The 71,521-nt window shown below is 46.9% G+C and overlaps 2 protein-coding genes and 1 long non-coding RNA gene across 3 annotated transcripts in view; 1 reads left to right on the top strand and 2 right to left on the bottom strand.

Moving 5' to 3' along the window:
* Nucleotides 1–238, top strand: part of LOC131924342 (uncharacterized) — a 1,885-nt gene extending 1,647 nt beyond the window's left edge. Inside the window, exon 2 of the long non-coding RNA XR_009382860.1 lies at nucleotides 1–238. This exon is cut by the window's left edge and continues 1,373 nt beyond it. This is a non-coding gene — a long non-coding RNA (uncharacterized LOC131924342).
* Galnt16 (polypeptide N-acetylgalactosaminyltransferase 16) overlaps nucleotides 1–17,675 on the bottom strand; it is an 86,295-nt gene extending 68,620 nt beyond the window's left edge. Inside the window, exon 1 of the mRNA XM_059279610.1 lies at nucleotides 17,349–17,675. Coding sequence (XP_059135593.1) covers nucleotides 17,349–17,525 — 177 coding nt within the window. The 5' untranslated portion in view covers nucleotides 17,526–17,675. The remainder of the gene's footprint in view (nucleotides 1–17,348) is intronic.
* A 21,124-nt stretch (nucleotides 17,676–38,799) lies between these two features.
* Nucleotides 38,800–70,634, bottom strand: Exd2 (exonuclease 3'-5' domain containing 2). The gene is made up of 9 exons (XM_059279534.1): nucleotides 70,502–70,634; nucleotides 63,450–63,864; nucleotides 54,725–54,981; nucleotides 51,390–51,516; nucleotides 45,916–46,247; nucleotides 44,767–44,873; nucleotides 44,410–44,545; nucleotides 42,423–42,779; nucleotides 38,800–40,149 (listed from the first exon to the last, which is right to left on the bottom strand). Exons 2-9 carry the CDS (start codon nucleotides 63,816–63,818, stop codon nucleotides 39,933–39,935), a joined length of 1,902 nt encoding a protein of 633 aa, XP_059135517.1. The 5' UTR covers nucleotides 63,819–63,864; nucleotides 70,502–70,634; the 3' UTR covers nucleotides 38,800–39,932.
* Nucleotides 70,635–71,521: the final 887 nt, after the last annotated feature.

Here is a 71,521-nt window from a genome sequence, read left to right as displayed (position 1 = left end):
ACAGCTACTACCCAACTAGCGTTTTGTGAGGCAGAGACAAAGCCATCTACAGGTGGCCTTTCCCACTTGCAGTTATTATCTTGAGGCACAAATCCAGGGGCATGCCCAGCAGGGATATCTGAACCCCATCCAGGTCAGCAGAGTCTATGAGGTCATGCCCAGAATACCTTCAACAGGAAGGACATGGCTCCTTCAGCTTTTGCAGCCCGGGATGGTTTATAAAGCAACTTGATGTGCATATTTCAATGTGAGCTCTTGATTGACCAGCCTGCATGCATTGCCACAATACCCACTTCACAGATGAAGAAAGGAAGTGTGGGGGGTAGCTAGTGAAGAAAAAGGGTATCCGACTCCTGCCCCACATGACCTCGAGCCTTCCTGGCAAGCGTGAGGCTGGCCCTGCCTAGCACACACACTCTCCTCCTAAGCTTCCTGCTTGGTGATAGGCAAGTGAGGAGCCCTGCAGCCTGGCATGTGTCTAACCAAGATCAGAACAGTTGGGCAGGCCCCAGTCTCACCGGGTGATGTCTACATAGCTGGTTTTCTTGGGTCACCCAGCATAGATACACAGAAAGGTCAGAGTTGAGACCCCACAGCAAGCTTTGTTTTTTTGTTTTTTGTTGTTTTTTTTTTTTTGTTTTTTTCGAGACAGGGTTTCTCTGTGTAGCTTTGGAGCCTGTCCTGGAACTCACCCTGTAGTCCAGGCTGACCTCAAACTCACAGAGCTCCGCCTGCCTCTGCCTCCCCAGTGCTGGGATCAAAGGCGTCCGCCACCACCGCCCGGCCACAGCAAGCTTTGGAGGCCAACCTCCAATGTTCCTGTACTGAGCTAGGGATGTGGACCTATTGGTAGAGTGTTTACCTACCATGCACCAAGCCCTGGGTTCACTCCCCAGTACCAAATATAAATGTATATTTATGCATGGTGTGCACAGCTGTAGTCTGGAGGCAGGAGGATCAGAAGTTCCAGGTCATCCTTAGCTACATAGAGAGTTCAAGGCCAGCCTGTGCTACATGAAATCCTATCTAAAAAAAAACAAAAACAAAAACAACAACAACAACAACAACAAAACATCCTACATAAAATTTGAAAGACCAGTAAAAAGATAACCACAATATCCCAGGCACCATGGGTGTGTTTCAGGGAGTTTATGGGTCCCAGATGCTGGGGGGGCTTTCTTGGGTGACATTAACTTCCTCTAACACTGTTGAATTGTCACCTGTCAAAGGACCTGAGTGGACAGCTGGGTGTTTAACTCTCTCCAATGAGGGCTGAAATTGCATTTTCAGTCTGGTGATTTTGAGACCATTACCATTCAGGCTGAGGCTTTGCTGTGAGCTCAGGGCTGCAATATTCAGGAAGTTCCTCAAACTAGATTGAGTGGCTGAAGCTGCCTTTTCCTTCTTTCCTTCTGTTTTTTTTTTTAGATTTATTTTATATTTCAAATTATTTATCTATTTATTTGTTTGTTTGTTTATTGATTGATGTGTTTGGCTGTTGTGTACCATGTGTGTGCAGTGCCTGTGGAGGCCAGAAGGGGGCGTCAGATCCTCTGGAACTGGAGTTACAGACAGTTGTGAGCCTTCATATGGATGGTGGGAGTTGAACCTAGATTCTCCAGAACAGCCGGTGCTCCTGACCACTGAACCATCTCTCCAGCCCCTAGAAGCTCCTTTTCATGGAGTCAGTCACTCCCCAGCAACCATCCTGGGTCAGTTTCTGCCATCTTTTGATTTGCCTCTCAACAATGCCAGATGGTTCTAGAGCCCATCCCTCAGAGCGGGTCCAGTGGAGGGCAGCGGGGACTCCAGTATGTGGATCCTTTCCCTCCCCTCCTTCCTATCTGCTGCAGAGTAATGAGAGGCATGGCGAGAGCCGAAGGGTCCCTCTCCTGGGAGTGCAGAATTCAGGGAAGGCAACTGCCTCCCAGGAGCTCGCCTGGAGAGGTGCGGGTCAAAGTGCAAACTCCGGGTGTCTCCAAACGGCAGAGGAAGGTGCCCACACGGGATTCGCTCCTTTCACCATACGGATCTCGGGGACCAAACTCAGGCGGTCAGCCTGGGCAGCAGCTGCCTTTACCACCTTGATCATCTAGCCGGCCTCAAGACAGGATCGCATGTAGCCAGGGGTGGCCTCAAGCTCACGATGTCGCTGAGGATGACCTCGGACTCATGGTCCTTCTGCCCCCATCTTGTGGGTGCTGGGATTACAGATGTGTGCCATCACATCTGGCTTCCAACTGTTACACATTAGATCCCCGATAGGTCAACACAATGTGTTCATATTCAGTCAGTTAATAAGAATAACTGGGAGCAACTGAACCTGAGGGCAGGGAGGCCTCAGAGCCACCCATCCCCTGTGCTGGGAGCACTGGCTTTCTGACAGCTGTCCCCAAAGACAACCACACCAGGAAAGTAGGGACAGGAGTTGGCCACCACTGTGGAAGCCAGAAGGTACCTCTGGCCACTTCTTCCTGCCGAAAGGCAAACACAGGACAGCATGCCCTGGTTTGAGGTGTGGTCCTTCATTCTCTAAGTACTGACACGCCCACACTCAGACCCGCTGAGGTTTTAAAAACCCATGCCAGGGAGACCGAGTATTAAGCCCTCTGTGGAGTTCTGGTTGGTCAAAGTCTACTGGTACCTTCTGGTCCATGGGGATGTGAGGGCGGAGGGCTCTTGAATCTACTTATCTCAGAGTAATTGCAGATGTGAACTAGCCATGTCTGGACCGTGCTCCCGGGCATGGCTAGGTGCTCACTCCATGCGAAAGGAATGAAGGGCCACACCACCAGTCAGCCCTGGGGAACACACTGTGCTGGGGTTCCTGGCAGGAAGGCCATGTTCCTCATGGGGGCAGGCACAGCATAGCCACAGACATGAGGGTGGCCAGCGTCCCCACTAAAGTTCACCTACCACCAATTGCGTCAGAGGTTTCTCTGTAGCGGGGGCCAGGCCTGCTCCAAATGATTCTGGTTCATCTTAACGCAGAGCAAATGTCCTGTGGCTTTCAGAAGCAGCACTGTGTGGCTCTGCTTCTTCCTGGGGATCGGGGATGGTTGGCTGCACTGGTCCACGAGGGTGGAGGGAGCAGAAACGGAGAACAGGGTCAGGATGGCTGTGGGTACACAGGGAATTTCGCTGGGGAGGGAGGGAATCTCCATGTTGCCGAGCTTTTGGAAAAAGCTACCAGGCCAGGATAGACTGCAACCTCTGACCAGCCAGCAATGCCTTCCAACAGCAGTGTGTAGTGGAGAGACTAGGAGCATGAAGCCCAGAGGCTGGATTCAGAACTCCTCTCCTAAGGGAGCTGTGTTCCTTCAAACAATGGCTACTCCTTCCTGAGGTTCCCGCCCCGTCCATCTGGCCACCAGGCAGCCATCTAAGCTGTTCCCTCCTCCTGCTGGGTCCTGCTAGAGAGCAGTGGGCAGGACTCTTGGGGGCAGAGGCAACCCCACAATCAGTGCACCCCTGACCAGGCAGTTCACTGATTCTAGAAAACATTTTCACTTCCGAGAGCCAGGCTTCTAGGAAGGCTTCCGAAGACTTCAGGGAGAACTCAGAACCCCTGGTGCTGGTGGGGCTTTCTCTGAGAACTCAGAATGTCACGAAATGCCCAGATCTGACAGCATGGAAGCTTCCTACAGGACTGGTCTCTGGTTAGCATTTCTTAACTCAGAAGCAGCTTCGTCATTTCCAAGCTGTAGTTTCACCTCAGGCTGGAACATAAGCTCAATGTGACCCAAGAGAATGACATATGGTGGCAGGGAAGGCGAGCTCTGTGTTGGCCTGCTGCCTGGCAGATTGCTGTTTGCCCTTGGGCAGGTCACTTAACCTCTCTGATCCAGTTTTCCTGCCAACAAAATGAGAGGTTGAAAAGAATTCCTGTTTGCGTATTTCTTATGTATTCTTAGTATTATTAGATACAAGAAAGAAAAAGAAAAAAAATTCTGAGCTCATGAAAAGTAAGGAATAGGTGCCCTTCTCCCTCCAGAGGAGGAGCCCAGCCTCCCTGAGCAGTTGTGATGGCCAGACTAGATTTCTAGCTCCGCCATTGGGGAGCACCCTCCCCTTGGTCCTAGGCACTTGATGAAAGGATGCTTACCCAGCAGTCGGAGGAGAGATCCTTCCCCCACACGGAAGCCCAGGAACCACCCATCTTCACACCCAGCCAGGCAGACAACAGGCCTGTGGCCTCTGCCCTTGAGGAGCCCACGGGGACTTCACTTCTGGGACTCCTGCCACAGAAAGGCCAGCGATGCCAATGTGACTGAACAAAAGGAGCCCCATGAGAACACAGGAGGCACAGGGACAATCACAGATCCCTTCTACAAGACCTGATGGGAGGTGGGGACTTAGGGAGGCCAGGAGCTGTGAGTGACACGTATGTTCTAGAAGCTCAATTATTTCTCGACTCTCCCTGGGTTTTGACAGGAGTTAGGTCCCAGCTAGCCAGATGCCTGGCATTCTGCAGAGCGTAGGGCACAAGTATTCTGCACTCTGGGCTGAAAAAAATGGCAAACTGTGGTGAGATTCTGGCCAGACCTCCTGTTCACCCTCTTTTCTTCCTTTCTTTTTTGTTTTGTTTTGTTTGATTGGTTGTTTTTTGTTTTGTTTTTTGAGACAGGGTTTCTCTGTGAAGTGTTTTCTGTCCTAGAACTCACTCTGTAGACCAGGCTGGCCTAGAATTAATAGAGATCCTCCTGCCTCTGCCTCTCAAGTGCTGGGATTAAAGACATGTACCATCACTGCCCAGCTCACACTCCTTTTCTTTATCTATAAATCATTATTACAAGTGTGTGTGTGTGTGTGTGTGTGTGTGTGTGTGTGTGTGAGATGGTATATAAAGGGATGTGTGTATGTGTGTGTGATGGTATATGAAGGTGTGTGTGTGTGTGATGGTATATGAAGTGATGTGTGTGTGTGTGTGTGATGGTATATGAAGGTGTGTGTGTGTGTGTGTGTGTGTGTGATGGTATATGAAGTGATGTGTGTGTGTGTGTGTGATGGTATATGAAGTGATGTGTGTGTGTGTGTGTGATGGTATATGAAGTGATGTGTGTGTGTGTGTGTGTGATGGTATATGAAGGGGTGTGTGTGTGTGTGTGTGTGATGGTATATGAAGGGGTGTGTGTGTGTGTGTGTGTGTGTGTGTGTGTGTGTGTGTGTGGCACAGGAAAGTGAAAAGCCCTGCCTGCCCCTTTCAGTGGTCACAACTACCATTGGCAATCTTGCAGCGAGTGGGAGAGGTTCTGCGACATTCTCAGCCTCTGATCAAGGGGAGGAGAGAGTGGGGAGACTTGACACGGTCCTGGGGAAAGCCTGACCCTTTCATGTAGCCTGCACAGCTGGAAGTAAAGGGACTCTGGCCTTGAGATTGGTTTCTGGGTTCGAGTCTTAATCTGCCCAGACCAACTATGGGAACTTGGGAAAATTATTTATTTATTATTTATTATCAGTGACCGGCTCCTAAGAGGGAGGGCCAGGGGGTCAGAAAATAAAGAGATAGGAAAGCTTAACATCATGTGGGGAGGTGTGTTTGTTTGTTTTTGTTTGTTTATTGGGACAGTGTCTCCCAGATCTCAGGCTGGCCTTGAACTCACTACAGATCTGAGGATGACCTTGAACTTCTCACCCTCAGGCTTCTACCTCCCAAGCTGGGACTGCTGTCATGTACCACCCCGGAACACCGTGGTCAAAAGCTCATCTTACTGCCATGTAGAGCTGGTTCCTTGGTTTTCCCACTGCACGGTATCCCAGCCTGAGTGGAGGCCTGATCCTTTTTGTGTAGAACTTTCTGGGCTTTAAGGAACACAGCGACTTTCTCTGGCCACCGTCAGAGGCTGGACATTTGAAGAGGTTGAGCCAGCAACAGGGGGACTCTTGCCATTTCACATCCTTACAGTCCATAAGACCTGCCAACCTACCCAGTCCTTCTACCACCCCCCAGCCTGAGCACCTGCTAAGATCACCTCTTCTTCACCCCGTTCCTTCATTTGTGCCATGAATTACTTCCCTGTACCCATCCTGACTTCAACAGACAGGGCTCCCTTTCCCCTGTGAGTTGTGACATCACAGGGCAGCCATCATGACATGTAGGTGTCTCCACAGGCCTGATGCAGGAGACTCTGGATCTAGACTCTGTTATCTCTGACTCAGGCTCCTTATCTGAGAAATGGGGACAGTGACGCACAGCTCACAGGCCTGCTGTGAGGGTTGAAAGGGATGTGGCAGGTGTATACTGGCAGTCAAAGTGCTCTGTCCTTGTCCTTCCTCATCTATTCTCAGACCAGCTGCTCCCAGTGACCTCCCAACACTCCAGCACTGACCCACAAGCCAAGGGAGAGGCCCACTAACGAACAATGATTGTCTGAAGCCTTTGAGTCTGGGCGAGATTCGTGAGGTAACATTAGATAATGAATATACGAGTTAACAGATTACAACCACTTATGATCACTAACAGCTCGTACAGAAGCGCTCAGAGCCCCTCTGCCAGGCTGCATCTTCGTCAGAGCCCTAAGAAAGTCCCAAATGTTCTTACGTCCACGGCAACCTGCTCTCAAGGAAATAAGAGGGGAGAGAGAGAGGAAAATGGAGCACCCTTTTCTTGCTACATCTTGCAGGTTCCTGCCTACCATGGTCTTCTGGCCACGTCCTGATGACCGAGTTCAAGTCACAGAACCCATGGTGGGAGGAGAGAACCAACTCCCAAAAGTTGTCCTTTGGCCATCATGTCTACTGCGGCAATCACATATAGGACCCCTACCCCCACCCCCCACATACATAATAATAATGATAAATAAAATAGATACATTGGTCAGTGCATTAAAGCATATCCAGTCTGTAAAGTGGAGACGAATCACTCAGCAAAGACCACATAACACTGACCTAGTTCCTGCAAGGCCCGCCTGTTCGACAGTCCCTTTTCAGACACAGCCAATCAATCCCTTTCCCATCAGGCTTGGATTGGGCTTCAGAGTCCTCAGCACAGTGCTCCAGCCACCACATTCCACAGGACAAAGAGGCAACACCAAAAGCGGCAGACTGGGCAAGTGAAAGGCTTCCCCCTCCACTGCTCCCGACCCTCCTCCCAAACCCATGTTCATCACAGTGAGAACTTAGAAGACATGGAAAGGAAATACTGATTTTAATGATGGTATGAGGACGAAGGCCCGTGCTGAGAGGAGCACGCTCTTCCCTCGACGCACCTCCTTCCTTGGACAACCTCCTAGCACCTGAGAGTGTCGTGAACCTATGCAGGCCCCAGAACTTTCCAGTGGAAACAGGACAGAAGCCACACATGCAATTCAAACTTCTCTAGTAGCCAATTTAAAAAGGAACAGGTGAAATTAGTTTTAATAGTAGGCGGGGGCTGGGGACTCAGCTCATGATAGAGCATGTGCTTGGCATGCATAAAGCCTTGGGCTCAGTCCCAGGAATTTGGCACTGAGACGCCAGATTCCTAAGATATATACATATATCTTAGTCCCAAAGCTCCAAGCAGTATCATTTCAATACAGAAAAAAAAAAAAAATTAGTGAGGTTATTTGAATTTCTTTTTTTGATGCTGTTTTTGAAATCCAATATATATTTTTATAGTATGTTTCAATTTAGATACTGAGATTTCACTAGAAATAGCCTGTCTTGAGAATTCATAAAAAGTTACAGTTAAAAATGTAGATTCCACATATAGATATTCTTTTAAACAGTCCCAAAAGTTTTCCAACAACTGAAATCAGTATCTGTTTTAAAGTTTAAATCAATAAAAATTAAATAAAACGAAAGATTCGGTTTCTCAGTTGCAGTAGCCACATTCTAAGTGCCCAGGAGACACAAGTGCCAGGTGATCTTCGAGGACCATGCAAGCATGGGTGTGTGGGTCTGGCGAAGGCAGTTCTGCTCACCTCCACAGAGATGCCAGCCTTGCTCCCGACCTTGTAAACATTCTCAGAACCTTGGGTTGGCTCCCCTACTACTCTTGTCCAGCCTGTTGGCCCCATCCTGTTGCCCCAGCTCTATCTAGACCATTGCTTGGCCCACCTACTTGCCCATGTTGGCTTCCGGTTCCCTCCAGCTCCCTACACTAAATCCCCAAACAGTCCCACCCCCAACCTCACTCTGAACCCCAGCCCAGGTCCCTGTTCAGGTGCGGTTCAGGGACTCTGCTTAATCTGTGTTATTCAAGACATGCTGTATCCTGCTAAACGAAAAAGGGAAAATGGGCAATCTTGGAGTGCACCCAGGAATGCGCCATCATCCCCAGACTTCTAGTGTTCTGGGGGAAAGCCCTGGCGATTTTCACGTCCTCATGAGGTGGTACCAAGATGCCATCTGCGTTCTCCCCGGAAATTCCTTACAGCTCATTGTTCTGCAATACCCTCCAGGACCGTGAGGTCTTGGCCCCGTCTTTTGGTTGCTTCTTTATCTACTGTCTTGGGTTGGTGAACAGTTCGGATGTTGCCCTTCGTCCTAACCACTTCACTCCTCCAAGCCACCAAAACCACAACAGACGTCACTTCGATCACATGTTCTCTCTCCACGAACCTCAGATTGAGCTCTATCTCAACCCCTGGGATACTGCCCCAAAGCCCTGCCCCCATAACCCAATCCCAGAAAGAGATGTCGCGGGAAGGAAATAAAGACGGCTCCACACAAAGAAGCAGGTCCCAGATGCGAACAACAACAAAAACCTGTCCACACACAAACCCCAGCTCCCCATCCCCGTCCCCAGAGCTGACTGACTTGGCAGGTCCCCTCCGGCAGTGGCACCTGCAGGCCAGAGCTTCAGAACTACTTTGGAATGAAGGGCCCTGAGACATCAGCAGCTCTCTCCAGCTTCATTAAAAAAGCAGGGAGCCAGAACTGCAGGGGAAAAGTAGAGATAACATTGAACTCTTGGGAAGCAGTGTCTGAAAGGTAATGTTTGACTGTCACTGGTCTGCAACTGACCTGTGTGACCTGAGCCCAAAAGTAAGGCCTTGCAGCCAGCCCGGGACACACAAAGCCCATCATCCATCACATAAGCATCGGGGAAGCCAGCTGAACCCGAAGGGATGCAGCAGCCCCTGCATCCCTTCCTCACTGAAAACAGCTGAGCGGGATCCTCTGTCCTGCTGGCCTTGGGTGGCCCTGAACAAGTGCTACCTCTCCATCTGGGGACAGCCTCAGCCCTCAGAGGCTCTGGCAAAAGAAAGGGGAGAGAATCCCGAGGTCCCTCATTGCCAGAAAACCAATTTCAGAGTCTCAGCTGTACCTGAGGAGAATACCACCAACCAAACACGGAGACAAAGCAGGGCTTGATGAGACACTCTCCAGCCCACACAAAGCACTCTCTAGAGACAGGCCTCCCATCCGGCCCCACTCCAGTACTTCAACAAGGACCCCTTTCTCCTGCACCATTTACAGGCACCAGCACCCTCCCTTCCCCCTCACGAGTCCCACACCACACATATCACACACACACACACACACACACACACACACACACACACACACACAAAGACAAAACCCATGAGACCACAGGACCCAGGTCACATCACACACAAACACGTGCGTGTAGAATGAGCTTGAAACATATGCCCCCCCACACACCCACACACTGTATGTAAGTATTTCACTAATCCCACATTCTAAGGACAAAGTGTTCCAAGCCACAGAACATTAAGAAACAACACTTACAAATAGATTTGATCATCTTGCTGGAAAATGATTCTGAAATGAGTGACACAGTTCCCTGACTTGCCAAGCCGGCACACGGAATATAATTTGTCACTTCCTGGCGACTCGGAGATGTATCTCTGAGCCTGTCTTTACCAGGGCCCTTAAAGCCTAAGGATCTGGTCTCCACTTCTGACTGTTTACTTCTTCGCTCTGGCTGCCCTAGCCAAGGACGCCAAGGATGGGGCTTGCACTCAGCTGTCTCTCCCTAGATGTCCGCATGGCGTAGTCTCTTTCTGTTCAGGCCTCTGCTCAAATCCCAGCTTACCAGAGAGACCCTTCCTGGCCCCCATCCACCCAATTTTCTGCCCTCTTCCATTGCATTCCAATTTCATTTTCTCGTATTTCCTGCCGCCCTGTCCATATGTTTATTGTCTGCACCATCCCCAGGACCCAAGCTCCTGGAAAGCAGAGACTACACCTTTTTTGTTGTTGTTTTTTTAATGCTTGTAACAGTCCTGGCACACAGTACGCGCACTGTAAACAACTCTCAAGACAGTAAAGAAGTGATGCACTCTTTGGTGTTTTGACCAGCCAGTGCGGTCAACAGCAGTCACTCCTATTTCTGGTTGGCCCTTGGCTGTCTGTCACCTGTCACTCTTCAGTATGTCTGCAGCTCCCAGGGATTCCGTTATCTTTGCTGATCTGCTGTATGTGTAACCACGGAAAAGCTGAAGGTTGCCAAGAGATGACCAACCTGCTCAGCAACGAAAACTCATTTTTCTAAACAATGTTTCTTCCCAGGCTGTGGCCTGAGGGCAATCACACGCAGGTCTTCTGCTCTGGGTTCAGGTCTTTGTAGCTTCCTTCTGGGTTGTAAATTGTTGAAAGGTCTAACTAAGCCCACTGGGGACATTTCTACAAGCACACCCTTGCCCATCCCAAATGCACTCAGACACCTTCAGCAGAAGAAGCCACATGGCTCCCCGCCAGTCAGCGGGAGAGTTTGTTCCTTATGGAGATGTCAAAGTTTCCAGCACTTCAGTAGACTGGCTTTGGTACGCCTGGCCCTCTGGCCTTATTTTTTCCTGAATTTAGTAAGAGGAGGCCTTGAGCCCAGGGGAAGGTCTCCCTTATCTTTGCAGTCTGAGCTGGGAGGGATGGCTGAGATCCTGGCCTAGAGAGTTGGGACGACTCACCTTGAGCATACAAGCCCCTCGGCTGCAGGGCTAGGCTTTACAGTGGTCCCCCGGACATCCATTCACATCCTCTCTACACCTGCACCCCATGCACCACCTTCCCAAACACCAGCCTCAGTTTCTCCTGGGCCAGCTCCTCTATAGGGCCATCAAGGAGCCCGGGGGAGCCCAGGATGGCTGGTCTCACAACTCTGAGCACATGAGCGGTGACAGAGTTGCTTTTGACTTTCGGGGAGTCACGCTGCAGCTCTAGAGCAAGAGGAGGCTTTCCCTGGAACTGACTTACTTCCACGCCAGCCACATGTTGCCCAAAGAAGCCTTATGTATAGCATAAAAAAAATACCCAAGGTTCTTCTGTTTGTCCCCTTACCCAAAGTACCCCCAATCTCCTGATCATTCCTGGTTCAAGATGTTCAGCAAAGTTCTTTGGGTGGCCCTGAATCTCTGGCCAGACTACCCATGGGTGTGGCTGAAACCTGGAAGGTAAGGGCACAGGCCATCCTGAGCCTGTGTCCTGCAGCCTCTTCCCTAAACCAGCAGTTGTGGGGGTGTGGTGTGGTGTGGTGTGGTGTTGCCAGTCTGCATTGCCCTGGAAAGTAAAGTCCAAGACCCTGGTAGAAAGAACCAGCAATGTGTCAGGAAGCAGGTGTGGGGGTGCCTGAAACTGCCAGGCAAAAACACCAAAGGAGGCACTAGTTAGTTGTCTGGAGCTGGACACTTGCTGAAGTCCCACCCCCTGGCTATTCAGCCGAGCCGGGGACCCTGCATGCCCCCCCCCCCCCCCCCCCCCCCGGCTGCTCTGGAGTCACCGAGGGGGAGGGGCGCACAGCAGCTGGAGGGTCCTTGATTCACCCCCCTCCTCCCAGCCCCAGCCTGCCAGGCCAGCCCTGCTTCTCAGGGCGCCAGGTCTCCTGCTGTGCAATAATTGGACCCTATTTCATGACAGTGAGTCTTTTTTTCTCCCCTACCTGCTGCTACTGGAAGCATTTATCTGCTGACTTGGGCCTGTGGAGAGACACCCTGGTGGGCCTTGAACTATGTAGGCTGGTTCGGCCGGAAAGCCTTACCTTCTGCTGCAAAGAAATGTCTCTCCCTGCAACTGCACCACCCACTGGCCCGGTCTAGTCCCTGGACCCCAGTCTCCAAAGGAAGGTGGTTCTAGAGCCACCTCCGGGTGGTAAGGAGACAAACAACTCGGCAGCAGAACTGGACCTCACAGTGGCCACTGGGCATCCATTCACAACCGCGTGCTTGTGGGCATGTGCACACACACACACACACACACACACACACACACACCATCCCACACGCCCACCTTTTCAATAGCCTCTGTTTGCATCCTGGGTCTGTCTTTCTGCCAGTCTATCAAAGAGCCCAAACCCAGTGAAGCTCAAACCTCTTATATATAGTAGGAAAGAACACTGTGCCTGCAATCCCAGCCCTTGGGGAGACTGAGACAGGAGGATTTCTGCGAATTCCAGGCCAGCCAAGGCTACAAAATAAGAACCTGTCTCAAAAATAAAATAAAATGGCCAAGTGTCTGCATAACCTTCTGAATACTTTATATTATACCTGGTTTCTCTTTTAGGATTTTATTTTTAACTATGTGTATCTGTGTGTGTCTGAGTGTGGGTTTGTGCAATTTGAGTGTCGTGCCCATGGAGGCCAGAAGAGGTCTATGGATCTGGAGCGGGAGTTACAAGCCATCAAACCTGGTTCCTCTGGAAGAGCAGTACATGCTCCTAACTGCTGGGCCATGCTCCAGGTCTGGATTCTTACACGGTGATTACAATGTAAATGTGGGTAGTCCTTCTAGAGTATCATTTATAAAATGACAAGGGGCGAAGCCTGTACATGCTCAAGACAGATACAATTCCTCCTCCCTCCCCACCCCCGGCCCCCCAGTATTTTGACTTGTGATGGTGAATGCACGGATGTAGATCTGAAGAGATGGGAGGTGGGGAAGTCAACCAGGATCTTGCGAGGGAAAAGCCAGCTCAGCCGATCTAGAGTCTTACACATCTCTAGCGCACTCACCCGACATGTCATGGATAAGCCTGAGTTTACTCATGTGTTAACTGCACATAATGTTGGCACCTCGCTCACGAGGCTGTTGAGGGTGAGAATTTGGAGCTAAAGCTTGGGAAGCACTTGTTCAGTGTCAAAAGTATCAAATGCATGTAGCTATCAATGTAACACAGAGCAGGCAGCTATCACACAGGCTGGACGAAGTGGCCTGAATCAGTTGTCAGAACAGGCGCAGCACAGGATGAGACTGTCCAGTGCAAGCCTGGTGTCTAAGTGAATCGAATTTGGTGCCCTGGGGGTCATGAATTGACCTCACATGAAAGCTTGTTGTCCCTGCTCGTTTCTGGAAGGCTTGGGTCTCGGTCTGTCCATCCTCCCGTGACTTTGTTCTGCTGCTCATGGGAAGGTGCTCTGGGTTCCCTGAAGAAGTAGGCGGGGCATAAATCTCCAATCTTCTAACTGTAATGAACTGCTCAGCTACAGGCTCCCCTCTGACCTCAGGGTGGTTTCTTCCATTACAGCATGACAGTTCCCTGGGCAGCTGAGGCAGTCTTGCCACTCAATGTCCCCTCCAGGTCCACCTTAAATGGCATTTTTTTTTTTCTACCTCAGAGCTTCCTCTGCTTGATGAACTGACAAATATAACCACCACAGAAGGAAGCCAACTCCCTCGGGCCTCCCAGCACCTGGTGGGGAATCACCGGCTGGTGGGGGCTGCTGTTACGGCACAGAAATAATGGGGTTGCTGGGGGAATGAGCAGCATCCTAAGATGCATCCTGTGCCCTTGGGCCTCTGGCATCCCGTGAGAGCTCTCTCCAGCCATGGCTGCCTCTGAGCTATCCCCACATTCCACAGCCCAGGGAATAGAACCCATGGACACTTTACATCTGAACATGCTAGAAAAGGGAATTGTGGGTATTAGTGGCTTCCTCTCCCTAACCTCTTTCTCACATATAGCACCTAGACAAATGAAATACAAAATCATTTTCTATCATTTAGGCAAATCATATTCCCACAGCTCCAAAATGTACACGCATTATAAATAAAATACAAATCCATTCAGCTCTCGTTGGGTCTCAGTTCTCAGCAAATAGCACCAGAAAAGCCGCCATCGGTATCCCCTTCTGCTAGTGAATGGAGTTCCCTGAAAGATCTAAAGGCAGCCTCTGCCAGTGTAGACCAGCGCAGATTCAAGGGGATGTTTCCAAATACGCCGCCGCCTTGCCCAGCCCGGCAGTGACCAGCCTTGCCACGCGGTAAAGCTACCAGAGGGATGGAGTCACCTTCTCCCTTGAATCTCAGCTTCCACAACCAAATCTTCACATCTGTGACACACAGGCTGAGCGCAAGACAGACTATGGGAGACTCAGGGCCTCTCTGAGAAACTCGACCATAAGGTTGCCATACCGACATCCCACAAGGCCAAGCAAGCTCTCCAAGGTCCAGAAGCAACTTGGCTGGCTTTGAACAGGCCAGACGACAGGGTGAAGGCAGACCTGCCTCCAGGCCCAGACTCTCACACAGACCCTCCCTGTCCAGTTTCAGCTCTCTGGCTCCCGGGGGAGTGGTGATGATGTCTGTCTGAATTTGCTCAGCCTCTGACAACAGGGCTGGCCACCTCATTCTCGAAGAATCTGAAATTATGGCCCAACTCAACAAAGAGATGTTTGGAAATGGCCGACAGCAAGTAGTTATCAAAACTTCTAGAGAGCAATCAAATCTTCAGCGGCACCTGCCCCCTTTTAAGTTGAGCAAAGGGTCCACCTCCCGAAGATGCTCAAGCATGTGTTGCCTTGCCTTTCTACCTCGGTCAGGTTGGAGCTGTGGATAAGTAATGCAGAGGTCTGAAGCTGGAGCCGTTCACTGCTCCTGGTGAGCAAAAATCCTGTTGCACTCCTTTATCAAAGAGGTACTTATTAAGACTTGCTGTGTGTATCAATGTGGGAATGCAAAAGGCATCCAGCATGGTCCCTGCGTGTGCAGCTTGTATTAGGCTGAGAAGCACATGGAAGTGAATTACTCAACATAGGAATACAATGCAAGACATTCTCGGGGGCAACCTGCAGTCAGCCCGATGCTGGCAGAAGAGACATCCCAGGCTAAAGCCTAAGAATAGAGAGTGCTCTGGCTGTGTTCCCAAGTAGCAAGAGAAGGTTCTGCCACTCAGCTCCCCGGGAGTTCCACTCTTGACTTTTTGTCCTGTACCTTCACTCGCCCGCTCCCAGGTAGCCCCCTAATTCCCCTGCACACTTTACCCTGAGCTCCCAGTCTCGGCCCCTTACCAGCAACAAGTCATCTGGAGGAATGAGGGGCAGGGAAGTGTTCCCTAGTGCCCCGCCCCCCATAACTTCTAAATCTCATCCCTCAACATGTGTGCTGGATCCCAATGGTGTCCCCCAACATACGCACGTCCCATTCTGGGACTCTCAGCTGAGAGGCACAGGAGACGGGGGTGTCCCAGCCAAAGTCGGGGTTCAGGATTCTGCATCAGGGGCTACAGAAGGTTCTGTGTGGTCTCCGCTCTCTTCTCCCGCCTCCCAACCCTTAGCCTCCTCCTCTTCTAAATGACAGCCACCTCCTGACAGGTCATCAGAGAAAGGGATGGGGAATCTGACCAGCCTGCCTCACCCCTATCTTGCTGGCCTTAGGCTGAGACCAGGGCTGAAGTCACCCAGGACTAAGAATAGGCCGCTGCCGAGACTCACAATGTGGGAACTCACTGGAGTCTCGAGACAGCAATGTTTTTGTTGTTCCCGTTCCAAGCTGCCAGTCCACACGGATCTCAGGGCCCTAGCGTGTACAGGTTTTGTTGTTTTTTTTTGTTTTGTTTTGTTTTTTTGTTTTCCCATTCTGTCCAAACAGTGGCAGGTGCTTTGGAAGCCATGTCCTAGGTACCAGACAAGGGGACCTCCTAAGTACTGTTTGCAGAAATGCACCACAACTTGGAATCCAGGTTAACACACAAACCTTAGGACCTAAGGTCTCTTCCCACTAGACCCAGAAAGTGATCCCATCTGTAAGTTTTTGCTTCCTTTTTGTTGTTGTTGTTGTTTTGTTTTTGTTTGGCTTTCCAAGGCAGGGTTTCTCTGTGCAGCCCTGGCTGTCCTGGAACTCACACTTGTAGACCAGGCTGGCCTCGAACTCACAGATTCGCTTGCCTCTGTCTCCCAAGTGCTGGGATTAAAGGCTCAGTCCACCACCACCTGGCTTACTTTTTCGGTCTGGTGATGTGAGAGCATCTGTGGCAGGATGGGACTGTGGAAGGGTATCTACAGAACCATCCTCATATTCTTGGATTTCACTTAAAATACCTTGTATTCTACTGGGTACAGGTATCAGTACTCCTGACCTTGCGCCTCCCGGCTCCTGTCTGCTCTTCCCCCAAGTTCAGATCTTCCCGGGTCAGAATCGCACCCTCCCCTACTCTCCTACTCCCTCACAGTTCTTTGCTCTTCCTTCTGGTCCTGGTCGCACCAAGCTGCCCCGGCCCAGCAGTGTGTCCCAAGAGGTCACCTGCCCCCATAGGAAGAACACTCCCTTCCCAGCGGTCTCACGACGAGTCCCAGTCTCTTTCCTCAACAGGTGCTGGGCCTGGTCACACAAAGCCATCACCAGTCGACCAGGTGGAAGCGAAGACAGGAACGCCCCCTGCAGGCTCCTCAAGCCCCCATGGGGGTCTACGGTGCAGCTAAGTCCTCCCCCCACTCCCTTCTCCTGCTCTGCCGGGGCTCCTGGAGTGCTACACCGCTTTTGTTTTCCCGGCTCGCTCAGACGTCAGGAGGGTGATCTCATGAGAGGGAACTGCCCAGCCCAGGCGCAGACACTGTCCGCTTCTTCTGCAGACCCTAGTGTCGGGGGGAGCACCTACGGGACAAGCCTTCTCCCGGTCCCCGGGAAGCCAGAAAACACCTCTGGGGAAGAGTGGAGTCAATGCCGAAGAAACGGATCCAAGTTGATCTGGGATGAGGAGGCGCTAAGCCAAGGGCAGCGCTCAGCGACCCTTCCCTACCCACGCCGCCACCCGGCGTCCTTTACCCCAGAGGCTGGAGACCGGGTGCGCACCGCCACCTACGCGCTCTGCTCCCACCACCCGCTCGCTGCACTCCAGGGCCCGCCGCCTTCTGGGGATGGCAAGGCGCCCGCAGCCCCTCGGTCCCCAGCCCCGGCGGCGCGGGGCCGCGAGAGCCGCCACGTTCCCAATCGCGCGCGCACGCCGGGCCCACCAAACTTGCAGCACTTTCTCCCTGCCCCCACACGCTGTCACCCTCCCTGCGTCCAAGCACCCTGGCCCCTCCGGGCCGGCACAGGTTGCCATAACAACGGGCAGGAATTCTTGAACATATACAAAGCCTGAACGGTTCTCGGGGCACGCAGCCCCCGGCCGGGCCCCGCGTCCTGGGCTAACAGCGCGGGGGCAGAACGCGAGCCGCCCGCCGCTCACCGGGTACGCAGAGCGTACTCACAATGAGCGGGATGGTGCGGTCCTCCCGGAGCTGCTCCGGTCTCCCGCCGGCCCTCTGCGCGCCGCGGCCGCCCGAGGATGCTGCATGGGCTCGGTTGTCCTGCCATAAGTAGTAGAAAGTGCCCAGGATCCAGGCTACGGTCAGGATGGCGATGGCATTGGCTCGGATCTTCCTCATGGTGGGCGGACGGGCGCCCCGCGTGGGGCCCGGGGCCGGCGTGCTCTCAGAGCCGAGGCGGGGGCGCTCACTGCCCCAACTGTTTGTTATCGCTCGCGCCGGGCTGCTCAGTCCTGCAGAGCAGAAAAAGGAGAGAGGTGGTGGTGGTGATGGTGGGGGTGATAGGAAGAGACAGGAGCGCGGAGCGATCCTCACGGTCCTAATGCCCTTCAGCCCCGAGCGCGCGCGGCCCCGGGCGCCCATTCATTCGCGCGCCTAGCGGGCTCCGCGCTCCAGACGCCGCGGGCGGCCCGGGCCACCGCGCACTGGCTGAAGAGCGCGCCCGCTGGGAAGTAGCTCCGGCCTTCCTCCCGCACCCGGGGCCTCGGCTAGACAGACGCCCGGGCGGAATGGCGACGGGCCAGAGTCGGTCTCGGATCTCAACGCTCAGCTACCCCCACTACGGTCCGCTGCCCCCGCGCGGCCCTGGTCTGTCTCTCCACCTCCACCCACCCCACCGCTGAACGGCCCTGAGTCACCGGCGAAGATGCGCGACCCCTGGCCTTGGCCCGCGTCGCGTAGCTGCAGTTCCGGGCGGCGCTGTGAACTGCGCTCTGGCGTGGGGTTCAAGGTGTGTTCAACGAGTCCTTCGAAGGGGGCAAGGCTGGCGGGGAGGCAGAGTCCTCACTCTGCACCGGAATCCTCGGCAACCCAAGATTCCCAGCCGCCACGGTGGCCCGAGGCGGAGGGTGGTGGAAGCTGATGCGCTCGACACTCGCCGAGAGCGAGGTGAAGCTGCGCTGCCACACAGCCAATGCAAGTGCAAGGATGCAATCACTGGACATCTTTCACTAGCCCGAGGCTCCTAGCTTTCTCGTAGCTCCCTTCCACCCCGGCTTTAGTGTTCCCTGAAGAATCCTGAGGCATCATCACCATACCGTTAGAATGAAGAGAGGCCACAGAGGCCAGGCCAAAGGGCTAGATTCATGTCTAAAAGCCTTCTGACACTTTTCCGACGAAGTGCAAAATAAAGTGAGAGACAGGACAGACATCATTGAGATTCTGATTCTGCGGAGGCCCTGGAGTGGGTGAGAGGTGAGAAGCAGGTGTGAATAATTCCGGCTCCAGGCAGAAGACAGGGCTGGCTAGGGCCTGTCAGGCATAGGAAGACACTCAATGAATAGCTGTGAGGCACCCAAGTAGGCACCGCAGAAGAAGCAGCAATTTATTGCAAGGCGGTCTTTCGTAAGGAACTATAGAAATGATTCCCGAAAGTATAGGCTTGCGAAGTGGTCTTTAGGAAGGCTTCTCAGAGAAGGTGGGTATATCTGGGGGGTGGAAGGGAACTCCTAAGGCAGAGAGGAGTGAGGAGAGGGCAAGAACAGCCAAGGCCCGGAGGATAGTACTTCATGTGGAAAGGGAGAGCGTCCTGGATACCTGGTGTGGGTTAAGACTGGCCAGACTGGGCAGGTCCGGATTCTGGGGGGGGGGGGGTCTTGAATGCCAGAATGGGCAGGGTCGTACTTTTTGGATGATGTTGGATATGTTGGTTCTTCGGAAAACCCAAGACGGACAGGCTTGCAAATGAAGTCATCTGGGGGATGAGGCAAATAGTGAGATCACAGCATGTCCTGCCTCCCACATCAGCGTCAGCACCACCGGTAGACACAAGCGAAATGAGATGGTGTTTCTCTGTATTTCCAGCACTTGGCACTGAACCCTAACAGAAGCTTGCTATATGTCGACTGAAGTGAAGGAAATCCCAGGGTTTTCTTTAGGAAAACCCAGGATCATTATAGCAATAGTGATACTTGGCCTTAGGGAAATGTCCAAAAGCAGGGCCAGGCACGGAACCCGCCTATGACCCAGGTAGATGTAGAAGAATCAAGAGTTTGATTTTAGCCTTAGCTGCATAGTGAGTTTGAAGCTGTGGGACCTTGTCTTGAGGGGAGGTCTCAAAATGGCCCAGTCAGCAATGTGACCCTCAGTAAAGACCATGTAACAGAGGAGCCACAAGAAAGAGCAGGGGGTCTGAGGCAGGGGCAGTGTGGTAGTAACCAACAAGAGAGGCAATGGGTCAGCCTTGTTCTCCTGGGATTCCTGCAGGGAGTGTTTAGTCATACCGTGTGGGGGCCAGGGTGCACCGGAATCTCTAGTTGCTTTTAATTCTGAGAGTTTGGGGAAAGAGGGCAGCTCATGGTGAAAGGCTCCCAACTCACCCCTATGTGTAGGAGTTGGAGCTGGGCCAGGTCAGACTGGCATCAGGTTAGTGAGGTTCTGATGGCACCAGAGGGACACTTTATGAGGAGTTGCCAGCGGTGGTGGCGCACACCTTTAGTCCCAACGCTCAGAAGGCAGAGGCAGGTGGATTTCTGTGAGTTCAAGGCCAACCTGATCTACAGAGTGAGTTTCTGGAGAGTCAAGGCTACATAGACAAACCCTGTCTCAAAAACAAAACGGAGCAAAACACTAGGAAGAGGAGCTGGAATTGGACGGAGTTTCTGTCGGTCTTAGCACTTACTCCTCAGGACCTCAGAACTCAGGGGCCAAAACTGTCACCTCTTCCATCCCTAGGAGAAGCCTCTCCACCACCACCGGCTCCACCACACAGGAGCACTGCAGTGTGGTCTCGCTAGCACAACCTCAGGTGGGCACTTCCCTGAGCACGGAAGTGATGATCCCACTTGACAGAAAGTTGACTCATATCCCCTTCAGCCACGGGCACTCTGGACAGGCAGGGGACTAGGAGCTGCCACCTCAGATACAGCTTCTAATCTTCCAGGTTCAAATCCCGAATGGCCCAGAACTGAGCCTAGCTTAGCTCTCCTTGGGATTTCCTTGCTGATGTTAGGAGTAGGTCCTAGCAGAAGCATAGAGTTAAAGTCGCCCTGAGAGACCTGCACACTCCTCACAGTCCTGGAATTCTGAAAACACCAAGAGTTCTCATGATGCCCAGAGGTGATCTGAGGCTTCCGGGTGGAAGTCCTCCATATATGCTCTGCAGAGCTCCCACACTCTGAGCTCATCACCACACTAGCAGATGAGGACACTCAGCCCTCAGGAGGCCTGCAAGTGCCCGTATCCAGAGACCAGTGGAGAGCTGCTTGTGCAGGGACCTCACTTCCACCCCCAGCCTGTTTCCTCCTGGGTAAAGGGAGGGACATGGAGAGACGGGGTCCTGTGTCACTTCTGCAGATCCATTTCCAGCTTCTAGTACCTTAGGCATCTTCCGCCATTTGGCATTCCCTCAGACACAGTTCACCTCTTCTACAGATGCCAAAGCCACTACTCAGAGTGAGCTGAGCAAAATGTCACCAGCTCCAGGTTCACAGAGGCCCCAGAGCTCTCCTCCCCTCCCAGTGCAGCTGGGTGGGAACTGAGAAGACAGGGCAACAGAGGGGGGTCCAGATCAGCATAAGCCCTTGCCACGGGAGCAGGCCAGGTAAATTCAGTGTTGATTGTTACCTATTAGGAGGTGGCTTGAAGGGTCAGTTGTCAGCCTGTTTCCTCAGCTGTAGAGTGAGGGTGCTGACTGCCGCATTGTGGGGAAAGATGGAATGAAATAACACATGAAAATGGAGAGGGTCACCCCAGGGCTCTACAGGTCCATCCCCATGGGCATGCTGTGGCCGCCTCGGGGTTGTGGGGTCTGGAAGCGCACTCCCTGCAGCCTTCCCAAAGCATATACAAAAGGGGCTTACCACCACTGCCAAGAACAGACCCCAGGGCAGCTTCTCCAGCCACACCTAACATTACCACGAGGGCAGAGTGCCCTGCCCCCAGATGAATAGATGCTTCTTTAGAGCTTCTGCTAAGCTGACTGGAGACAGTGGATGGGAGAGCAGGACCCTAGCCTCTCTGTGCCCATTACCTTTGAGACCCAGAAGCCTCCTCCTCACTGCTGCAGTATCAGAGGCCCAGAGGACAGGTGAGAGAACCCGCTTTAAACCCTCCCTTCCCATGGTACCTGTCTGCTCTGAGCAGGAAAGAAGGCTGGAAGCACAAACAGACCATATGTGAGCACGTAACACACAGCGCTGACACGGAATCTTGGAATCCTACCCCTTGGAAAGGCTCTCTCATCCCCCCTCAACAGTGAGGAGACCCATGCCTGCAAAGGTCAGCAGCCACCCACTGCAACACTTGCTCCATGGCCGGCTAGCCACGCTCAACACACCAATTGTCGCTAAGGGAAAGGTGAATGCTGAAATTCTGGAGCCCACTGCCGATGGGGGAACCCGGCTCTCCAAAACGCTCTTCCGGTCCTATCAACCATCTGCCTCCTGTTTGTCTTGAAGCAATGGCTTTTATTAGTTTCCACCATTGGAGTATAAACTTCATGAGAACAGGGTCCATCAGGCTTGTGCTCTCTCTCTCTCTCTCTCTCTCTCTCTCTCTCTCTCTCTCTCTCTCTCCCTCCCTCCACTGTGTGTGTGTGCGTGCATGTGTATTGCACGTGCACGAGTGCACATACATGCTTGCCTGCACACACTTCAGTGTGCCACGGTGAACATGTGGAGATCAGAGGACAGTCTCCCACCTTGTTTGAAGCAAGGTCTCTAGGTTTTGTTACTGAGCTGCATACTTCAGGGTAGCTCGCTTTGAGCATCCTGGTCAATCCCGTCCCTGCTTCCCAGCTCTCAGTACAAGTGCTGGGCTTACATGTCCCACTTCTTGACATGGATTCCAGAGTACTGGACTTGTTCAGCAAGTAGTTTTACCAGCTGAGTCTTCCCCTTGGCCCCTCATAGATTCTTTTTGTTTATTCTTTTATTTTCCACACTTATTAATTTGGCAGGGGGTGGGCACAGCTCATGCCATGGTGCACATGTAGAAGTTGGTTGTAGGACTTGTAGGAGTCCAACAGCTTGTAGGAGCTGGTTCTTTTCCCGTGTGAGGTCTGAGAACGGAACTCAGCTGGTCAGGTTTGGTGGCAAGTGTCTACTCACTGAGCCACCTTGCCTGGTAGATTCTTACATGTGTTCATCACTGCTTGCCCAGTGCTTATGTGAATGGCATACAAAACATGCTCTTCGGGGTTGGGGATTTAGCTCAGTGGTAGAGCGCTTGCCTAGCAAGCGCAAGGCCCTGGGCTCGGTCCTCAGCTCAAAAGAAAAAACAAAAAACAACATGCTCTTCAAACATTTGTCGATGGAAAGAGAAAAATGGAGCCCAAACAGGCATGGACCACTGATGCCTGGACCTCCCTAAGTCAAACATTTGAGAGATGAGTACAGGAGCAGAGTCCAGAGAAAGAGGGCCACTCGTTGTAGGGGCAGGGACAGATACTGAGTCCCTAACTGCTTCTCTTGGAGCAGCTGGCTTTGTCCCGTAATCATGAGTTAGAGGTTAAACTCTGCTGTCTCGGAATAAGGGGGTAAGAAAACTTTTAGGGTCCTGGAAACTGATACCAGGATAGTGGGGTGTTGCTGTGACAGACCTGATCATTGTTTCGGGGAGGTTGTGCGAGAACTTTGGAACTTTGGGCTAGAAGATCCATTGAGTGTTGAGAGCTCAGTGACCTGTCTGTAGGAGCCTGGAAAATAAGAATGTTGAGAGCAGTGCAGACGATGGAGGCCTGACTTGTGAAGTATCAGAGAGAAGCAAAGACTCTACTGGACCATTTGTGTGAAGACTCTGTGGTGTCTGGTCAACTGGGGCTGGAGTCAGCTGTGATTAACAAACACTAAAGGAAAGCACTTTGTTTTCCTAGGACAACGGATGCTGGTCAGCCAGGCCTGAAGAGTCAGCTTGACTGAGAAGAGACCACCATCACTGAGGTGAAGTCTTCCGGAAAGTGTTTCCTCAGGGTCAGCACACAGACTGTGCTCCAGAGGCTACAAGGTTGTCCTTCCTGCTGGCAGCCAAGTTTGGTAGTGTAAGAATCGCCCAGGTAGTGCTGGGTTTTGAAGGCATGAAACGGTCGTGGAGAGCAGCTGAGGCTTGGCACTGGGAGAGGAGGCCAGGAGAGGCCATTGGTGAAGATGCAGCCTCGGAAGGAGTGGAAGCCCCAGGATTGAAGGGGGTCATGCAGAGACGATGAGGCTTTGCACCATCAAGAGAGCCCCGCAGCTGGGCGGTGGTGGCGCACGCCTTTAATCCCAGCACTCGGGAGGCAGAGCCAGGCGGATCTCTGTGAGTTCGAGGCCAGCCTGGGCTACCAAGTGAGTTCCAGGAAAGGTGCAAAGCTACACAGAGAAACCCTGTCTCGAAAAACCAAAAAAAAAAAAAAAAAAAAAAAAGAGAGAGAGAGAGAGAGAGAGAGAGAGAGAGAGAGAGAGAGAGCGCCCCGCAGAGGCTACTGGCGAAAGTGCAGCCCAGCTGCAGGAGGAGACCCTGGCATTTTGGAGATGCCAGGACCATGGATGACCACCAGGAACACCAGCAGCAGTGGTATGGAGACGGCCACTGTGTGCGCTGCAGAGGGCGGAGCTGGAGATGTGACCCAAGCCCCTTGGAGGAGCCCCGAAGACCATGAGTGAATCCCAGACCTTGGACATTGAGTTATTTGCACTGTTAGGGTTTGGTTTTTGCTTTGTTCAGATTGTGACTGTGCCCTGGCTCTTCCCTCTTGAAGTAAGGAAATATTTAGCTCTTTTTTTTTTCTCTTATAGGAGCCCAGTGTTGAGAAACATTGAATTTTTAAAACAGATTTTGGATTTTAAAAGAGGCTCTGGATTTTTTACAGAGACTAAATTTTTAAAGTGCTAGACTGTAGGACTTTTAAGTTTGTAGTATGTTATACACTTGTGATATTTATTAATCTGAGGTCTTGGGGATGAACCAAAAAAAAAAAAAAAGGTTATGTGAAATTAGCCAGCACAATTTTATGTCAACTTGACACAGTCTAGTCATCTGAAAGGAGGGAACCCAACTGAGAGAATGTCTCCATAGGATCCAACATAGGCAAGCCTGTAAGGTACTTCGTTACTTAGTGATTGATGGGAGAGGACCCAGCCCATTGGGGCTCTTGGACTGCTGGTCCTGGGTTCTATAAGAAAGCAGGCTGAGCAAGCCGTGAGGAGCAAGCCAGTCAGCAGCTCCCCTCCATGGCCTCTGCCTCAGCTCCTGCCTCCAGGTTCCTGCCCTGTTTGAGTTCCTGTCCTGACTTCCTTTGATGATGAGCAGTGATAGGGAAGTGTAAGCCAAATAAACCCTTTCCTCCTCACATTGCCATGGTGTTTCTTCACAGCAATAGTAACCCTGACTAAGGTAACCCTGACTAAGCCAGGGCCTAATCAGTTAGGGAAGGAACAACCTCCATTCTGGTAGGCAATCGACGGAACAATGAACTGATGGTGAATTGATGGTGAATTGATGGTGAACTGAGCCAGCTGTTGCACGGAACTAACACGACTGCAGAGGCTTTGCACTAATTAGGAAAGTGCCAAATGTTCTTTATTAACAGCAAAGAATGCATTTTTAAAGGAAATGCACTAGTAAAGCCAGTAGTCAGGAGAACTGGTCCTCGTGACGAAGTCCTTTTTTTGTAATTTTTTTTTTTCCCGGAGTTGAGGACCGAACCCAGGGCCTTGCACTTGCTAGGCAAGCGCTCTACCACTGAGCTAAATCCCCAACCCATGACAGAGTCCTTCTCAAGGCCCCCAGCCTCCCTGACTCTACCTCCTTTGCCACAGCCTCTACAGGGCTGAGTGGCCAAGGTTCTCAGAGAGCACATGGCCCGCCGTGATGCCAGGCCAGGAGCTTTCCTTGGTATACTGTGGTTTTCTGGCACAGTGCTGAACAACATCTCAACGTGTTCTAAATATCTGGGCTTGGTAAACAGATGAGCGAATAAATGATCAGGGGCAGTCTGTGGCCATTCACATGCCACCACTTTCTGTCTCATTAAAATGTCAACAGCCTCCTGAGATGGTGCATCGGTGTCCATTTGCCTGCTGGGGTGGTGTTTCTAGACTCTTCCTTTCTTCCTTGAGTACTTACCACGCCAGACCCTTCTGGGTGCTGGAGAATACAAACGTGAATAAAATTTGGCTCTAGCCTTTGAAGGGCCCTAGAATTAACAGCAGAAAAAACCAAACACATAATCACAAGATAACAAGGATCTATAAAGGGGCAGAGGGGCACCGTTGCCATTCGGAAGTCACTGGGAGTTGAGCCTTGGGTGACAGACTCACCGTGTCTGGGAGCACAGGAATGGTGCACATGGCTGAAAGGACAGTAGTGGCAATGTGGCGGGTGTGGGACAATCTTCGGGGCCCTAACAAGAAATTTGTACTTACTCAGGAAAGCCAAACTTTTAAAACAGTGTGAAATGATCAGGTATGAACTTTAGTGAGTAGGCCAAGGACTACTGATGGAGGATCACAGTAACAACACTGTCACCCTCCCAGCAATGTGACCTGTCTGGATGAGGGTGGTGACTGCCTAGAGCAGGGGAGAAAGGGTAGACTCAAAGGATTTGGTAATGGCTGTGGGAGTAAGAGGAAGGATTTCAGAAGAACATAAATGTCCTGCCCAGTAGAGAAGTACTTTGGCTCAAGGGGATCATGAACTGAAATGAGCCCCGGAGGGAAGGTCTGAGAGGGCTGTTCCATTGAACTTGAGCTCTGGGGCAGGGGTGGGGGGTAATTTAGACCTGAGGAAGAATGCATGAATCGGTAGGGTAGAGATGAACAGCACAGGAGGAAAACTCAGCACTGAGTGACTACCACGTACCCAGCACCCAGGCATGAGGAGAGGCCAAGCACATCACAAGTTAGGGCTTCTGGATTCCTGAGTGAGGATGAAGGACTGTCAATTTTTCCCCTAAGTCTGCCAGATGTCCTGCTTCATGGCCCTGGATTCAGTTTCTTAGGAATGCTTATTTCTTTACCGAGGTTCTCATCACCTGGAACGTGAGAACAGGCCACTAGCCCTAGGGCTTGCAAACTTGGGCTCAGGGTCAAAGAGATCAGGCCTGAGACCCAAGAGAATGTAAGATAAAGAGGTCCACACTCTTGGCCCTGCATTCTTCTAGTCCAATGGCACTATAACCAATGCCTCCCTTTTCTGTGTGAAGCTGGGAAGTGGACTCTGGGGTTGGTATGTATTCTGGAGCTCTCAATGCAGCCAAGATCACCAAGGTAATTTGAAGTATCATTTTCTGTTCCCTTACTGGTCAAAAGAACTGAACAGGAAGATAATGCTAATGCAGGAGGTGGGTAACACCAGACTCGCACTGCCTGGAAATTCACCATTCAGAGAAATGGAGGGTTTTACAGCCAGTGTTTATAGTTGTACACGTCCTCTCTCACTGAAGCCACTTCCACGGCCATCAAAAGGCTCATCAATCTGGCTTGGACACTGAAATTGTTCTGTCTGGAGCTGATGCCATAGCAAAAAGACTTTCAAGAGGCATCTTGCCACTTTATCAGCATATAAATCGCGGGGCGTTTCCTCACGTGGTGGGTGGGTGGTGGTGAACAGCTGGGCCTTCTGTCAGGGCTCAGGGCACGGAGCTCAGAGGTGGTACTGTCAGGTACTTCTCCTCGAGCCCTCTCCTGTCCTTTGGCATCTCTGCCCGTGTCCGTTCACAGGCTGTCCTCTTAGTCCAGACTGACACTTCCCCTTCCTCCACAAGAAAATACCTGCCTCTGCTTCACACTCCCTTAGGTCGAGGGCTGTAGTCCTTAGGGGAGGTGGGGGTGCTGTGCCTCTGCTTGGCCCCAGATCTCAGCCGGGAGTCCAGCAGGAGACAGACAACAATCTCTTCAGATGGTGGCCGTTGTCCCAGTCCCTTCCAAGGGCCCGTGTATCCGGATATGTGTGTATGTAGGAATGTATGGGGTCTGTTTTTCAGTTAGAAGTGGACTTTACAGTTTCCCTTAAACTACTGATTCCTTTCCTGTAATTACTAATGTTTAGTGACACATAATTGTCCACTGGAGAAAAAAAAAAATTTAAATCTGTGTCTAATTATTTGTTTTTCCATCTCTGACTCATATATCTCTACGAAGGCCACTATCTTAAAATGGAGGGAGCTGTAGCAATTGGGAGGTGGAACACCTGCTGTCACCCAACCCGATGACCCTGGAGAACACACCTGGGCCTCTTGCATTTAAAATAGGTCTTGGTTTGCAGGTGTTGGTGCACACTGGTACTCTCAACACTTGAGAGGCTGAGACAGGAGGACTGCTGTGACTCTAAAGCTAGTCCAGAAAAGGGGGAAAGGGAAGCTGGAAAGATGGCTTAGCAGTTAGGAGACTGCTCTTGCAAAGGACCCAGGTTCAAATCCCAGCACCCACAACCATCCATTGTGTGTATTCACACGTAAAATACATTTTTACAATCTTTAAAAGAAAAAGAGTGGTACTTTGTTTCAAGTGCACTTGGAATGGCCTTTCTAGGACTAGCATTTTAAGATCTCATTTATTTAATATTAAATCATTTCCTGTCCTGGAAAGAATTATTAGCACTAACTGGAATGCAATTTTCTTTGTCCTTTGCTTCCCCAACCTCTTCAATGTGCACACGTGTCTGAATGATTTATAACATTCTACTTGATCAAGAATCTGGACGCTGGGGTGGGACGATGGCCCAGTGGTTAGAGTGCTTTGCCATGTAATCAAGAGGAGCAGATTTCAGAGTTCCAACCCCACATAACTGCCCGATGGGGCGTGGCAGCTCGCCCGTAATTCCAGCCCTGGAAGAAGGAGATGGGATAGCTGGGGCAAGCTGGCTAGCAAAATTAGTAGATGAGGTCTGGGTCTGAGCGATCCTGCCTCAAAGAACAACTGAAGAAGGTTCCCACTATCACTCTTGGACCTCCACATGCATGTGTACGGACATGCATGTGACCCTGCACATCTGTGTGCCTACACATATGCGAACATGCATATATACCACATACACATACTCACGAGAAAAAAGGCAAAAATAAGAAAAAAGAGCCTGAAATCTTTCACATTATACCAGACCTAGAAAGGAGACACTGAAAAAAATTCACTCAAGAAACTGGAATGTTCGGGACGGTTCTGAGGAGGGAACCTGGGAACAGGAGCGGGAGCAAATCTCTCACTGCACAGCCCTTTGTGCCTTTCTGTTTTGTTTTTTAACATTATCTCTCTACCTAAAACCATTTTGTAAGGTAAGAGTAAATCTCTTCTTTCCCTTTCCTCCACCGTAGGCCTTCGCACAGCTCAGCTCCTGGCGAATAGGAGCCCAGCCCCGTCACTGCTGGACCACCCCACTCTCCAGCTGGGGCGGCCTGGGGAAGTCCGATGGATTCACACTGCTGCTGGCTACTCGGCTTCAGGCACTCCGCCGGGCTACTGAGCTGCACAGGGACTCTACTGAGGTGCTCTAGCAAGGGGCTGCTTCTCCACAGCTCCAACAAGCAGTGGACCAACCAGAGCCAGCAAAGGAGGAGTACATCCGACCCACTATTCCCTCTCAAAGGCAGGTTGCCCTTTTTTGTTTTCTGATGATGCAACATGAAGACAGACATAGAAAAGAAAAAGAGATAACGGAGCTAGGGACGAATGGGGAGGAAGGGTCACAAAGGGGCCTATTTTTCCTGGCCTCACCCCATACTGGTTGCCTCCACCTGACAGGGCTGTTGCATCTCAGGCCAAGGTCTATGCCGGTTTTCTCTCCCCCTGTACCAGCTCCCCATCAGTTTTCCTAGTGTCCTTGAGCCCTTGCCCAGCCTCCTCCTCCTCCTTTCTCCTTTTCTGACTATAGTCTTGGATGGGCACTGGCCATCACTTTTCCGTCCCTTACCTTCCTCTGCCCTACTCTGGTTTAATTCCTCATATTGCATTGGCACATGGCCAAGAACCAGCTGCCATCACTGTGGTCCATTTCCCAGTCTGGAGCTGTCACTGGCCCACAGCTGAGAATGCTCAAGGTGGGTAATTCCACCTTAACTCTATCCCCACTGTCAATCACCCACTGTAAGTAAAAACTGTCAGCTTCCCTCCATGAATTTCTTATTAGGAATCAAGGGAACACCTTAAGTTACTTCTATGTCTTGTAAGTGGCCTTCAGAACCCGGCCTAGCTTCTCTGTGATGGGGCACTGACAAAAGCCTTCACCCACTGGTCCCAGGGCCTCTCGCTGCAGTGGGTGGACTCTTCTGTCCCACCAACTGCATACGAGCCCCGGAGGGCTTAGGTTGCCCCCCAGGGGGCTATGGGAAGTGGGGGGGGGAGGGCAAGAGGACACAAAGCCGTGACAATCAGACAGGCGGCAGCAGATGGAGATGAGTATGTGGCAGAGCAGACAGAGACCACGAGTGATGGAAAGATAGAGAACACAGGAAAAACAGCTCCGGGGAAAGACAGAGCACAAAAGCCAATAAAAGTGTAACAAACACGAAAGCCAGACAAGCCTGGGGAGAAACCATCCAGAGAGGCTGGCTCACATCAGTGGAGTCAGGTCACAGAGGGGGGCCGAAGGCTTTGGAGTGGCGCTGGAGGCAAGAGCGTTGGCGCAACATAAATCTCTTGGGAAGGGTCACTCGCCTTCCAAGCTGTTGTGCTTATTGGCTGCAGCAAGCAGAATCTATTTAAAACAGACCAGGCACTTTGCCTCATTCCATCTCCCTGCCCAGAAAAGGCTGCAGCCAGAGGCTGAGGGAACCAGTCCAGCACACATCACAGGCTGAGTGGGAAGAGCCCACCCTATCTCCAATGACCCCTTCTTTCATACCACTGCACCCCCTAAGCCACCGGGTCACTCCACTGTTAGCATTTTGAACACGGCCTCAAGGCCTCAAAGACTTTCTTCAAGTTTGTCAGAAGGCAGACGCTGCTCAGATGTGAGGGACGTTATGTGAGGGTCGCTCAGAGGAGCAGCCCAGCAGCGAGGATGATCTGGAGGATGGAGGGATCCGGGCGGTTACACAGAGGAGAGATGTAAAAGGACAAGAATAAAAGGGCTCAGGAAGCCAAATGGGTCTTGAGTGGGAAGATGCCAGCAATGCCACTCCCTTCCCTGGTCTGCATGAGTCTTTGGAAGTGTCCACTTGGGAGAGCTGACACCCTAGCCACCTACCACAGAGGAAGTACAAAAGACGGTTAGGATGCAGAAGTGGCCATACAAGCCATGCTTGCTCCTTTCCCTCCTGGGGGAGGTGGGAAAAGAGAGTACACGTACACGTACACACACACACACACACACACACACACACACACACACACCACTTCCCTGGCTCTCTGGCCATGAGTGGTGGGAATACTACTCCATAAGGCTATGTGAGATTTATGTGCTTAAATCTTATTGTACAAATCAAAGTCTCCATGCCAGAGACACTGGCTTTTCAAAATAAATTGTAGGTCAACCCTATGTTCAAAGAGAAGGATGACTTGGGAAGGGGAGTAGTTATCCCAGCTTGTATTTGTAAATTTCAAATCAGAATGTCTGGTTTTAAAGGCAGGGGGAGGGGTTCCGTCTAGAGACTCACCTGTACCTTGTTCTTAGAGGCAGCTAAGCACCGCTTAGCAGAAATGCATACGGACGTGCTTCAGGAGATACTAAGGAATTCTGAATCTGCAGTGAGAAATTTCAAACATACAGAACAAAGAGGGGCTGGGGAGACGGCTCAGTGGTTAAGAGCGTTGACTGTTCTTCCAGGGAACCTGGGTTCCAGTCCCAACACCCACACGGTGGCTCATAACCCTTTGTAACTCCTAGTCCAAGGGGCCTGAAGCTCTCTTCCATCCTCTGCAGGCAGGCAAAAGGCATACACAGGGCACACAAACACACACGCAGGCTAAACACCCATACACATTTAAAAGAAGAAAAGAAGATTCTAGGCGCAACACAGCACCTATTTTTAAGTTAACTTACTGAAATCAAACTTCATGAGGTTTTGCTGTAATCCCTAAATGTGGAGAAACGCTGAGATTCTGAATACCCAATCTTTAGCACTTCTGATCTGGAGTTACTGCTCGAGTTTGCTCGGTTTAGTAAATATACAACCTTCCAGTCTTTAGAAGTATATAACATAAAGACAGCTGAAACTCCGCCTTCCCGCCCCCTTTTCAAAACCAGACTAGGGCCTGAACCCAGGGGCCCCAGCATGCTAGGCAAGTCCTCCTTCCCTGAGCTATGCTGCCAGTCCTTAGTACTAGTTCAGATTCTTTTCAGAGAGGGTCTTGCTAGTCCTGGCTGGCTTGGAACTTGCTTTGTAGACTGCGGTGGCCTTGATTTGCATGGATCCTCCTGCCTTAGCCTTCCAAATGCTGGGATTATAGACATAGGCCATGCCAGATTTCAATTCTAGCCCTTGACAGTTATATGGGCATACACACCTGACAAAATCCATCCAGCCGTATTCTTCAGATGTATGTCTCTGCTATGGGAGAACTACACTGCACTTCAATATGGCATTAACAGACCCCAGCTCCATCCGTGTACAGATGGGCTGAAACATCACCAGTTTGAGGTGCGCTGGGTGGTTCGGGGAATGCTGCTGTTTTGAGAGAACAATGCTCTTAGCGCTTTTGCAAAACTTGCTCCTTGGAACTGGCCACCACAGCATGTGCTTTTGGTTACGCATTCCTCAGCTGAAACGCAACTCCATGCTGAAATGCCGAGAGGATGAGGCAAAATCTTGGCCAAGGTCACGCTCTGCACTCGTATAACGTTTTAAAATGAAATACTAACCCCCAGTCATCGTCTGAGGTTGTGCCTTTTCTGAGCCAGCTCTGGTCCTGCTCACTTTATCCAAGAGCTTGGGGAAGCCATATGTTCTACAACTCCGGTTTACAGAACTCCAGGGCCAAATGCCGCTACCTTGATTTGAGAGACACTGAGCCAGACCAGGGCTTTCAGTGGCTCTAAGGGATATAACAGGATATGTCAGCATTTTAGATGCCGTAAGAGACCCTGTATAGAAGAGGGCAGAAAAATGCACTCGATTCTTCTTTTTTGGCCAGCTGGTCACTTTTTCCTGGTGCAACATAATGACTCCATTTTGGTAGAAACTCAAGGCTTGTGTCTTTCTAGGAGACTGTGAATAGAGTTTCAAATTGTGCACACTGGTACAAATCTGTGTCACACAAAGAAAGCCGACATACTCTTTGGGACTGAAATGAGGCATGGGGATGGATTAGGAAATGTACTTTCTGCCAGGTCAGAAGGAATGACACTCACAGAGGAATCTTTGCACAGCTAATAATGCAAACATTACCTTTACACATGTCTGTCTAGCTGATGCCCAAGTACGAGCAAAGGTGGGTAGGACAAAGTCACTGGAGAACCAGGGTTATACAAAGCTCACAGCCAGAGACTCTTCCCAGGCTTCCTGTGAGCTACTCACAACTAGGGCTCATGGATGGACAAGATGTTAACATTGTGGATGCCTCATGGGTTGTCAACACTCATTAAAAAAACAAAAAACAACAAAACCAGAGACCGTTTTTACTTATTGGTTTAATGTGTTCCTTTAAAAGTGCCCAATTCTAGCCAGGTATAGTGGTGCATACCCTTAATCCCAACACTCGGGAGGCAGAAGCAGGCAGATCTCTGAGTCTAAGGCCAGCCTAGTCTACAAAGGGAATTACTGGCCAGCCAGTACTAAGTCGTGAAATCCTGGCCCCTCCCCCAAAAATTGGTGGGATGTACTACAGAATGCTTGGACTTAGAGGACTCTCATTTGACACATTAATATATATTTTATCAGTATAGAAAGTTAAGTGTTTAGTACAAAGGCCTACAGCTGATGAATAAGGTCATCAGCCCACTCCTCTATGAACCTCTGTTGTATGATAAACTGGGTATAGGAAAAAGCAAAATACAAAGTTAAGTCTGAGTGGACCCACTCATGCCCACCACCTGCAATACAACATATGGTTAAATCTCTTATCTCAGCCCCTTTGTCTTACTGCTAAGTTCATTTTTTTTATTATTGTGGTTTTGTTGTGTTTTCTGTTTTATTTTTTGTTTTAAACTTTCGAAATTTTTATGTGTATTGGTGTTTTATCTACATATATGTCTATGTACCACTTGTGTGCCTGGTGCTCACAGTCGCCAGAATAGGCCACTAGATCTCCTGGAACTAGAGTTCCAGTGTGAGCCACCATGTAGATGATGGAAATGGAACCAGGTCCTCTGGAAGAGCAGGCAGTACTCTTAACCACTGAGCCATCTCTCCAGCCCCCTTTTGTTTTTCTGAGACAAGGTGTTACCCTGGAGCCCAAGCTGATCTCAAACTCATAGTGATTCTCCTGCCTCAGCGTCCCAAGTTCCAAAAATACAGACGTGAGCTACCTACTACTTGTGGATAATCTTGTTTGGTTTTGGCGTCCCTTTGTTTGTGTTTGTTTTTAAAATACTGGTATTTCCAATAGTGAAGTCTGGTGGGTTTTCATTTTCCTATGCTGGGGAATGAACCCACGGTCTTGCTGCACACTAGCAAGCACTCTTCTTCTGAGCTGTATCTCCAGCTCAAATTCCTGATTCTTATTCAGCACTTACTGGATACCCTGGTGACATGAGGAGTCAGAACGCCAACTGTGCCTCATCATGTTGTAGCCTGAGAAGGGAGATCTCTGAGAAGCAAAATATAAGAAGTCTCTCCAACTCAAAATATCCCGAATCACCGTTGTGCTTGTAATAATGCTGACTCCAAGTTCAGCAGATTTTTAAAAGGGAGATAGGGTTTATTTGGCTTATGATCCCAGGACACAGACCATTATTGTGGGGTGTCAAACAGGAACTAAAAGCAACTGCTTATATCTAGAGTCCAAGCAGAGGGACTGTGTACAAGATGCTGTGTGTGCTGACCTTACCTTTCTTCATCCTTCAATAGTCTGGGATTGCAGACCCGGGGGATGGTGCTGCCCGCAGTGGGCTTTGTTTGTCCTTCTCACATCCATTAACACAGTCAGAGCCATCCCCACAGGCCCACCTGATCTAGACATTCTCTCAGTGAGACTCTTCCCAGGTGACTGATTAACTGACAATGAGCACTGTCATCCCCGCCATATTACACCATTTTCTTTGAATTCTGACTGGTGTCAAACTGAGGTCACACCTGCCCCGGCCTCTTCCCATCCATCTCTAGTTCCCAGCTACCGTGAGGAAAGCAGGTCTTCTCACCACGCCCTCTCTGCCATGATACTCTGCCTCACCGTGGGCCCAAAGCAGGGATGGTGTTAAGAGAAAGGCAGCAAGCTACCTTCTCAGTGAGGGGGAGAAATTCCAGGATTAACAACAATGGTGGGAAGGAGAGCAAATGCTCCAGGTTGGTCTGGAGGACATGAGCTTAACTAGCACCCATCAAAACACAGAGTGGCCTTGATGGCAACATATACCTGAGCAAAGCCACAACCCAGGTAGCACAGACTAGGTTATACAGGCATTCCCTAGTCCTATACTAAGGAAGCAAGATCTGTTTGGTTTTTGTTTTTTGTTTTTTGTTTTTTTTTTTTTTTTTCCAGACAGCTCTGGCTGTCCTGGATCTCACTCAGTAGACCAGCCTGGCCTCAAACTCACAAAGATCCACCTGGCTCTGCCCCCCAAGTGCTGGGATTAAAGGCGTGTGCCACCACTGCCCGGCTGGAAGTCAGATTTTAATTATCTCCAAAACAATGATCCATTTGGTCCAGTTACCCATAGTGCTGAGGGGCCACCAATCAGAGATGGCCACAGATAAAGTGAACAAGGAAATACAATCAGGGCATTTCCCATCATCTCAAATGACATACTGGCCTCCGAGGAAGTCACTCCTGCATCTCCTCACAGGAGGCTGGGAAGGTACTGTAGACTTTGTGGGTCACACTGGTTGTATGCCTGCATGCACCATCACTGTGCTCCAGGACTGGAATGGGTACTAAGTCCAGCACAGGGGAACTAGTCAGAAGAGGAAGCTAAATTCCAAAATAAAGGCTTATGTGTCTTTATACCGTAATTCATGCTCTGTCAGTCACAACAAGAACCACCCCTTTCGATCCTCCTTTGCCCATTTCTCCCAAGAAAAACTGATTCTGAGTTTTTTTTAAAAGGTCTAAAAATGACCACTACATTTTTTTTGAAAAAACAAAAGACCAGGGGTGGGGGAGGATTCATTTCAAATACATCACAGAGAGTAATGTATCACAGTTAGTAATATAATAATCATAAACTAACGAATCTTTAGGGAAAAAATGTCTCCCCGGCTCCACCTGCCCACTCCCATTCTTGGGGGAGCGTCCCCTTAACAAGCCATGAGAAGGGTCAGTGGGTAAAGGCACTTACCAACAAGCCTGCTGACCCACGCTTGACCCCAGGAACTCACAGGGTGGAAGGAGAGAACTTATTCCTGAAGTTGTCCTTCGACCTCTACACATCCACCCTGGCACCCACGAACCCATACACATACAAACACCTCATACACAAAATTTAAAATACATTTTAATGAGACCTGAAAATGAGACCTAATGATGAGATGAAGTAAAGGATAAATGAAGGAATAAAAAAACCCCGAGGCAACGGAAATCAAGAATTCAACCATTAAAGAGGCCAAATAAGAAGCTAAAGCCAAGCACTCTCTTCCTGCTGGGTTTCTAAGAGCTGAGAATGGGGGATTAAGACAGCTTTAGTTCAACAAAACACATTTGTCATCTGATCTCTCCGTGACCTGGGTAAGAATAAGTAACTTAGGGCTGCACTCTTAAGTGGCAGCAAATCCCCAATGCATGCTTCATTCACTCTAGAACGACAAGTTATTAAGCATGAATCTATTTTCAAAAAAACCTGTCCATAACCTTATTTTAATAAAAAGTTGTTTTTAATTGAAAAAAATTTACATTTCAAAGAATTTAAATAAACCACTTCCAAAAACCACTGACTACAGAGGTGGAGATGGGGGCATGGCAAAGAAGAACGGTAGAAAAAAGGAAGCGGAGAAATAGCCAGGAGTGGGGGCGCACACCTTTAATCCCCGCACTCAGAGGCAGAGGCAGGAGGATCTCTGTGAGGTCAAGGCCAGTCTGGTCTACAAATCGAGTCCCAAGACAGCCAGGGCTACACAGAGAAACTCTGTCTCCAAAAACAAAAACAAAAATACAAAAAAAGCAAATGAAGCAGAGAAGCGGCCCAAAGCCACCAACACGACAGCCAGGGCACGAAGGGACCGTTCCAACTAACAGAAGCTCAATGTTCAGGACACTTGGAGCTTAGGGGTCAAAAAGATGAATTCCCTTAGTGTGCGCTCTACTCCTACGCTGATATTAATTAGTACTCACTGCCACAGTGACACCCCCAATTCAGTTTCTAGAGTTCTGTCCTAAGGAAATTATCAAGGACAGAGTAAGAAATACACAAGAAAGCTCATCTTCACATAACTGGTAATGAAGGATTCGAAGAAACAACAGAGTATGGGGCTGTATAACCAAAGGAAGGAGAGCTACTAGAAATACGTTAACATTGATTTTCATTGGTTTTCTGTTGTTGTGTTCTGTTCTGAGACAAGGGCACATGTAGCTCAGGCTGGCCTTAAATTCACTATGTAGCTGAAGATAACCCTAAACTTCTGATCTTCCTGCCTCCACTTTAAGGGCTGGTGTTACAGGCATGAGTCAGCACACTTGGGTAGAACTTTATTTTCAAAGATAGAGTAAATTACTTGTGATGCCATGTCAGTGAATGGGGAAAAAATTAGGATGCATACACACACACACACACACTCACACATTCTGTTAAATATTATATACTTTGTTGTTGTTGTTTTGGGAGGGTTGGTTTTTTCAAGACAGGGTTTCTCTGTGTAGCCCTGGCTGTCCTAGAACTCACTCTGTAGACCAGGCTGGCCTTGAACTCACAGAGATCCACCTGCCTCTACCTCCCAAGTGCTGGGATTAAAGGCGTGAGCCACCATCACCCAGTGATAATATGTATTTTGAAATAGTGAAAATTTCATTTTTTTTTTCTTTTGAGACAGAGTCTCTTGATATAGCTCTGGTTGTCCTGGAACTCACTATGTAGACCAGGCTGGCCTTGAACTCAGATCCACCTGCCTCTGTCTCCCAGTGCTGGGATTAAAGGTGTGCACCACTATATCTGGATGAAAATTCTTAACCATATCACCAAAGCTTAGCTCTGCTCTAGACAGAAGGAAGATGGATGATTGTTAATTCTTTTTTTAAAAAATTTATTTATTATGTATACAGTGTTCTGCCTGCATGCCAGAAGAGGGCACCAGATCTCATTACAGATGGTTGTGAGCCACCATGTGGGTGCTGGGAATTGAACTCAGGACCTCTGGAAGAACAGCCAGTGCTCTTACCTCTCAGCCATCTCTCCACCCTTGATTGTTATTCTTTCTTTAGGCTCTTCTCTAATGAGTACGTACTCATCGAGTAATCCAAGCTAGCCTTGAATTCAACCTCCTTCTGCTTCTTCCTCCTGCATACAGAGACTACAGAAAAGAGCCACCTGCACCCTGAAATTTCTCATTTAAGATGGCAACTTTCACTGGGCAGTGACGGCTCCCAGCACTCGGGAGGCAGAGGCAGGTGGATCTCTGTGTTGGAGGCCAGCCTGGTCTTCAGAGGGAGTTCCAGGACAGCCAGGACTAAACAAAGAAACCTTGTCTTAAAAATTTAAAAAAAGATGACAACTTTCACTCTTAGGAAAAGGCTCCAAATTTCACGGCGGCCTCAGAATATAGATTCCAATCTAGAAGGCAACACTCCTCTGGGATGGGAAAGGACCTGTGTGCCGCTCACTGGCTTTCTCCTCTATGTACCGCTGGTGCTCTTACACTGGGCCTCGCAGGGGAGCCCACTGGAGAGCCTGCTCTTATAAAGCTATGGAAGTGACTCAAAATTCGCTACAAATATTTGGAAACACAGATCACAAGTTACATTCAGTGACCACGCATAAAAGTTGCTTATTTCTCAAGAATGGATATAAAAACAAATCTATGCACTAGTGCCATCTTGTGGGAAGCCTGGCAAGTGCCATGACCAAGAAGCAAGCTGTCTTCCTGTTTTATCTCTGGGCTTTTCAAAACCGTTCTGAGTTCCCCCAGCCAGGAGGTGGGCATTGTGATAATCCACTGTATTAATCACAGATCCCAGAGGAGCTGGTACTAGTCGTTTTTAAGATGTCTAGTCTTGATCCCAGAATGTCTGTGAGAGGAGAAGTGGGAATGTAGGGCAGAGGGGCCAGAGTGCAGCACACACATTTGTGGACTGCAAAGCCAGCCCAAGGGCTTGTGGTACAGTGTGTGTGGTACATCCACGTGGAAGCATCATACGATTGTAATGAGGCAGGGACCCTGCCCAGCAAGTGCAACTCCCCCAAGAACACTTGCTGACTTATGACGTCAGAAGAAGAGTTTCCCATTCACAATCAGCAAGCCTTGTGCTTTGAGGTCATTTTATTTATCAATGTCAGATCAGTTATAACCAACTTGGGTACAATTCCAAAATAGAACTCTTGTTGGATTCTGGCCATAAAATTTTTTTCAAGCTTGTTAAGATCTTATAAAATAAGAAAGTTTTCCTAATAGTTTAGAAAAAATACTAATTGCTAATAAATTGATTTCATACTCAAAGTAGTAGTCTAACATTTTGAAAGATGTTACCCTTTTAAACTTCAAATGTATCAGTTAATCTCGGTGTCCCAGGCTCCAGGGGAGGTGAAGTCCTCACCCTGTGACCTGGCCAGATGGCTCTGGGAGGGGATTAAGTGCTATGGAGAGGTCAGTATTTCAAATGCAGTAGAACATGAACACTGAAGGGACTGGGCACTGACTCTGAGAAGTGAGGATCCTCAGAAGCAGGACAGGAGGTACCAACAAGTAGACAGCCAGCGGAGGAGAGGCTGAGCAATGCAGAAGAGCTCTCCTAGGAAACAGTGTCTACTTGCTGGCCCCACCCAGCTGAAAACTCCTTCCCAGAAAAGGACTCCCTGTGAGAGGGAAGACCACGGGGCAGCAAGCGGGGCTTTGGTCCCATATGCACAAGTGGGGACATTTTCAAGCATGTAAGATAAATCCAAGTACCAGTTGGGATGGACCCCAAACAAATAAATATGGAGAGCAAGAAAGATTAAGTCATGAGGTTGAACTGGGAATATGAATCTGACTCTGGGTCATTTCAACTCCAGAAGAAAGTTTTCTCCCTGCCCCAGAGAAAGCAACGCAGTGGAAAGGGGAGAGAATCAGACATTTTCCCAGGGCCTGCCAAGTCACTCCAGAGAGAAGTCTTCACTTTCCCTCTTAACGGGAAAGGCAGAGAGTGAGAGAATAAAGACCGAGCTCTCCTTGCACACAAAAACGGGAGAGAAAGGAGAAAGAATAGACTCTTCAATTAAAATTCCAAACATAGGCTCCCCTTAAAACAGCCTTGCTCCATCAGAAGTACCTGGGGTTAGTATAGCTTAGCATTCTGAGCCAGTCATCTGGGCTTCCCCCAATGACATTCAACAGTAGGAGGTAATTTTGACCTTGGCTGCAGCTTCCTGCCTGTCCTGACCTGCAGGAAGCAGCAATCACGACAGCTTGATGGGAAGGTCGTCGCCATACTTTCGGAGCAGCTTCTGATGGTTGTGGTCCACTGACCACTGCTGGGGCAGGTGCTTAGGCTGCATGGAGTCCAGGAAGTGCTGACGCCAGCGGCTCTCCAGCTGCATGAGGGAGCGCAGCCCACCCTCGGTGTGACGCTGCACCACCTTCAGCCCATGAGGGATATAGCTCTCATTGTATATCCTGCCAAAACATGAAGTTGCAGAAGGTCTGAGCTAAAAAAGCACAGGGCAGTCTCACGGGCAGATAAGAGACAGACCCCCAAAGACACATTGCTTTAATGTTTTCAAAATATCTTTTTCCTCACATCTTAATATTTAGCATATATAAGGCTCACACTGAAGGCTCTTGGAGTTTTGAGTCACACTGACAGGAAGACCACATACAATCAGCCCTTGAGGGAAACCTACTGCCTGGCTGGTGATGGGTGAGGAATGTTGATCTTGTATTTGTTGGACCAAAGCTACTCAGAAAACAGCTTACTTCTCTGTAAGCCATTAATTACTTATGCTAAACCATACTCAATATTAAAATAAGGCTGTGAAATCAGCCCACATAGTCTGGCTTCCCAGAACACTGCCAACCCTGGGTGTAAAACTCGAGGTGGTCCACGTCTTTAGTGCCTTCTTCCTCACCAAAAAAAAAAAAAAAAAAAAAAAAAAAAAAAAAAAAAAAGTCAGGCCACATTGGCAGGGAGTGTTTCAGTCACAGTGAGATGTTCCTATGGCTGCTCTGCTGTGCAAATGATGTACTGCAGAAAATGAACCCCTGCCTAGCCCACAGCTAGACAGGAAAGCATAAAAACTGCTAATACTATGTGAACAAAGCTTTCCTCCACCTCCTCCAAGGGGTAAAGGCCACCTTTCTCAAAAGGGCACCTTGCTCTCAAGCTTCTTTCCCCTCAATATCTATATTCCCAGTCCTCCATCCAAGCCCCCACCAGATGAGCAACTTTGGGCTCCCCCAATATTTGCAGGGGTTTTATTATTTTCCTCATCAGCTTTCCACTTCTTTTTTCTATCTTGTTTGTTTTTTGAGACAGGGTGTCTCTATGCAGACCTGGCTGTCCTGGAGCTTGATATGTAAACCAGGCTGGCCTTGAACTCACACAGATCTACCTGCTTCTGACTCTGGAGTGCCAGCATGCCCAGCCCCATACATTTTCAATCTGTCTCCAAACAACTTGTTCTCAGTCTCAATCTATCATCTAACTCAGGGACCTGCTTATTAAAAAGGTCTATGGTCAGCCAGGCATGGCAGTGCACACCTTTAATCCCAGAACTTCGGAGGCAAAGGAAGGAGAATCTCTGTGAGTTCGAGGCCATAGTGAGTAGGCCATAATCTACTTCATGGTAATTCAGAGATTTCAGGGTATTAATTGGCTATTACATTCATCTTATGTGCTGATTTTAAGATTTACCTCTATAGAAGAATACATGAGACCTAACTACACCCAACAACTGATACCTCACAATTGGCAAATCTCTCATTTAAAAAAAAATCGCCGGGCGGTGGTGGCGCACGCCTTTAATCCCAGCACTCGGGAGGCAGAGCCAGGCGGATCTCTGTGAGTTCGAGGCCAGCCTGGACTACCAAGTGAGTTCCAGGAAAGGCGCAAAGCTACACAGAGAAACCCTGTCTCGAAAAACCAAAAAAAAAAAAAAAAAAGGAATAAAAAAAAATCACATCTTATTTAGGTGTGTGTGTGTGTGTGTGTGTGTGTGTGTGTGTGTGTGTGTGTGTGCCATAGAACATGTGTGGAGGTCAGAGGACAACTTTTGAGAATTATTTTGCATTCTCTCAATCTACCATGCAGGTCCTAGGGATCTGAGCAAAGCTGTCAGGCTTGCCAGTATGGTAATATTTTATTTGTGCTGAAATGTGATTTTATTTATATGTTAATAATAAAGTTGCCTGGAGATCATAGCCATTAAGCAGAAGTCTGGCAGTGGTAGCACAAGCCCTTAATCTAATCACATGGCAGGCAGAGTCTCTGTGTGTTCAAGGACACAGCCAAGGATAGTGACACACGCCTTTAATCCCAGTACCAACCATAGAGTCTGGAGGTCTGTATAGACAGGTAGTGATGAGGACATAGGAAGAAGGTCTCTCTCTCTGGGGAAGCAACAGCAGTGAGTGGTAAGCTAAAGAGAGTCGTGGCTCTTGCTCTGATCTCTCAGGCTTTACCTCAAAATTTTGGCTCCGTGTTTCTTATTTACTAAGACCATTTAGAATCTCATCTACATGGCAGCAAGCACCTTAACCAGCTGAGCCATCTCACCGTCTCTTATGAAAACAACATTCTCAGACTGTTTGAGTCGACCCCATGGTATCTTATACAAAGAGTACTAGATTAATAAGCACTGGGATTGTGACAAGCATTTTCATGCCACAGTGAAGGCTGCCGTCACTGGGTCATGCCCTATCCTTTCTCTGACTAGAACAGTAAGCTGTACCTGGTCTCCAGGCTGGCGGCCTCTCGAAGCATCTCCTCCGTAACAATATCTGTGTTATAAAACTCCCTGAGTGCATGCAGCAGCTCTTCTCTCCGATGGGCAGGCAGGCTCTCGGCGTTGAGCAGGGCTCTGGCTCCAGAACGCACTTGCCTACGCTCTAGATCTTCCAGCAGGCGTAAGCCCTCCTCTGAGCCAATGGGAGCCTGGAACTCCTTGGCCAGCTGCTGCTTCAGATGGTTGTCATAGTAGTTGGAGATGGCATGGCAGGAGGTGCAGAGCAACAGCACATCATGGGAGTTGTGGTCCTTCATCTCAATGGGGAAATGCTTGCGGTACTCGTGTGGAATGATATTTTTCCTGGAAGGAGCCCACCCCAAAAGCAGTGCTCATTAGCTTCTGATACAGAGCACATATAGAGCCTGCAGTGAGCTACTCGGAGTCTAACCTGGGCCTGAACATGACTGGGAAGGCTTGGGCAGCACAACTCAATGGAGGCCACATGAAGGCAACACTACCCGAGTCACTCTCCGGCCCCTCTGCCTGCCTCATCTACCTGTGCTTCTAGGGTCCTCTCTCCGTAAAATAACCACAGCCTCCCTGCTCTCAGGCTCCAATGGCAGAGGCTAGTAACAACCACTGTGTTCCTAGAAAGGAGAGTCTCAGAGAAATGAAATGGTATTGTAAGGGCTTGTCATACCTCGCAGGAACTCTCAAAAAGTCCGGCAGGCTGAGTCAACCTTTATCTGAGGACTCCCTCACTCTGACACAACCTCCTGGCTCACCAAGGCTGTCACCATTCTCTAAGTAGAACTAAGTTCTCAGGAAAACCTCTCAGTGAACAGTTGTTCCACTTCACGGAGAAAGAAATGAGGAAAGGGAATTATTAAAGAGTAGCATGGTGGCACATGCCTGTAACTCCAGCACTTGGAAGGCTAAGTCAGGAGGATAACCACATTCAAGGCTACATAGAAATATTCTGTCTCAGGAGGCAGAGGTAGGTGGATCTCTGAGTTCAAGGCCAGCCTGGTCTACAGAGGAAGTTCTGGGATAGCCAAGGCTACACAGAGAAATTGTGTCTTAGAAAAAAAAGAAAGAAAAGAAGAGAAAGGAGAAAGAAATATTCTGTCTCAATGAGAAAAGTCATGTCTGAAAGAAATTAAGATTTTAAAAAAGAAGAAAATAACAACAACAAAACACACCAGGAATGGTGGGAAGAAGAGGGGGAATGGGGAAGCAAGGAGGGAGGGAAGTTGGGAAGGAAGAAAAAGAAGAGAATTACTGCACAGGGGCCATGGAGCAAGTCCAAGCACAGGTACTCAAGCCCAGTGGTCAGCCTCATGTTCACTGTGGGAACCTTAATGTGAAAGAACAGCCTTGGGAAACTCTATACACAATACTAAGACTCAGAAAGCTTGAGAGCTTCAGGGACGGATACAGGGGTATAGCTTCATGGTCTCCCTCAAGGGGGACAGAGGCCATTAGAGATGGCCAGGCAGAATGCTGAAGCTGTTAGGAAAGCTGTGACGTTTGTAGAGCGAGGTCTCTCTGTGTGGTGGTTTGAAAAAAAAAAATGGCCCTCAAAGGAAGTGGCACTAATGGGAGGTGTGGACTTGTTGGAATAGATGTAACCTTGTTGGAGGAAGTATGTCACTATAGGGGTGGGCTTTGAGGTATTCTACATTCAAGCTATACCCAGTGAGACAGTTCATTTCCTGTTGCTTGCAAGTCAAGATTTAGGACATTCGGCTACTTCTCCAGCACCATATAGCAACCATGATAATAAGGTACTAACCTCTGAAAATGTAAGTCACTCCAATTTAATGTTTTCTTTTCTAAGAGTTGCCTTGGTCATAGTGTCTCTTCACAGCAATAGAAACCCTAAGGCACTCTGCCATGTGCACAAACTTAACCAAGGCATCTGAGGGCTCAACATGAGACTACACAGGCAATTTCCACAGGAGAAAGCTTAGTCTAACACTATACTCACCGGATGTAGGTATCTGTCTTGCCACATACAACACACAGGTTCTCCTTGACCATCAAGTAATAATCTCCTGGGGATTCAGGTCTTCCTGCAGGTTCAAACTGTAGCCTGACCACAAAAGGTTCTTTACTCACCAGCTCTTGGGAAAAAGAAAACACATGAGTGCTGGGCTGCTCCCACCTCTGCTACCAGGAAGCACTCTTTAACTATATTTGTAGTGTTCTTGCAGAGAACTCTGGGTTATGACTACCTAGTCCCACACATCTCAAGGTCTCTTTGCCCTCCTCCATTCACTCTTTTCCACACCCCACTCACATCAAGACCCTAATTATAGGTGAATATGGCAGATGAGTCTCACACCTCCAATGCCTTTGTCCAGGTACCACTGGGCTTTCCTCCGGTCACAGGTGCACAGGGGCTGTCCATCAGGGGCTTGGAGAAAGCAGTTATCATAGAGAGGTGATTTCCTGCAGGGAAAAGGAATCTCATACTGAAAGCTGTTGGTCAAGCTACCCAAGACCTTCCCAAACTCTCTTCTGAGTGATTCAAACTATTTTCAACACTGGAATCAAACACACTACCTATGGAAAAACAGGCAGGAAACCAGTCAGTCCTCACTAGGCACTGGCTAGGAAGCCGAGCTACAAATGAACTGTTAATGCTCTAGCTTTTACACTTCTGGACTGGCGAGTGATGTGGGAGTTGTTCACAGAGCTCTGCTGTGAGTGAAAACAGAAACAGAGCACCAATAAAGTGCCAAGTGAATTAAACAGTAAATAAAATTGTGAAAGTTCAAGATGAAGCAAAGGGGGCCATGTAGGTTGATTCCTGGCTCACATGCAATGCTTCCTTCAACTGACTCTTCTCATTCTTAAGGTGCCATGCTCCAGGGATCGCTCTTCCACTCAAAAGCACTCACTACTTATCCTCCTCAGGAGGTGTCAGTCACACAGGAGACTCACTAGTACACAGTGGAGTCGGTGTGGGGCCAGAAACACTAAATGAACAAGAAATCTGAAGCATTTCTCCTGGTAAGTATGAGGTCTTCCTGTTATTCATGCTCACAGCATTCTCAAGCAAGGGATGAAATTATATCCCCTTAAATACATCATTATTACTTATGTGTTTGGGGGAGAGGCACACACACACTGTGCATGTGGAGGTCAGAGGACAACTTTGGGAGTCACTTCTCTCCTCCCACCATGTGAGTCCTGAAGACTGAAGGCAGGTCATTAGGTTTGGCAGCAAGTGCCTCTACCCGGCAAGCGTTTCTACGGCCCTCGATCTCTTTGAAAGGTAGTTACAGGCCTAAGGTGGCACCACGGTCAGTGACAGACCTAAGGAAAGTTCTCTTCATGTCTATTCCAACTGACAAATAGGGAAGTTACAGAAGGGAAAAGGAAAGTACACAAATAAGGAGAAGTATAGTCCAGCTATCACTAAAGTAGGGAAAGGCTCATTAGCCCTGGAGAGTCTCTGCTCTTCATCAGCTGGGAACATAAGGGTTACCTGGCAGAGTAGCCCACCCCCAGGGGCTTTCTTTTATTCTTCCTGGGGTCTCTCCCTGCGTTGTTGCCTGGCACCATTCCATTGGGCTTAGTCTTCCTGTATCTTGACCTCTGGTGAGATTCCAGTACATCCCCATTAACCTCTTCACACAATCGGCCAAGTCCCTTGCTTCGGAATGGGATGTCTACCATATCCCTGCATTTCTCCAAGACTTTCCGACAGCTGATTTGGTCATTGTTTCCCTCTGCACAGGAATTTCTAGAGAAAGGGTATCCAAGAAGATGGAGAAAGAGAGCCACTGAAATCTGCGCATCCCTGGCAGCATAAGTCACCTGAAGAAAAAGTCAGAGGTCAGAGGGATGCGGAAGACAAGCCACAGAGAGTACCTTCAAAGTCAATTACAAGTGCCTTGGAACACCACTCAGGCTAGCATTTGCTTAGTAGTCTAAAACCCTGGATTCAAACAACCCCTACTCTCTCTCAGGCATTTTGCCTTTAATCCCAGCACTTTGGAAACTGAATCTAGAAATTAATCTTAATAAAACCATCTCACACTGGGTGGTGGTGGTGTACACCTTTAATCCCAGCACTCGGGAGGCAAAGCCAGGCAGATCTCTGAGTTTGAGGCCAGCCTGGTCTACAGAGCGAGTTCCAGGAAAGGCACAAATCTAAACAGAGAAACCCTGTCTCGAAAAACCAAAAAAAAAAATTTCACTTACCACCACTGAAAAGGAAAAAAAAACAAAAACAAACAGCCAAGTTTGGTGTGGAACATACTTTTAATCCCAGCAGAGACAAGAAGATCTCTGTCAGTTTGAGACTAGCCTGGTCTACATACAATTCCAGGTCAGCTAGGACTACATAGTAAGATCCTGTGTTCTTAACCACTGAGCTATCTCTCCAGCTCCTGTGGTTTAAATTTTTACTATTCTGAGGCAGGAAGAAGTAATTTCTCAGCCCTCTTGTGCAGGCAAGTTGATATGTATTTTATTTATTTATTTATTTGTTTATTTTCGAGATAGGATTTCTCTGTGTAGTGCTGGCTGTCCTGGAACTTGTTCCCTAGACCAGGCTGGCCTCGAACTCACAGAGATCAACCTGCCTCTGCCTCCTGAGTGCTGGGATTAAAGGCATGTACCACCACCACCCAGCTTTGTTTACTTGTTTTTATTTTATTTGAGTATTTGCCCAAATGTGTGTATGTGTGACTGGTGCCCACGGAGGCGAGAAGAGGGTACTGGATCTCCTAGCACAGAGTTCTAGGTGCTTGTGGGTCACACGTTTGGGGAATAGAATCTGGGTTCTCTGGAAGAGCAGCAGTACTCTTAGATGCTGGGCCATCTCTCCAGCCCCCTATTCTCTGAAATCTTAACCATTATGCTTATAGTTAGAAAAAACAGCATTGTTAAATATTTTGTTACATTTGTTTATTTATGTGTATGTACAGCTGCATGTGCTAGAGTGTGTGTGTGTGTGTGTGTGTGTGTGTGTAGAAGTCAAAGGACAACTTGCTGGAGTCAATTCTCTCCTTCTAACAAGTGGATCCTAGAGATTGAATTAGTGATCCTAGAGATTGAATCAGGCTTAGTGGCAAGTATTATTATCCACTGAGCTATCTTGCTGGCCCCAATTAAGAATTATTAACTCTCAAAAATAAAGAATTATTAACCAACAATAACTTTTGAAAAGTCTCAATTTTCATAGCAATGAGGATCATAAATTTGGCTTCGACTGTGGCAACAATTAACTTTCCCCACTAACTTTTTATTTTGAAAGTTTTCAAGCCACAGAAAGGCCAAGAGAACAGCCATTCATAACTGTCAGTAACTGCTTTACGCTCATTTTTATTTATTTTGAGACTGGGTCTCACTATGTAGCCCTGGCTGTCCTGGAACTTGCTGTGTAGACCAGTGTGGCCTCAAACTCACAAAGATCAATTTACCTCTGTTTCCTGAGTGCTGAGATTAAAGGTGTACACCACCACACCTGGCTTTAATTCTTTACAACACAAATATCACACTTTTTTTGCTAGATGCATATTAAAGTTAAATTACACTTATGAAGATACTTCACCTTGGGCCAGTGAGAGGGGATCAATGGGTAAAGGGGCTTGCAGCCAAGCCTAACTACCCAAGTTCAATCCCCAGGACCCACATGGTAGGAGAGAACTGACTCCCTCAAGTTGTCCTCTGACCTCCACAAGCACACTGTGCCATCTGGGAACACACACAATAAACACAAATGTAATAAAAAAAGATACTTCACCTCTAAATATGTGAGCATGTGTTTCCTAAGACCAGGAAATTCTCCTGCATAATCATAACACTTAAGAACTTTAATGCTGGCACAACACAAGAACATTAGTAGACACATAGCTCTACTGTCTCCAATGGTCCTAATAATATTAGTCTTTACAAATTAGGATTCCTGATTCAGTATCTAATCAAGTATCATAAATGGTGCTAAGCTCAGTAGACTGCTTGCCTAGTACACACAAGACACTGGGTTCAATCCTCTGTCAGAAGAAAATTAAGTAAGAATCACGCATGCTGATACCACTGCCAATAAACTATTTTTTTATATGTCATCTTTACTGAGCTCTAAGCCATGTGCCATTCAATACACTCAGGTAAAATTTAGTTAAATTATTTTAGCATCCTGACAGAGCTAAGCAATTACGAAAGAGAATCAATTTCAGGACACTGACCAATCCACAAAGAAACCTTATCTCCTCCAGCAGTTCTCCGTTCCCCACTGAAGCAACCTATTTTGGATGTCTCATGGAAACGGAATCACACACTATGTCATCTCTGTGGCTGGCTTCTCTCACTTAGCATAATTCATAGTCTCCTATTCACTCATATTCATGCCCCAATACAAAGACATTGCATCCATTAACTAGAAACAAAAAGTTATTATGGTGATATTTTATTTGTACTGAAATGTGATTTTATTTGTATGTTAATAAATAAAGTAGCCCGGAGATCAGAGCTATTAGAGCCATAGCAAAAGCTGGGCGGTGGTGGTGCACGGCTTTAATCCCAGCACTTGGTAGGCAGAACTAAGTAGATCTCTGTGTGTTCAAGGATACAGCCAGCATTGGAGACACACACCTTTAATCTCAATACCAATCATAGAAGACCTGGAGGTCTGTACAGACAGGCAGTGACTAGGAGGTCATGTGGTTGGGTTTACAACCAATGAGAAGGCAGAACAGAAAGTCTTTATAAAGACAGACACACAGGAAGTAGGTCTCTTTCGGAGAGGTAGGACCACCGCGATAGTGAAGGTAAAGTTTTTAGCTCTTAGCTATTGCTCTGACCTCTTGGCTTTTATCTCTGTATTGGCTCTGTGTTTCTTATTTAATAAGATGGTTGGTTGCTTCTACAAGCTATTTTAACTGTGTGTACTCAGGGCTCAAGAGATGGGTTGTAGGTAAAAGTATTAGCTGTGCCAGCCTGGCTGCCTAAGTTCCAACCTCAAAACCTGTGTAAAAAGCCAGATTCAGGAGCATGAATCCAGCACAGCTACCCCAAGACGGAAACAGAGACAGGACAACACGTGACTCTGTCTCAAGAAAAAGAAAATTAGAGGATCGATTTGGGGATTCAATAATCCAAAAAGAGTAAGTTCTAAAAACAAGAAAGGAGAATAGGAAATTATCAAAGAAAATGATCTGAGGATTCTTTCTTGAACTGGAAAACAGGAGCATCCAGACAGAAAGGGTTCACTAAAACAGGAGCATCCAGACAGAAAGGGTTCACTAAAACAGGAGCATCCAGACAGAAAGGGTTCACTAAATTCTACCACCGTGAGTCAGACATGGCCTCTACTCATGCTTGTCATCAACATTTCAAACAAGGAAGGACAGAGAACTTCCAGAAAGAACAGTCACACTCTTTAATGTCAGAAGCGGGAACACAAAGAGCAGGGCCTTCAAAGTTCTGAAAGAAAATGGCTTCTGCCCTAAACTGCTAATAGCCACACCACTGGCTAAAAGAGAGAAATCATTTATCCTTTCAGACATGCAGGGTAAGAAAAGGAAAAGACATGAGATTTAGACACCACAGGATCTATAAGAAGAGAGGTGGCGGGAGCCATAAGCCACAGATGGATAGAAGCAATGCTCAGCATATGGTGGGCAGCATGTCTGGAGAGCCAACATTCCTGACCTCAGCAGTAGATTGTAGGACAGCAGAGGGCCATGAGGGGGCAGTAGAGGGCTGAGCCACAAGGGGGCAGTAGAGGGCTGAGCCACAGGGGGGCAGTAGAGGGCTGAGCCACAGGGGGGCAGCAGAGGGCTGTAGGGACAGAACCACAGGAAATATGTTTACTTACTCAATCTGAGACAGCTGAGAGCCATAGTTCTGCTAAACAGGCTGGGGTTAAGCAAATAGTGTACAGAACACTAAGTAAACAAAAATACAAATATATCGTGGGAGAACAAAGTGTTGTTCCTGATGAAAATGGACTATCTATTTATATTGGGGAAGTGAGAAATTTTTGCTTGGGACCTAGGAACCGGAAGAGCCCTAAGTCATAACTTCTGTACGAGAAGTCAAAACATGGCTGGGCAGTGGTGGTGCGTGTCTTTAATCTGCACTTAGGAGGCAGAGGCAGGTGGATCTCTGAGTTCAAGGCCAGCCTAGTCTACAGTGAGTTCCAGGACAGCTAAGGCTACACAGAGAAACACTGTTTTGAAAAGCCAAAAAAAAAAAAAAAAAAAAAAATTCTGTGGTAGTTTGAATGTAAACGACCCTCATAATCTCATAGGGAGTGGCACTATTAGGAGGTGTGGCTTTATTGGAGTGAATATGACCTTGTTGGAGGAAGTATGTCACTGTGGGGTCAGGCTTTGAGATTTCCTATGCTCAGGGTACTACCCAGTGTCTTGACTTCTTGATGCCTGCAAGAAGTAGGATTCTCAGCTACTACTCCAGCACATCAGCCTGCATGCAGCCATGCTCCCCATCATGATAATAATGGACTGAACCTCTGAAACTGTAAGTAAGCCACCCCAATTAAATATTTCCTTTATAAGAGTTGTCATGATCATGGTGTCTCTTCATAGCAATAAAAACCTTAATTAAGACAAAGTCAAAACATACTATGCTCAAATAAGAAAGAATGATACATGCATGTAATCTAGAAGTATAATGGTAATTACCAGAAAGAAATTAAAGTAGATGTCTCTGAGAAGGAAGAGAGAAAGAAGGAATGGGGTGAGAAAGCTAGAGAACTGCTTACTGTTTCTTATGCTGAGATTTATAGCACTTTTAAAAATGTTTACGCATTTGTATTTTCTCAAGTGTTCGGCACATTCAAAACTAAAATGCAATAGGACTCTCAATGTTTTATTTAAGCAGCGTGAACATTACTGTCTTGAGAATAACCTGACAGTAAAGTCCACTTTAAGGTCTCTCTACCCAATGCTCATATTGAAGATTAGAGTCAACTACTCTGATAACAAGTACCTGGTCTTCAGTAAGATTCTCAGCATCCCAGTTGCTGCAACGAAGTAGAAGGGACTTGTCAAGTGGAAAGTTCAAAATAGTCTCAGCAAGAGATTTCAGGCTTAGCCCATTACAGAGTATATTGTTTCTACAAGAAATAAATAAATGCATGTATCAAAAATGGGCAAATGGCATGAATAGGAAAAAATTTTAAATGACTAATAAACAGAGGACAAATAAGCACAAGAAATCAAAGAAATGGTGATTTCCTATCAGACTTACAATGGTTTTTGTTTTGTTTTTTTAAACAAGTACATCTAATATCAATGGAGCATAAAAATCAATTAGGTTCATAAAATTTGTGAACTGGACATCTTTATGATCATTATGAAAAACAGTTTAATAATAAATAACTATCAAAAACTCAAATATAAAAATTCTCTGATCTAGCATTTCCTTTCCTGGGAGTTTATCCAAAGGACAAAGATACTTAAATGGATATTCACTGCAGCACTATCTGTAGCAAGAAGAACTGTAAACAGACTAAATGTCCTTCAATGGTACTCATGCCTTACTTTTAATATATGAGTAAGAATGACAAAGCTATATCAGGAGGTGAGAGTATAAAAACCAGTCATTGTTTCTGCTCTTCAAAACTTCACGATTAAAACTGCTGCAGGGTGCTGGAGAGATGGCTCAGAGGTTAAGCGCACCTGCTGGTCTTGCAAAGAACCCAGAGTTGGTTCCCAGCACCCACGTGGCAGCTCGCAACCATCTGTAACTCCAGTTCCAGGGAATTTGACACCTTCTCTGGCCTCCTTAGGCACTGCACAAATGAACACTCATGTACATAAAATAAATATAAATAAATCATTTAAAAAATTGTTGGGTAACAAAAAGGATTTCATTGTTGATCTTGGAAAATCAGAGACTAACCAAGAAATACATGTGGAATTAAGAAAACATCAGTGGACCAGAGAGTATCTCTGCGAGTTTGAGGCCAGGCTGCTCTATATAATAAGTTCCATGCTAGCAAGAGAACATAGAGAGACCCTGCCAAAAAAAAAAAAAAAAAAAAAAAAAGAGTCCTAATAGACACAGACTTTTTTAAAAAGTAAAGAGTAGGCAAGGGATATAGATCCAGGTTAGTTCATACAGCACTTGCCCAGCACACATGGAGCCCTGGGATCAATCTCCAGCACCACTAAAAACTAAGTGGTGGAGTATCTGCCTAGCATGCACAAGGCCCTGGATTCAATCCCTGATACAAAAACAGTAACAACAAGGAAAGTGAAAACAGACAACATATGACACTTGTCCGGAGTGAGCATCTGCAAGTCACGGAGCAGCAAGCTGGCAGGCAAAGGCTCCTGCGATGAGGAAGAACAGGAAGCCTTCCCTTCCCAAACACGCAGTCAACCAGTCACGTCTCATTGCCCAAGACCAAAAACACAAAAAGGCCAGGCACGCTTGAATAAAATAAACAGCTCTTGGTTAAATTCATGAAATTAAGAATGGGAAGGAAATACTAAACTTTCTTTAGTTCTACTAAAAACCACAAAAGTGGGGCCTGGAGTGTAGTTCAGTAGTGAAGTACATGCATAGCAAGTACAAGACCTTAGGGTCAATCTCCAGCAATGAAATGAAATAAAATATAAAATAAAATTGGGGCTGGGGAATGTCAATAATTTCATTAATTATAATAAAACTTCATTTAAAATGAAGGCTCTTGGGCTAGAAATACAACTAATGATATAGCACTTGCCTAATTTATTAAAGTCCTGAAGCTCAATTCTCAGTACAAAAACATAAAACAAAAGGTCTGAAGAAAGTTTCATCCTTGTTCTGAAGATTAGACTCAATCAGTAAAGGGCTTACCATGCAAGCATATGGACTGAGTTTGACCTCCCAGACCCCATGTAAAAAGGCCGGCTGTGGCAGAATGCACCTGATATCCCCGTGACAGCCAGATTAGTCAAGTCTGTGAGCTCCAGATCGAGTGAGAGACTCTGTCTCAAAAAATAAAATGAAGGCCTGGCAATGGTGGCACATGCCTTTAATCTCAGCACTCAGGAGGCAAAAATAGGCATGTAGGTCTCTGTGAGTTCAAGGCCAGCCTGGTCTTGAGTAGTGAGACCCTGTCTCAACAACAAAATCTAATGAAGAATAATTGAAGAAGACACTCCACAGTGACCTCCTGCACATGTGTGTGTGCACCCAAACATACACACACACACACACACACACACACACACACACTTTCATTCTTATTTCTAACTACAACTTGTATATTATCGTTTTATGATAACATTCATCTTTAGCCTAATTCTCCTTTAGGATGTTTTGAGACAGGTGCTCATGATCTAGCCCAGGCTGGCCTCAAACTCATACCCTTCTGCCTCAGCCTCAGAGAACTCAATGCACTTTCAATTTACATACATTCATTTAAGTGTCTCCAAATGCACAGAGTGTAAATGAGGACTGTGGTTTCTGGAGAGATGGTTCAACAGTTAAGAGCATTTGATGCTCTTGCAGAGGACCCAGGTCCAGTTCCCAGTACCCATATAATGGCTCACACCCCTCTGTAACTCCAGTTCAAGGGGATCTGATGCTCTCTTCAGGCCCCCACAGACGTAAACATACAGGCAGGCAAAACACTCATACACACAAACTAAATAAATATATTTTAAGTAAGTAAATAAATAATGGATAAATGAGGACCGTGCATGGACCTGAGGAATTAAGTGTGACCCCTGAAAGATAGAGTGAAATAGTTTCTACAGAAGAAAAGGCTAAGAAGGGAAGCCTCTTCTCTCCAAGTCAAGGACAAGGCTGACCATTATTTATGCCTACGGCTCGTTTGTAAACACAAATGCTGCCCAGAAGTCGGGTTTACCATAGGAGTGCTGAAGACTTGCGAAGTTAAATTGAGTACATGAATCACGAAGGGAAAGCCCAGACCTGGCCCACTGTCACCCTCTCAGAACCCTGAGGTCAGGTCATCTAGTCTCTGAAGAGAAGCCACAGATACGGGCTCTTATACTTAGTCTTCTGCACTGAAAACACATTTCACATGGGAAAAAGTAAACAAACCCTACAGCTCCAACTTAGCCAGGGGACCACTGGTTCATAACCTCTCCTTTACAAGGGATTAGAGGTTTATCAAAAAAGAAATTTTAGCCAACCAAGCTTTTCTCAGACATTGGTATGTCTCCCCACAAGTTCAGTACGCATTTTCAAAGTCTTTAGGTTTCTAATGAATTCTAACTGCTTCATTCTCGATCCCCAGCAACTGCAGCTCATGTACAATGTTTGCCCCACAGCTACAGGTATCCTGGCATGTATACAAACCATACCCCTGCTTCACGGCTAGGTAGCGGAGGTCTAGACACCCCCTTACAATGAGTCCATAATCCTGTAGAAGCTTGTTGGCATCTTCTGAGCATCCCACTCCTACTTTCAAGATGGTGCCATCTGCCAGTATGTCCAAAAGCGTTCTTGGTAGTGTTTTGCCTCCATAGATCAGCCTGGGCAAGCGAATCAATGCACAGAAGCCACTCGGGGAAGCCATTTGTAGGAGTGACAAAGGACTGGCTTTGCCTTCCAAATTCACCTGCAAAAGAACACGACAGAGCACAGTTCACATCCTTGCACAGCAGCAGGACAAAAGGAATCTCTGGCTAAAAACCCAATTTAAGAGATATGTCCTTAGCTTCCCAAAGGGAGCAGCAGAATGGATTGGAGACTAAATGCAAGGAGAGCCTGTTTGAACAGATATGAGGCCTTCTAAAGCAGCAGTCTGAAGAAGCTTCACAGGGCCAACTCCAGCCCTGAAACCTGATCAGTCCACAAACAGTCACCAGCTGATAGTCTCAGGAGCTCTGAGACAGCAGTCAGAGGAAACATGCTGGGTTTAAAAGGCTAAGAGCAGAGTGCTAAATGGTATCATACCTGAAGGCTCTACTGCACATGTTCGTAACTGCTCTCACCTGCCTTATCAGCACTGCCTCAAGAGGCTAGTTTCAAAAGGAAGTAGAGGCCGGGCATGGTAGCATTTGCTTCTAATCCCAGCATGGAGCAATCTATAGTGGGTAGCCATTCCAGCTTTGATCTGGAAGTTCCAACCCCCATTGAGGCTTCGGTAACTGTCACGCCTACAAGGTGGGGCCAAGGGAGGACCGGCTCTCTCTGTTGCTGGACCCTGGGTAGTGGAGGTTGACCGAGCAGAGCTCCAGAGAACACCGCTGGACTGCGATACACCTTCCCCAGACCCTGCGACCTACCTATCCCTTCATTTGTAAGTTACGTCACTAATAAACTTTCCTTTTAACTACGTGGAGTGGCCTTAATAATTTCACCAATAGCGATCTATGAGTTTGAGGCCAGCCTGATCTGCATATTGAACCAAGACAGCCAAAGCTATATATATTAGGAACCTTTTTCAAAAACACAAAACAAATAGTGCAGAGTACCGCTCTGCCAGTATAACAGATCCTGGTGGGACAAAGTCACAAATGAAGTTTATCAAAGAAAGAAACAGCACAAAGGTAAGTTTGAGAAAATACTGAATTAATGGTATCCCTAGAAAAACATACTTACAAAATTTGTTCCTACTTTCAAGAGTTTAAAAAGGATTCCAAAAGCAATCCACAAAACAGATGAACTACCCAATAAATTTCTTCTCACTTTTCAGGAAAAGAAACTTTCAGCCTATAGGTGGAACAGCTTACTAAATATGACAGGATAATGGCAAAGCCAACATTATCACTCATAGTTCCCAGTGTCTACAACAGTAGTTCTGAAGGGAGAATGATTTTGCCCCTGATGGGAAACTTAAGTCTGAAGAACTCTTAGGTCATCACAGTGGAAGAAGGGAGTATAAAGGCACCTAGAAGGCAGGAGGCAGATGCTGCTGGGCATCCAACAGCACAAGACATCCAACAGGACACATCCCACAACACTACTCACAACACAGAATGATCTGCCAATCATTTCAGCAGTGGGAACAATATGACTATGTATGAGGCTCACACACTGCCTACATTTATGGCTGGCGTGGTCCTGGCCTAAAGAACCTTTGAACCTTTGAGGAAGAAGAGACATATAGGACAAGCCCTTACACATGTGATATGGTAAAAGCAAAGGTATTTATCAAGCACAGTGTCACATACTGTGGGATATCTTTCTGTATGCTGTGAATATGTATTGCTCCGGTTGGCTAATAAATAAAGCTGCACTGGCCTATGGCAAGGCAGGATGGAGCCAGGTGGGAAAATTCAAGGGAGATAGTGAGAGGAGAAAGGCAGAGTGAAGAGACACCAGCCCATAGCCCAAGGAGCAACAAGATGCCAGCAGATCGGTAATGCCACAGCCACATGGCAACATATAGATTAATAGATATGGGTTGGATTAAGTTATAAGAGCTAGCTAACAAGAAGTCTGACCCATAGGCCATACAGTTTGTAAATAATATAAGCCTCTGTGTGTTTACTTGGGACCAAGTGCCTGCAGGACTTGAGTGGGAGAGATTCGTCCGAACTTCAGGGCCAGGCAGGACTGGAGAAACTTCTGGCTTCAGTCACAAGTACTGGGAGAAGAAATATTTCATACTTGAGGCAATCAAGATTACCGAGAGAAAACAGTCAACCCCACAAGAAATTGCTACTAAAAACAAAACATCTTTGCCCTCAAATTCTACCTTACTGTTCAGCACAGCCATGATTTAACTCACCAAAACCTTAGACTTTCTTCTTAGGCACTGCTTTACCAATGGGAGCTATTTACACATCCTCAGAAGAAAACTGGTGCATGTATGGTGAAACTCACCTCTGATCCCAGCACTTGGGAGGTACAGGCAGGTGGATCTCTAGGAGTGTGAGGACAACCTGATGTACACAGCAAGTTCCAAACCAACTGGGGCTACACAATGAAAAACTATGTGTCTCCCTTCCTACCCCACACATGCACATGCGTGCGCACAAGCACACACACACAACATAAAGAAGGAAATAAACAGTATAAGTATACTAAAAGAAAACTTTAAAATGATAAGAAATTGTTCTCATATCTGACTGCTTTCTTCCCAAGCTGAATCTAGACTCAGCACATCTTCAGAGTTATAGAAGAAATCAGATCACCTACAAAGAATCAATAAAATAATGATGATTACCTTCAATAGCAACAATGGAAACCAGAAGACAATGAAATACAGTCTTAAAAATGGCAAAGCTAAAATTCTACACTCAGAGGAAATATTTTTACAAGACTTAAAAAAAGATATTTTCAGAACAATGAGTATCTTATTATCAATGAGTACCAGAAATAACTTGTAAAAAATTTGGCATAAGGGTTAGGCACAGTGTGTGTGACTGTCATCTCATACTCAGGAGGCTGAAGCAGGGGGACTGCGACAGGTTCCAGACCAGCCTTAACAATGTAGTAAGTACCAGGCCAATCATGACTATAAAGAACATTCTGTCTCAAAAGAGCCAAGCAACACACAAAAGCAAGAATGACTTCAAGAATCAGGAATAGGGATGGGAGAGATGACTCCGTGTTTAAGGGCACTTGCTGCTCCTGCACAGACCCAAGTTGTGTTATCAGCACCCAAGTGGGACTGCTCACAACTGCATATAATTCTAGTTCCAGAGGATCCAACGCCCTCTTCAGACTGCTGCTGGCACATGCACACACACACACACACACACACACACACACACACATAAAATAATATAAATTTTGGGGCTGGAGAGATGGCTCAGTGATTAAGAGCACTGGCTGCTCTTTCAGAAGTCCTGAGTTCAATTCCAAGCAACCACTGGTGGCTCACAATCATCTGTAGTGGGATCTGGTGCCCTTTCTGGCATGCAGGCAGACAGAGCACTCATAACTAAAAAAATTACATAAATAAATTAAATTTAAAAATATAAAAATATAATATAAATTTATTTTTTAAAAGGAGCTAGGAATAGAGGAGTATACAATCCTAATACTCAGAAGTGGAGATGAGGATCTAGAGTTTTGGGCTTGCATAGGCTACTGAGTGAAACTCAGTCTCAAAAACCAAAACAAACCAAAACAAAAACAAAGAAACAAACAAACAAACCAGTTAACAGGAGCTAGGGAGATGGCACAAGAGGTAAAAGTACTAGACATGCCTGTTGTGGGATAATCCTTTTGTACACTGTGAAGATGTGTCTTTGCCAAGGGGCCTTCTGATTGGTTTAATAAAAAGCTGAATGGCCAATAGCCAGGCAGGAGAGAACAGGCAGGACTTCCGGAGAGAGAGAGAAACTCAGGGTTAGAATCTAGGCTCGGAGGAGATGCCAGCGAGACACAGAGGGAGTTGGACATAGAATGGAGGAGAGGTAAAGAATCATGTGGCAGAACATAGATTAATAGAAACAGATTAATTTAAGTTATAAGAAATAGTTGGGAAGACATCTAAGCTAAAGGTCAAGTTTTCATAACTAATAAGTCTCCATGTCATTATTTGGGGGCTAGCAGTCCAAAGAAAGTCCAACTGCATTTGGCATTTAATGTGGAGGCTCAGCCCATATATTCAAACACAGGGTCTGAGAAAGCTGAGAAAAGTCCTGGATTTGACCCACTGCTCATGGTGTACAGAGTCAAGGCTCCTTTAAGAAGCCCTACTAGGTAGCAGAGCATTTGAACAGCAGCCTATCAGCAGGAGACTAGTTTGAAAAGTCTGCCACAGCACAGGCCCAGAAACTCCCCAGAGTTGGGAAGGCTAGATACAGCTCTGGGCCGCCCCACCACAGGCAAGAGGCTCAGCTCTCATCAACACAAAGCGGGTGGAGCCGGCTCCCAGCAATGCTAAGTGAGCCACACAGTGGGTAGCTTACCTACTGCCTAGCCATTTAAGGTTTGGCTCATGTGGTCGGAGAAATACTACAGAGGCACAAAAAAAAAAGGTCAGGTCCAGACTGAGAAAACCTCTGAATAGGTACAATACACTTGAAAATGTGCTTAGGTGCCAAAGAAAGAAAAGAAAATGGGTAAAGACATTTATAGAAAATAAATAAATAGTTTGAAAATAATAAAGTAATATAAAAAGAATAAGCCACATAAGGATAGGAAATATATAGGGCATCTGGATCCTGTATGGTGCTTTGTTGACTTTGAATTTTTTTTTTTTTTTTTTTTTTTTTTATTCTTTATGTGCATTGGTGTTTTGCCATAGAACTGGAGTTACAGACAGTCATGAGCTGCCATGTGGGTTCTGGGAATTGAACGTGGGTCCTCTGGAAGAGCATTCAGTGCTCTTAACCACTGAGCCATCTCTCCAGCCCCGACTTTGAATTTTTTTAAATGCTAATGAGCAAAACCCAACAGCTGCTGAGAGATACTGGATTGTGGAAAAAACTGAATTAAACCAGCCTATATATTTTAAGGATGTCTTAACTTTAGATTGGAAGTTGGAAAATGTGTTGTGTTAGGGTAGAGGTTATGCCTTTGTTCCCACAGGAAACAAAAAGCTATGGATAAATAAATAAAGATCAGATTTGACTCTGGGAGACCTCTTGAAAATCCTGGCTACAGACATGAAGGAAAAAAAAAACAAGAAAAACTACAAGACAGGTGACATATAAGCTAATCCCTCTACATGGGAGCAGCTCTGAGACTGGATGAAACATGATAAATCTTGTAGGCTACAGAATCCTCATGACTTATTATTACATGCTATCCTTTCATGGAACATGGATGGAGATTTATATTACAGTTTAGTTACTCTGTCCAGTTGATAGATGCCTTTTACCTGCTCAAACACAGAACAGAGAATCATCTTTAGCTGATTTGTGCCCAATGCACATCCCATACTTGTGTTAATGCAGATATGTATATAACCTTTAAAAGATTGTATGTTTTCGCCGGGCGGTGGTGGCACACGCCTTTAATCCCAGCACTCGGGAGGCAGAGCCAGGCGGATCTCTGTGAGTTCGAGGCCAGCCTGGGCTACCAAGTGAGTTCCAGGAAAAGGTGCAAAGCTACACAGAGAAACCCTGTCTCGAAAAACCAAAAAAAAAAAAAAAAAAAAAAAAAAAGATTGTATGTTTTCAGAAAAAAAGGACCAGACACCAATGAAAACAAGTAGCCCAGGTGATCCAGCTTCTCAGAATGCCTCTGTTGTAGTTTCCTCAAAAATCTGCATCGAGAACATCTTCAAAGCAGCTAGCTGAGATGGTTCATCCTCACAGACTACTCCAGTCAGGACTTCAGATAAGCTCTGCACTTTCCCATCACACAGAGACTAAACAAACAATAATACAGTTTGTTCTCCCAGGACTTGACTATTATCTCATTTTCTCAGGGTCCCTGAAGATGCCATAGTCCCCAGAAGTAATTTTAAGAACATGATGCCAACTTGGGAGGCAGAGGCAGGTAGATCTCTGTGAGTTTGAGGCCAGCCTGGTCTAGTTCTAGGATAGCCAAGGCTACACAAAGAAACCCTGTCTCAAAAAACCAAAATAACAACAAAAAAGAACATGATACCACATTCTCAAGAGTTGGGGTGGGTGGTTTTTGGTCATTTGGTGGATTATGGATGTGCTGTAGGATAGTCTTTCTATACACTGTGAGTATGTGTTACTCTCATTGGTTGATAAATAAGGCTGTTTGGGTAATGGTGAGGCAGAATAAGGTTAGGTGGTACTATCAAACTGAAAATGGAGATCAAGAAGGGTGGAGTCGGGGCAGACACCAGCAGCTGCTGAAGGAGCAAGATGCCAGTAAGCCACAGGCCATGTTGTGATACAAAGATTAATAGAAATGGGTTAATTTAAATGTAAGAGCTAGTTAGTAATAAGCCTGAGCCATCGGCCAAACATTTATAATTAATATAATCTTTTGTGTGATTATTTGGGATCGGGAGGTTGGGACAGAGAAACTCCACCTCCAATTACATGGATGTTTGTTATCGTTTAGGGGGGTTGGCTGCAAGTTCTTACTGGTCATGATCAGGGAAAAAAACTAAGCAGAGGAGGTTAGATTCATAAACCTCTTCCTGAAAAGAAAATAGAGGGGATATAGGAATGATAGCATAAAAGGGTAGATTATTGAATCTACTTTTAAACTAAAAAACAACTATTAACCTCAAATATTTTATATTGGTATGAATTTTTGTATATTGATACAAATTTAAGGTTATTTTTGATATAACATACTCTATATATGTTTCTACTCTTGTTTAAGGTATTTTTGTATTGATACAAATTTAAGGTTATTTTTGTTAGAACATACTGTAAAGTATTGTACCTATGCAGCTAATTTAAAAATGTAATGTAAAGTTCTAGTCCTTGAAAGCTATTAATATAAACTATTTAGGATAATTAAGAAATACAGGTTAGTATTTAGTCATCTGTTGCATGAACTCTAAATGGTCTTATAATAAAAACCTGGAGCCAGATATCAGGATGAAAGCTGAAAGATAAGAGAAGCAGAGCAAGCCACAGCCACCACCAACTCCTCAGCCTGAGAGTTCCTGTCTCCTCCCACCTTATACTCCTTTCTCTGCCCAGCCATAACACTTCCTGTCTCAATCTTCCTAGTACTGGGATTAAAGGTGTGTGATCCCAAGTGCTGGAATTAAAGGTGTGTGCCACCACTGCCTGGCTCAGTTTCTCCTTTAGACTAGATTGATCTCATGTAGCCCAGTGTGGCCTTGAACTCACAGAAATCCAGATGGATCCCTGCCTCTGCCTCCTGAGTGCTAAGATTAAAGGTGTGTGCTACCACTGCCTGACCTCTATGGCTAACTCTGTGGCTAATTCTGATCTTCAGGCAAGCTTTATTTCCTAGATTACAAACAATATATCACACTCTTGGTTGCCTCAAGTATGAAATATCCCTCCTCATCGCTTCTCGGCCTTTTGGCTAAGATCAAGTGAAATATCCCTCCTCCAGCACTTGTGACACTTTGGTGTTTGCCATGTCATTTCTATGTATATGAGCTTGGTCTGTATGTCTTCTCCTCCTGCAAGGTTCTAAATCCTTTAGGCCAGAATCAATCCTTCCATATCTCCAGAGTTGTCCTCTGACCTTCACATGTATCCCATGGCACACATGCACCCACACACATACAAATATGCATACACAAATCACAAAAACACAAACATTAGAAAAGCAATCCTCAATAAAAATGTCTGAGGACCTAGGACTATAGCTCAGTTGGTAGATCACTTGCCTAGCATGTAAAGCCCTGGGTCCAACCCACAGTACAGCATACAGAGGATATGGTGGCACACACACACACACACACACACACACACACACACACACGCACGCACATAATCTTTTTTTTAAAGTATTAACAAAGCAGCGGGGTGGTGTACACCACCTTTGATACTAGTACTTAGGTAAAGGTAGGAGAAACAAAAGCTCAAGGTTATTCTCAATTACATATCAAATTCAAGATTAGCCTAGAACCTGTCTCAAAAAACAAACTGAAAACAAAAGCTAAAATAGGTAGGTAGTTGTGGTGCTAGGTTTTATTTGTTTGTTTGTTTGAAAACAGGGTCTTATTTTGTAACCCAGGATGGCCTCAAATTCACAATATAGCCCAGGGTAGCCTCAAACTTGCTGTGACCCCCTTGCCTCGTCCTCCCAGGGTGCTAAGGTTACAGGTGTGCACCACCACACCTAGTTAGTAGCTGGTATTTGATGAGCACTTGCTGTATATTAAAAGTGTACTGAAGCCTTTATAGGAATTATCTACTTGATTACTTAGAAGTCACTGGAAGTAGGTGCCCATACATTGCTATTACAAATAAGTAAACAGACTTGAAGAAGCTAATTACCTTGTCCAGTTTGGAGAATAATCAGTAAAAGTGAAACTGACTTTTTTTTTTTTTTTTTTTTTTTTTAAAAAGCCCACCTAACTCCAGAGTAACAATTGTAAGGTCACCCCTATCCCGAGGACATCAGCATCATCTGCTAAAGTATACTTACAAGCAAATCAAGAACAGAGTAAGTCTACTTTCAGCTTATTCTATTCTTGACCACCCATGTCCCGAATTAGGAAAACTAATGAGATTCTTTGTCAGTCACTGCCTTTTAACTTACCCATTCACAGTCGATTCCAAGTACTGGGAAATCTTCCAGCTCTCTCCTAAGGAAGGGCTGGATATGATTCCACTCTGCCTCCTGAGATACTGTCACCACCTCTGCCTGGAGTATCCTCCCCTCCCACGAGGCTCTGGGTGCTCTCAGGGCATCTTCTGGAGGGGGCCACTCCCGCCTACCAGGCACTTGGTACTGCTGCTGCTGCTGTGGCTGCTGCTGCTGCTGTGGTTGCTGCTGCTGCTGCTGCTGCTGTGTCTCTCTGCTTGTCTTACTCCATCTGCGCTGGATGACTTTCCACAGGACAAATCCCCCCACGGCCACACCCAGAAGGGTGGTCACTGTCAAAGCCACTGAATTCTGTCTAGACATCTTCAACCTTTTACTGCTTAAGGTAGCATTTCACTAATCCCACAACCTGCAAGATAAGTATCAAAAGTATATTTTCATATAAAATATAAACTTAAATATAAAAAAGTTTTCCCTAAAGTCCAAATCTCTGTACCCACAAACTAAAAAAACTGATACAAATTTTGACACAAAACAGTATGTTGATTTTTCCATTTTTATGCTTTATTTTTTTAAGACAGGGTCTCATGTAGCCCAGGCTGACCTTGAACTTACATAACTAGGGATGACCTCATCCTTATACTTTGTTATTCCATTTCTATTTCCATTCTTGCTTCCACAATTTCACCTGCGCTCTGACAACTGCCTAGGACTCTCTTTTTGTTGTTGTAGTTGTTGTTGGTTTTCGAGCCAGTGTTTCTCTGTGTAGTTTTGATGAGGGGTGCCCTTGACTATAAACAGAGACCTAAAAGTGTTCATACACTAGTTCATGCCAGGCTGAGGTTATTAAAAATCCCTAAGGACAGGACAGATACTCAAGTTTGTACTTATGAAGCTGTAGGGACCAAGCTCATATCATTCTCATTAAAAGGAAAATCCAGAGCCAAGGATCTAAATTAAGACTAATTCAGAACCGGGGAACTCTGTTGAAGTAGTGTCACCATGGAAGTGACATACAGAGTCCATGCGTTTCTAACACAGCAAACATGTAGAGCTTCTGGGGAAGACAGGGCCTAGAACCAAAACAAAACTTGAAAGCCAGTAAAAATAGTTCACAGAAGCTGGGCATGATAGCACAGACCTGTTATCCCACAAATATTAAGACTGAGAGGACAGCACGTTTAAAGCTAGCTTGAGTTACCTACCAAATTCCAGACCAGTTTGGTCTAGGGAGAAAGATCCTGTCTCAATAAATAGATAGATAGAGCCGGGTGGTGGTGGCGCACGCCTTTAATCCCAGCACTTGGGAGGCAGAGGCAGGCGGGTCTTTGTGAGTTCGAGGCCAGCCTGGTCTAGAGCGAGATCCAGGAAGGTGCAAAGAGAAACCCTGTCTCAAAAAAACCAAAAAAAAAAAAAAAAAAAAAGATAGATAGACAGACAGACAGGTAGATAGATGGACATTTGTTTATGCTGTGGAACATTTGTTTAATGATGCAAAGATGTATTGCATTCTTTTATGTTGTATTTGTTTAACTCTGTGAAGCTGTTTTTGTTACTGTGCCTGTCTAAAACACCCAATTGGTCTAATAAAGAGCTGAACAGCCAATGGGTAGGCAGGAGAAAGGATAGGTGGCAGGCAGAGAGAATAAACAGGAGGAGAAATATGGGAAGAGAGGATTGGTGAGGAGCAATAAAAAGGAGAGAAGGACATCAGGGGCCATCTACCCAGCTACACAGCAAGCCACAGAGTAAGAGTAAAAAAAGGAATATAGAATAGAGAAAGATAAAAAGCCCAGAGGCAAAAGATAGATGGGATAATTTAAGTTAAGAAAAGCTGGCTAGAAATAAGCCAAGCTAAGGCCGGGCATTCACAAGAAAGAATAATCCTCCATATATTTATTTGGGAACTGGGTGGTAGGCCCCCTAAAAGTGCAAAGAGTAAAAATACCAACTACATAAAGGAGCTGGGGTCCCCAGATTATCTTCCTATATCTCAAATGACCTAAGGACTCCCATAAGACCCCATCTTCCACAGGTCACACCATCTCCCAATAGTGCCACATTGGGGCCCAATCCTTTACCACATGGACCTTTAGGAGAGGCCACATCTAAACTACAGTAACTGTTTTTCTAAAAATACTCAAACATGAATTCAACGTGAATCTTATTTTTTAAAAGCTTTTTAAAAAATAAATTGGCTACCAAGACATCCCAAACAGAGCCTGAAGAAGTGGAGAAAATACTTGCAAGTCACATATCTGTTAAAGGCATGTGTTTAAAATACAAACTTTTACAACTCAGTAATAAAAGACAAATGAACTAATTACAAAACATGATTAAGACTATGAATAGAGATCTGAAAGACAATTGAGCAATGGCCAAATAGCACATGAAAAGCTCTTTAACATCATTAGCTATCAGGGAAAATGCAAATCAAAACCACAATGACATAATGCTTCAAAACCACTACTGTGGCTCTCAAAAAGGCAGCTAAGAAGAACTGGCAATACTGTGGAGAAACGAGAAACTCTCACACACTGTCAGTGGGAATGCCAAATGGTGCAGCTGCTTTGGAGAACAGCCCGGCAGGTCTTCAACAGCTAAGCATGAAGACACCACAGGCCTCACAGTTCCATTACAACCACATGGAAGGGAAATAAAAACACATCCACAGAGAGTGCCGAGCAGTGCTGTCTGTAACAACCCCAAAGTGGAAATCATCCCAAAGCCTATTAACTGAGAGACACATAAAACAGCCTAGCTACCGGTTATGAGTTGAGCTGTGTCTTCCAAAAAGGTATGCTGAAGTTCTACTCTCAGAACCTATGCCTGTGCCCTTCTTAGGAATTAGGGCCTTCCATATATTATCAAGATGAAGTCGAGGCAGGTGATGGTGCATGCCTTGGGAGGCAGAGGCAGGTGGATCTCTGTGAGTTCAAAGACAGCCTAATCTACACAGTGAGTTCCAGGACAGCAAAAGCTAGAGAAACCCTGTCTCAAAAAGAGAAAAAGATAAAATGAGGTCATACTGATGTAGACTCAGCCTTAATCCAGTGTGACTGGTATCCTACAGAAAAGAAAAAAAAAGACAAGACAAAGGGAGACCCAAATGTGACAGACACACGGGGAAGAAGTCAGGAGAAGATGGAGGTGGATACTAAAGTCAAGCAAACCAAAGAAAGCCAAGGATCTTTATTCCTAGGAGCTAAAAGGCAAGGAAGAATCCTCCCATCCCCAACTCCCCACCAAGGAGACAGAATAGTCCTCCAGAGACCTCTAGTCTCCCCAACTGTAGAACCAATTTCCTTTTTTCTTTCTTTCTTTTCTTTTTTTTTTTTTTTTTTTTTTTTTTTTCGTTTTTCAAGACAGAGTTTCTCTGCGTAGCTTTGGTGCCTGTCCTGGATCTCGCTCTGTAGACCAGGCTGTCCTGGAACTCACAGATCCACCTGGCTCTGCCTCCCAAGTGCTGGGATTACAGGTGTGCGCCACCACGCCCAGCCAATTTCCATTATTTTAAGCCATCCAGTTTGTGAAGTTTTGTGACTACAGCCTTAGGGATGGAGAGATGCTCAGATGACCCAAGTTCGATTTCCAGCAGCCGTATCAGGTGTTCACAACTGCCTGTAAATCCAACTCCAGGGGAATCTAATATTCTCTTCTGGTATTTGCAGGCATGTGCACAAAACACACACACACACACACACACACACACACACACACACACACACACACACACGGTGGTTCTGGCCTTTAATCCCCAGGAGGCAGAGGCATCTCTATGAGTTCCAGGCCATCCAGGACTACACAGTGGGACCTTGTCTCAAAAAACAAACCAATAAATAATTTTTTTAAAGTAAAGATACAAATGGGGGAAAGGTATTCAAAAAGAATGGTTTGTTTAAATATTAACACATATATGAACTGCAAACAAATATTTTTAAAGTGTTTTGAAAACAAACGACCAAATTTAAGAATTTTTAATTTCTTCTTTATATTAAACTTCTTTTCTGCCACACTTTCTAATCTAGATATCAATGCCTTTCAGTTGCTATCTCTTCTAACATTGTAATACACATAAATATGTACTATACACATATGAAAATAAAATCCATAGTGTATAATTAATAACTGTATGGAATGGAGAGATGATTCATCAGTTAGCACTTGCTGCTGCATATGTCTGTATCCACTTTTATGTGGATATTAGCTGTTAAGTCAATGATAACCAAGCTACAATCCACAGAACCACTAAGATTAGCTATAAAGTAAGGGACTAGATGGGACAGATAGATCTCATTAGGAAAAGGAAATAGAATAGTTGTAGATGGATGAGTGAGGGCTGGACAGGAGGGTCAAGTGGGAAGAGGGAGGGAATATGGGGAGAGACAGCTAAAATTAAGGACCATTGAGGGGTAGTATGGAAACCTAATACAGTAGAAGCTTCCTAAAACATATATATTATATATAATATATTATATATATATATATATATATGAAGGCAACCTAAATGAAATGGCCAAATAATGGAGGAGAGAGAGTCCCAACTGGACATCTCATCACCCAATGAAGCTTCCAGTACTAGAATTGGGTTACATCTCATTGAGTTGTTGGCCAAAGGGGATCCATGGGAAACCCCAAACAACTGAGACTGTTGACAAGACTACAGGTTGCTCTTCACAAACTGACAGCAAGTCCCCATTGCTGAAGACAACACCTATACAACTCATTGAACATGGAGATGGTGAGCTGGTGCCTACATAGAACCTTCACCCCTAATTCTAGTGTCTTTGGTATAGGAAGGTACACTGCATGCTACCAAAAGAGAAATGTAAACACCATGTCAGCCTCAAACCCTTTGATCTACCATGGTGCTCCGCCTGCAAGATATGCTAGCGCAATGGTGTCTGTGGTAGTTTGAATGTAACTGGCCCCCATAATCTCATAGAATAGAATGGCACTATTAGGAGGTGTGGCTTTGCTGGGATAGGTATGGCCTGGTTGGAGGAAGTGTGTCACTGTGGGGGTGGGCTTTGAGGTCTCCTATGCTGAGGATACTACCAAGTGTCACAGTCAACTTCCCGTGGCCTGCATATCAAGACGTAGCCAACACATCTGCCTACACACTGCCATGGTTCCCACCATGGTGATAATGGACTGAACCTCTGAACTGTAAGCCACCCAATTAAATGTTTTCTTTATAAGAGTCGCCGTGGTCATGGTGTCTCTTCACAGCAATAGAGACCCAAGACAGTGGCACAAAGCTTGTGGGAGTAACCAACCATTATCTGATTTGGTGTAAGGTCCACTCCATGAAATGAAACCCATACCTAACATTGCTTGGGATGACCAAAAGCCAGAGACTAGATAGTTCAAGGACCTGAATAAAACCAAATCCTACTGTTCTTTAAAAAAAAAGAAAAAAGGCAATAAAATGACTCCTAATGGCATTCTGCTGTACTCATAGATCAGTGCCTTGCTCAAAGAAACTTCTTCCTGAAGTAGATGGGAACAAATACAGAGACCCACAGCCAGACATTATTCAGAGAATGAGACCTTGGAACACTCAGCTCTAAATGGGATATTTCCATCAAATCCCCCCACAGGGCTCAGGGAACCCTGAGGAAGAGGAGGTGGAAAGAGTGTAAGAGCCAGAGGGGAGAAAGGACACCAGGGAAACAAGGTCCTCTAAATCAACATGATCAAAGCTCATATGAACTCACAAGAGACTGAGGCAGCATGCACAGGGCCTACAGGGGTGTACACCAGGTCCTTTGCAAATATATTATGGTTTCCAGTTTAGTGTTTTTATGGGATTCCTGAGTATTCAAACAAATAGGTCGCTGACTCTTGTGTTTTCTCTTGGTCTCTTTCTTCTGTTTGTCTTGTCCAACTTTGATTTGATGGTTTTATCTTATTATATTTTATTTTGTTATATTTTATTATTATCCTTTAGAAGCCTGTTTGTTTTCCAATGAGCAACAGAAAGGGAGTGGATCAGGATGGGAAGGGAGGTGGGGAGGAATTGGGAGGGATAGAGAGAGTAGAAACCATAATCAGGATATATTATGTGAGGGGAAAAAAAATCTATTTTCAATTAATTAAATAAATAAGTAAAGTAGTACTAGCTGCTTTTCCAGAGGACTCAAATTTGGCTATCACTCCCATCAGTCAGCTCAAACCGTCTGAAACTTGAGCTCCAGAAGATCAACACTCTTTTTGGCAGCATACACTCACAGAGATACACACACACACACACACACACACACACACACACACACACAAAAATAAATCTTGACGGGTGTGGTGGAACAAGTTTTTATTCCCAGCACTTGGAAGGTAGAGGAAAACAGATATGAGCTCCAGGCTAGCCAGGACTACACAGTGAAACCCTGTCACCACCCCCACCACCCCCAAAAAAGTTAATAAAAATAAAACCAGTTTTGTGTTTCCAAGGAGATGTTATATAAGGGAACTTGCGTCCAATCGTATATCAAAAGCTTATAAAAGCTTGGGCTGTCTGAATTTTAATGAACAGATGTCAATTTTGAATAAATAAAGTTCTAGTTTGATCTACCCCGTGGATGTGAAAAGCCAAAGCCAGAGGTGGCTCCCTGCAAATGGCCGGGCCACTGTGTGCGCCTGCAGGTACCCAGGTGGGGCGGGTCCCCCGAAGCCGGGAGGAACGGCGGTAAGGGCTGCTTTTTAACTGACTGGGTCAGGAAGCCTCGAAGGGTTGGTGGATGCTCCTGACGAGAAGCCGGGCGGATGGAAAGGGGCGGCCCGGGAAGGCTTGGGGACCAATGGCGGGGTGAGTCCTCCCCAACCTTGAGGGCTCCACCGCCCACACCGAGTTAAGGACCAGGAGGCCTCGCCTCAGGGCGGGGAGAGGGGCAGGACCAACAACGCCTTAGGACCGCTGGAGCCCCACAGTCGCCCACGCGCAAAGTGGTACCGCCAGCAGCCCGACCCTCTCGAGCCACACTGGAAAGCCCTCTGCCCCGCACACAACCCCAGAGGAAGACTTTGCCAACCCGAGTTTCACTTACCTGCGGCCTCCAGCCTTGCCCGAACACCTGCGGCACCCCACGCCGACAGGCTGGAACCCCCGGGGCGGGCTGGCCGCACCCACCCGGATGCATAAATGCCGTAGCCACTTCCGGCCTCGTAGCCGGCCAGGAGGATGTAAACCCCTCCTCCCCGTGGCGTGTACTTATGGGCCGCGCCATTTTGTACGGAAGCCTCTGGGACAGCTGTTACCTCCCCGGGTTCTCTGTTTGAGGATGGGTTAAAATTGCAAAGACTTAATGTCCTCAGAAAAGTGGTGCTTTCTGAGATGGCGCTTTTGTCTTTTGCTTTTGGTTTTGAAGTGCAATATAAGACGTGTAATTTTTCTCTTTTACCCTGGGTAGCGTTTCTCTACATTATTTTTCTTATATTTGGGCAGGAAAATAAGAAAACTGCTTAAAGAATTGTAATGTTCTTCATTAGAATTGTATGTTCTCTTAAGGCCATTAATAATTTATAACATCTCTCTCTCTCTTTTTTTTTTTTTTTTATGTGTTTTGTCTCCACATAAACCTTGAAGCATGCCTGAAGAAGCCAGAAGAGGGAGTTAGATCCATCCTCTGGAACTCGGATTATAGAAGGTTGTGAGCCACTGTGTGGGGTTTGGTAATCAAACCTGGGTCATCTGGAAGAGCAGCCAGTGCTCTTCACTGCTAAGCCATCTCTCCTGTCCCTTATATCCTCTTTTATAAAAACCACAGTATTGTCTGTATATGAAGCCATTCATTTAGGATTGATGGGTTTTTTGTTTTGTTTGTTTGTTTGGGAGGGGGGTTGTGGCAGGGTCTTGTGTTCTACAATCTGACCTCCAACTCTCCATATGTAGCCTTGAATTCCTGACCCTCCAGCTTCCATGTCCGAAATGCTAGGATTATAGGCAGGCATGTACTACCACACCCTTTTTATGCAGTGGCGGGGATGGAACCCAGGCACAGCAATAGATTTGAGGCCAGCCTGGGTTATATAAGACCCTATCTCAAGAAGGGGGAAGAGGAATTGTT

Source organism: Peromyscus eremicus, chromosome 14, assembly GCF_949786415.1.
Source record: "Peromyscus eremicus chromosome 14, PerEre_H2_v1, whole genome shotgun sequence".
Classification (NCBI taxonomy): domain Eukaryota; kingdom Metazoa; phylum Chordata; class Mammalia; order Rodentia; family Cricetidae; genus Peromyscus; species Peromyscus eremicus.
This window is presented reverse-complemented; position numbering and strand designations above follow the sequence as displayed.

Coding starts and splice junctions, on each gene's coding strand:
- Exd2 (XM_059279534.1), bottom strand. CDS start 63,818: ATGTCTAGACAGAATTCAGTGGCTTTGACAGTGACCACCCTTCTGGGT. Junction 51,517..54,724: donor TACCTAGCCGTGAAGCAGGG/GTATGGTTTGTA, acceptor TATTTCTTGTAG/AAACAATATACTCTGTAATG. Junction 44,546..44,766: donor CCTGGACAAAGGCATTGGAG/GTGTGAGACTCA, acceptor CTTTTTCCCAAG/AGCTGGTGAGTAAAGAACCT.